The sequence below is a fragment of the Watersipora subatra genome, chromosome 3 (genome assembly GCF_963576615.1).
Source record: "Watersipora subatra chromosome 3, tzWatSuba1.1, whole genome shotgun sequence".
NCBI classification, from domain to species: domain Eukaryota; kingdom Metazoa; phylum Bryozoa; class Gymnolaemata; order Cheilostomatida; family Watersiporidae; genus Watersipora; species Watersipora subatra.
The window spans coordinates 62,251,174-62,323,262 of NC_088710.1; the positions used below are offsets into that span (position 1 = coordinate 62,251,174).

General features: G+C 35.5%; 4 protein-coding genes across 4 annotated transcripts; 3 read left to right on the plus strand and 1 right to left on the minus strand.

Annotated features, from left to right (window-relative positions):
* The first annotated feature begins 400 nt into the window (after positions 1-400).
* On the plus strand, positions 401-4,214 carry LOC137391355 (protein phosphatase 1 regulatory subunit 7-like). The gene is made up of 9 exons (XM_068077805.1): positions 401-504; positions 823-981; positions 1,545-1,734; positions 2,175-2,375; positions 2,628-2,732; positions 2,812-2,939; positions 3,084-3,149; positions 3,770-3,842; positions 4,044-4,214. Exons 1-9 carry the CDS (start codon positions 428-430, stop codon positions 4,203-4,205), a joined length of 1,161 nt encoding a protein of 386 aa, XP_067933906.1. The 5' UTR covers positions 401-427; the 3' UTR covers positions 4,206-4,214.
* A 273-nt stretch (positions 4,215-4,487) lies between these two features.
* Positions 4,488-11,729, minus strand: LOC137390833 (unconventional prefoldin RPB5 interactor-like). The gene is made up of 9 exons (XM_068077149.1): positions 11,650-11,729; positions 11,216-11,294; positions 10,800-10,935; positions 10,357-10,497; positions 9,782-9,911; positions 8,454-8,505; positions 6,687-7,028; positions 6,346-6,549; positions 4,488-4,627 (listed from the first exon to the last, which is right to left on the minus strand). Exons 1-8 carry the CDS (start codon positions 11,727-11,729, stop codon positions 6,373-6,375), a joined length of 1,137 nt encoding a protein of 378 aa, XP_067933250.1. The 3' UTR covers positions 4,488-4,627; positions 6,346-6,372.
* A 2,679-nt stretch (positions 11,730-14,408) lies between these two features.
* Positions 14,409-26,354, plus strand: LOC137390209 (large ribosomal subunit protein uL3-like). The gene is made up of 9 exons (XM_068076504.1): positions 14,409-14,538; positions 20,040-20,273; positions 20,440-20,530; positions 22,027-22,158; positions 22,275-22,374; positions 23,526-23,586; positions 23,738-23,849; positions 24,614-24,691; positions 25,771-26,354. Exons 1-9 carry the CDS (start codon positions 14,438-14,440, stop codon positions 26,104-26,106), a joined length of 1,245 nt encoding a protein of 414 aa, XP_067932605.1. The 5' UTR covers positions 14,409-14,437; the 3' UTR covers positions 26,107-26,354.
* Positions 26,355-43,432: 17,078 nt separating this feature from the next.
* On the plus strand, positions 43,433-69,551 carry LOC137390834 (uncharacterized; the record flags this gene model as incomplete). Its single annotated transcript, XM_068077150.1, has 10 exons — positions 43,433-43,496; positions 44,425-44,565; positions 45,854-46,110; positions 47,015-47,093; positions 49,136-50,278; positions 55,814-55,953; positions 56,396-56,579; positions 57,235-57,375; positions 57,750-58,009; positions 69,435-69,551. Coding segments are annotated over exons 1-10 (2,526 nt in total), but the record flags the coding sequence as incomplete, so codon positions are not given.
* Between the last annotated feature and the right edge of the window lie 2,538 nt (positions 69,552-72,089).

A 72,089-nucleotide genomic window follows, 5' to 3' on the forward strand; every position in this document is an offset into this window, starting at 1 on the left:
TTTTCAATGCGAGGCATCGAAACTCGAAATCACTACGCCGTGGCTGCTTACGTTGTGGCAGTTTGTTCATAGGCTCGTAATCTACTTGAAGTTTAATCATCGACAATAAAACAGTGATTAAAATTGGCTTACTTACATATAATTGAAAATTTATAGTTATAAATTGATTGCTATATTTTGTGTTCAGCATATAATTAGTTCCATTTTTGGATGTCAATTATAAACAGATAAGTCAGCCGACATACTTTGTCCCGACGAACTCAAGAAAATTATCTGGTTACTCATACGTATGGTTATTTTTAGATCAGCAATGAATGCAAGATTTGACAAATTACCAAACAACATCATGGAATTAAGTGAGGAGTTCGTTCGTAGCCGTATATTACCTCTGAGAAACAATCCGAACACCTATGAACTAGATTTAAAAATGTGCCAATTATCTTCACTACATTATGACTTCCAATGGCAGCTTCAAGCATCAGGCTTTGCTAGCACAGATACAAGGTGTGTTTGTTTTATAGTAATCTAAACTTTAAACAAGTTAAATAAAACAAACACAACCCTTGATGGCTTTGTAGTTAGGTAATAATCACTAGAGATGAGTAGACCTCAAATTACTTTTGACTAATTCATAATTTCTAGTATTAATATGAAAAATAAAATCAGTTTCCATCACTGTGTCTACTTATTAGCAGTTCAGTGTGAATCTGGCCACAGCCTGTGCATCAGCTGATTCATCTTGCTTTTCATAATTGACAACCTCTAACTTGAGGAACTTTGAGAATAATAACTAATACTCTCTATTTCATCACTCTTACACAGATTACGAGTTCCTAGAGATAATGAACTGCTTACTAAGCAACCCTTCAAGATCGTCAAGCTAGATGCATCACTTAATGAGCTCACGGAGATAGATCGATCATCATTAAGCCCATTCACTAACCTACAAGCACTCAACTTTTCACTAAACAGACTCAGAAGGTGAGCTATGATATGAAAGTTCTCACAGAAAACTCCAATGGGGCATCGCAGGCTGTTTGCAACATTTGATAAATGTTGTGACATTTGATGCCAGTAAAACAATCTGAGATATTTTTTCGGCATTTCTAGCATTTTATATATAAATTCAAAATGATGTTGACGTGGCAAGCTTAAGGTTACTAATAGAGGGCTAATAGACAGAACATGTTAATGTTTTAACAATAACAAAAAATGTAAAAGGTTGAGTTAAAAGCAATACATGATTGGCCTAATTATAACAGGGCTGGCCCTTGAACATAATGTTATTATGGTATGGTATACATAATTTCATGTGGATTGCTGTAAAACGAGGATCACTAAAAGTATATTGTTGTTACAAATTTAGACTTTAGGTATGAAAAACACAGAAAAAAGCAGTTGTCTGCCACTGTTTAAATAACATTCCAAGAACAGACAGCCCTTTTTCGAGTTTAGATACTTTGAGCTTTACCTTCAGAATTATTAGCTATCACACTGCAAGTTGAATCTAGCTACATTAATTTTGAATTTTATGGTTTCTTTAGGATATGCCGACTTGAGGTGTTCAGATCACTAACCGATATTGATCTCTCCCACAATAAACTACAGCGAATAGATTTCCTTAGTTCAGACAGCAATGTTGTAAATCTGAAACTTTCTGCCAATGACATTGAGCAGCTTAATGGTTTATCATCACTTCATGTCCTGAGCATCCTGCATCTAAGTGAGAATAAGGTTGGTATACCAGGAGAGTATTGTTAACCCTCAAGAACCATGAGCTGACTAAAAAGCTACAGCTTCCTCAGGACCTTCAAGTAAAGAAACGTGTAGGGATAGCCTGTGCACCACTTTTCGTGGCAAGCTTTGCGTTACATTATATAAATCTGTGATTGTTTGGCAACAATCAATGCTACCAAATTACTGCAAAATTGTATAACAGGTTGTGAAAGTGGACTTACTATAGTTGAAAAACTCAAGTTTAAAGTCTTTGCAATCAAGATTACACACTTTCAGTTAAGAATTTGTTGTTGCGCAAAAGGCTTGTTAACTATTATCTGGTGATGTGTTATCCTGATGTGGTTACCAACTACAATCACCAGAGTAACTTTTATCTGGGGGTGTGTTAGCCTGATGTGGTTACCAACTACAATCACATGGGTGCATTTGTTCCGTAGCTGAGGTCTCTAGAGGGCATTCAAGCCTTGCCATCCTTGAGAGAACTTCACATCCAGAGAAATGAGATTCTGAGCCTGGTACCGCTCACTGCTAACAGAAACCTTGTTTGTTTAAATGCAGCTTATAACAGAATAGACTCTCTGAGAACAACTGCTCATTCCATCGAAAACTTGCACCAATTGAAGTCGATTATTTTGCTGGTAGGTAAGAAAAGTTATTCAGCTATATTTATAGTGACCTTGGCATATGACATGGTTAATATCATGCCAGATGTAACTTCGGTAGATTCAGTTGATGTTCCTGGGCTATTCTGTACATTTAAATAGTGAGAAGGTCGATCTACACTCAGCAGAACTGGAACAAGTCATGCCTTCAAAAAGGATCTCTGACAATAGAGCCCAGGCCTCCTATTAGCATACCTTTATTCAATGCTTATTTTCTTCTACATGCAGGGAAACCCAATTGAAGACAGCCCTGATTACCACTTAGTCCTGAGAGAGAAAGAATCTTTGACCTCGCTTGACAACATTACATTGAAGAGAAGCTCGCCTCACGAGGTATGCACATCCATAATGCATTATTATAATATGAGGACATTGCAGAGAAAATGATTGTAGTATCCACTTGCTGTTGTAGGCAATGACCAGAGAAAGAGAAGGATTGGATAGCCTGAGGGATGTTGCCCAACAGGCTTTCTGGAACCAGCTAGCGCTGAGGCGGGAAGAGAGGGATGAAAAGATTGGTTTTCTGCATGAGAGAATCATGTAAAGCACTAAACAGATTCTGTACTTTATGAGTTTGTGAAACTAATTAAGTAAAGACGTGACTCTGGTTTCCATAATACTCATCTGTTTGTTGATACTCAGAAAACTCATCACATAACAAGCCATGAACTGGGATTATTGCAGGCATATACAAGATGAATATAATGATCATGAACAGCGACTGAGGTCTGATCTGGAGGCCACATTGCTGTAAGTATTTAGGATTATCATGGCAATTTTTAGCAAGTTCCAGTATCTCATCTACGAGCACTCAAGTTTCCTGAGCTAAAACGTTTGTTCAATTGTCAGAGGCTTTTGTGTTTGAAGACTAAGACTTGGAAATCATATATCAGACACGACAAATTTGTATGTTATACAGTTTTTGCCTCAATCGGCTTCAATCAAGAACCATTCTATGAATACCTTGTTTTCAGTCTCCGTGGTTTTCATGAATCTTTAATGACTTTATCTAATGTAACCTACAAATATCGGTTCATTTAAAACAAGGCTTTGTATGATCATAAAATATACGTGAGCAATGATAAGCTTTTTACGCAAATCAAATATTGGAGCATAATACTACACCATGCTATTCATTGAACACACAATGTCCGACTAGAAGTTGTCTTTTCTCTGCAGCATTTCGCACAATAACTTTCAATAACTTATAAATTTTCAAATAGTGACGAGAGATCAGCTTTTTTGCTAAATACCAAAGCAGTCCTGTGCTATGTTTTTCCCCTTTTATTCCCAGTAAGGCGTCTCATAATAAACAAAATAACTGTTAGTTGCAGTCAAGCTTATAACAATCATTTGATATATACTTGCAGACACCTCAATGACCTAACAGCCAATCCGAGGAGAGCAGCTTATCCACCTATGCAGAAGAGTCGTCTTCACAAGGTAATGTAAGATTGGTATATTTATTATAAAGAAGAAAGTTGATTCTTTGATAAGAAAGTGCAAAAACCTTCCATAAAAAATTTCATGACTAGAAAGAATGTTGCGAACACCTAACTATGGCCAAGGATAAAAAAGGTATGGTTCACAGTTGATGCTGCATACTATAAGACTTATCCACCCTTGCATTACATGCTATTGTAGCCTGAGGGAACTGATCCTAGCCAACAACTCAGCCTAAGGGAAAGGAAGGCTCAGACCAATAAGAAATATAGAGGCATAACTGACACGGGTGAGATTCTAAGACTTGCTGCCACGGAGCTTTCCTATAAACAAGGTGCCGAAGGTGCAGAAGGTCCCTCCTAAGCACCAAAACGCCTTTTTTGACACACAGATATAGTTGATGTGGGCTGGTCAAGAAATGCATCTCATGTTGATGCATCAGTCTATTCTGTTTAACAAAAGTCTAGAAGTAGTAGGCGTATGAGTCATTCTATGTGAAGTAACCTTCCGAGGAACTGGTCTCCTGCGTAGCTCCCTTACACCATCTCTCATTATGTTCAATGGAGACGCTTTTCACTTCCTTTAGAAAAACAGCTAGACCTAACTATACCGTTGATGTGAACATTTCCATCGTTTGCCATTACACTCCTAATTGTTTTCCCTTGTCTCTGGTGCTCATGTCTTTGATGAAAGTGCAGTCATCGATTTACCATTACAGTTACCTGGGTCCGAATACCTTCCTGATTGGTCATGTCTCTATAAGCCAATCCTTGGTAGCAGGAATACTACAAGAGATGTTTTGCATTTAGAGGCTTCGTAGAATTTGGTATGCTTGATATGCGCACGTATAGAGAGAACATGTATTTATGAATATCACCGCTTAATTCTGCCGATTCTATCTAATAAAATTTTATTAAATCCAATAAAAGTACAAACTTTATTGCACAGGTAGCAGCTTTCAGTAAGCGGTGACAGGTGATGTGTCTACTCTAGATCATTAGTTTGAGAATTATAGACCGCAAAAAGACTAGTGTGAGTGGTAGTGGTGAGGAAATGGAGACAATACTTTCCTTAGAATCAAACAACAAATAAAAAAAAACCAAAGTAAACATCTTCAGCCTCTTAATCTCTGAAGCTATCTAGTAGTTATTGTGAAGAAATAAAAACTGCATGGAAAACTATAAAACCAGAGAAAGTAGAGAGGCGGGTCATGACAATAGAAGGTGAAATGAAAAGAAAATAAATACACAAACAAACTTATATAAGTTGTGAAGAAGACAGCTATACTAGTCTGTTATTCTTGCCCTCTACTGTCAGTTTATAGCTAATTCCTAGATGAGTGATAGTATTTTACAAGTTAAGTTAATTTTTACAGTTCATGTAATGTAAACTACATTAACCATTTAGCTCTATTAAAACAGTAACTCCTGTTTAAATGTACAGAATAGCCCAGGAACATCAACTGAATCTACTGAAATTACATCTGGCATGACATTAACCATGTCATATGCCAAGGTCACAGTAAAACCCCTACCTACGCACCATCAGTATCCCCGTTGAACTGTCTTGAACACAATGATGGCGTGACAATAACCTCTTTCTATTGATTATTACTTTATTTTATTTCTTACATAATTCAGGTTTTTATACAGCTTTATTTATTGCATTTGTTTACTACTAAATGTAATTAGTATAATACCTGATGTATTATATATTTTCTGTACAGTAAAATGAAGTAGACGAAATACAATGCATTCTTATAAAAATCTTTGCTCCAAAATACAATTACCTCAACATAAAAAGTATATATCATAAAGTATTAACATTGTATGTCAAGGTTTGACTTGAGTTACAAGTAATATTGAACAAAAATTATTTCACTCAGAGCAGAGTTATATCGGCACTCTAAACGCCGCAGGAAGTTACCAGATATTCACCGTTGATAAGTTAGTGTGATATGAGAATTAAAACTAACTATTGTTATTTCTTTTTCTTGAATTGCTACTATCATTTTTTTGTTTCAGTAACCAAACAATGAATTAAAATACAAGTTTAATTTTTATTGTGATTAATTAAATGTTTTTAAAGTCGACCAACAACAAACAGCTGTTACTAAAATTAGCTGCTTGCTTCAATTTTTATACAGGCAACTCCAGATATTCATGAGCTGCTTATAACTGGCCAAATTACAAAATGTAAAACTTGGTGAAATCGTAGCAACAGCTATCACCATAGAAGGAAGTCGGTCATCACACTATTGCAGCAGCACCATATTACTAAATGACAACCAAATAAAGTTGCACATTTTTTACTTTCGAAATAGAAAAGAATAATTGCTTTGGAAACATATAACCAATAAAAATGAAGGGAAAAATGCTACGCATTAAGCCTTTAATTCATATTATTAGCTGAAGTAATCAGTCATATTTAAAAATGGCACAAAATCTACTAGCAGATTATCAGGTAATGTAAATAGGTTTCTCGAGGTTTGGACATCAGTTACCTTATGTCCAACCGCCGGTCCATGATTCTACGGATTTTGACGCTTCTGTCTCATAGCCTTAAACTTAGAGACCCTCTTTGCAGCTGGTTTTTCTGAGTGAACAGAAGATTCCGGCAAACTGACAGGGTTTGATGTGAGCTGAACTTGAGGACTCATTGTATTTACCGCTGCCCTCTCTACGACCTTCTCCTGGAGTGCTGTAACCTAATAAATAGGTAAAGTATGCATAGAAAAAGGGAAGCCATCTGTTCTCTCAAATCATGCATAAAGCACAGCAACAATGGAATGTCAGCACAATATACAACACATCAAAACACAATCTGATGAAACACACCACTCACCTGTCTCTCATTGTCAGGTCTAGGAAGAGGATCTCCTTTCGTCTCATAATTAACCCGAGCCGAAGAAGAACTAGGATTGGACTTCACATCCTCAAATGATCTCTCTGCTTTTAAAATAGATTTAGGGCCGACCTTAGAGTAGAGTCTGTATATGTCAGATGGTGAATGAATCCTGTCAGCATCTTCACTTTGAGGCAGTCTAGCTTCTGCTGACCTTGGTGAATGTTTAAAGTGTATAACAGCTTCCTCTCCGCTGCTATCATCTGAATCCAGACTACTACAGTAACTGTCTTGCAGCCCATCAACTGGCAGCCTCACTCCATCCTTCTCCCAGGAGACAGTCTAAATGTTGGAATGTAATGACATGTCACATGGGAACGCATGCTAATGTGTACAGGCAGGCTACAAAAGCACATATCTATACTAGGTGTATTACAGGTGTATTACATGCGTATTAAAGGTGTATTACAGATGCGTTACAAGTGTGTTATATACATACATAAATGTGTAGATGTGTAACAGGTGTATTACAGGGGTGTAAAAGGTGTATTACAAGTGTGTTACATACATTGTGTGTACATATGTGTTACAGAAGTATATACATATGCAAACAAGTTACAGGAGTACAGTGATCCCTTGCTTTCAAGAGCCTCACCCTTCTCCAACATATGCTTGGCATAATGAGGAAGTTAGGGGAGGCCCTCATAAATTCAATAACAGTTTGACCAAATATAGAAGTGAGCTATAAGCCTCTGAGCCTCTTAACATAAAAACAATTGAAGAAACAAGTATTGCTGGACTAACTGGTTGTTTTTATGGGTGAAGATCATGCACAAGAATTGTTTTAACTGCGTGACCTTGCAGCAGCGTGACCTTGCAGCAGCATCTTTCTCAGTATTGAAAAGATGAATAAGCAAGCCAGCCTACACTGCTATTTGGAAGTAAAGCAACCTGATAAACCTAATATTTTAATTATAGGTGATATTTTTACATAAACTGGCTCAAAAACATGAACCACAACTGATTTAACGTGTGAAGAATGGATGAACGACCCTACTTCAAGGATCTCTCTATTCGTGATAAGTGAGGGAATATTGTAACACTCATACAGGTGTAACAGGCATACAGGTGTAACACGCATACATGTGTAACACGCATACATGTGTAACAGGCATACAGGTGTAATACGCATACAGGTGTAACACGCATACATGTGTAACACGCATACATGTGTAACACTCATACAGGTGTAACAGGCATACAGGTGTAACACGCATACAGGTGTAACACGCATACATGTGTAACACTCATACAGGTGTAACACTCATACAAGTGTAACACTCATACAGGTGTAACACGCACACATGTGTAACACTTATATAGGTGGAACGATTTCACAAGAATTAATATTGTCAACTTTTGATTGTATTTAGGATTTCCAATAAGCTCTAAAGGCTGTCATGTGCTTTTGTCGAGTCACAAGCTCCTACCAGATTAACATTTTTCGAGCGTAAAGTGAATATCTATAGGTCGAAAAACATCCCAGCAGGTACAGTTTATACGACTAACAATGACTGCTTATACATTTCTGCTGTGGATCTGACAAATTGCGCATAGAATAAACTAAAATAAACATGCCTCAACCTGTACATCCGACACAAACTTTGAAAATGCTAACAGTTGAAGAATGTTAGGTAATTGCATTCACCAGAACTACGGAGGAAATCAATGTCAAAGTGAACACACTGCTAGAAGTAATAAGCAAACCTTTTCATGTTTAGTGTCAAGAGGTGCCTCATACCACTCTTCAACAGGTGCCCTAAAACCATCAGATAGTTTACATAATTGGTGACTAGACACTCTCTAACAGGTCTAGAACTATGCAGAGAAACAATGTAAATGGTAACTCAAGGTGTACATTACGGTCTTATGCAATGTAGGCAGTACACTGTAGGCAGTACACTGTAGGCTGAACACTGTAGGCTGTACCCTGTAGGCTGTACACTGTAGGCTGTACACTGTAGGTTGTACACTGTAGGCAGTACACTGTAGGCTGTACACTGTAGGTTGTACACTGTACACTGGAGGTTGTACACTATAGGTTGTACACTGTAGGTTGTACACTGTAGGCTGTACACTGTAAGTTGCACATTGTAGGCCGTACACTGTAGGCCGTACACTGTAGGTTGTACACTGTAGGCTGTACGCTGTACACTGTAGGCTGTACACTGTAGGTTGTACACTGTAGGCTGTACACGATAGGCTGTACATGATGGGCTGTACATGTTGGGATGTACATGATGGGATGTACATGACGGGCTGTACATGATGGGATGTACAATATGGCATATACACCAGTTTCTCAAGCAACTACCTTGGGAGAATCAGAGAGTGAGCAGAGATCTTGGTTAGGGTTTGAGCAATGCTATGATATAGCTATAAAGGAGTGAACACACTGAAAGCGAATTAAGCGAATCTATAGCGGTTGAGGCGTCAAACGAATGTCACCTCAAAGCACACTTGGTGCGATAACATTCGCGTCCATCAGCATTAATTAAAATTTTAATTAAAACATATTAATTATTATTATGATTTATTTACTTAACAGCTAGCTTTAACTATTTTGCGATTTCTCGCCAGTTATTCCTTTTGATATCTTCTCTTTTATAATTTTGATGTCTTTGATTATAGAGGCATGGCCTCTCTCTTACTAGCGCAATTAGTTACTCCTCCATATCTGATCACGCTACTACTATTATTAATTAATCAACTTATTACTATTAATACACTAGTGATTGGTACGACCACGCTTGCAGTTTTCGCTGTCTATGACCTTGAAACAGCCAATAGCGTGAAAGAAGTCGCACACAAAATCAAACATGTTTGAATGCTTTGAAAACGCCACAATCTTGCCGATGCGGCTGCCGCTTTGTCGCATCGCTTCACTTTCGTATCACATTCGCTCTAGTGTGCGCGCCCCTTGAGAGATTTAACCTATGGTAACAAGAATGAAAATGTAAAACAAGCTAATTGTGAGTAAGCAGCTAAAATGTAAAACAAAACGTTCTATAGCAGGTTAGAACAGTCAAGCTTACCGAGTTATCTCCCTTTCTTGTAATTCTTGTACCTCCAGTGCTTCCAGTCTTCTCAAAACATCTTCATTAGTATGACAAGCGGTATCCTTGGCTGCTAATTTTTCCTTACGCACACTTTCCCTATGAGCCCCTAAAAAGATAACTTCTTATAAGCATTTGATCAAGTGGGCAGTAACAACTTAACAGTTCATGCAATGAGCCAGGAAGTTAAAGAGCCAGTAGAGAAGGCTGAAAGGTTGTACTAAGACATGAGACTTACAACAGATACTACTAATAGCGCTTACAAGAGACTCGCTACACTTGCGCCTGACGGCGGAACTAAGAAACTAGCAAGCTGAATAGAAGAGTCTGAGCACATCAGTTTGAAGGTCTGGACCCCTTAAACACGCACTCAAAAACTCTCAGACTAACAACTTTCCCAAAATAAAGGTCTACACATATCATTACTCTGCAGCTAATCAGTTGACAGTCTCTCTCTGTTTCAAAAGCTTCAGAACTCTTAGTTGCCATGTTCTGATTGGTTGTTGCACATAAACCTTAAAATGGTGGTAGAAGTATTATTATACAATATTTACTTCTCCACTTCCTGTCTTCGTCTGAATCATATGCTTCTGTTATGTCCTTTTCTTGTGTAGAAAACTCTTGCTCAGTGAAAACTGCACGAGACTCAAGTAGCTTCTTTTGTTCTTGCAGTTTCTCAACATTCGTTTCTATATCTAAAAGTATCTGAGATATTATTTCATGACTACAGATATTAGACGGATCCTTATCATATGTGATTATTAGAATCCATAAATATTAGACTTCTCTAAATCTACAGATATAAGACAAACCTTTCTATATCTACAGATTAAAGACAAGCTTCTAAATACTTGCACATATTAGACTTCACAATACGCAAGTATATTAGACAGACTTCTATAGATATAAGACTTCTCTACAGTTACAGATATTAGACAAACTGTATCTAAATATATTACATAAGATAGCTCTACAAAAAAGCAACCATAGATCCTACTTGCCAACCGACGATCGATGACCTCACACGACTGTTTGGCTGACATGTCAGCAAACCAGTTATCTCCTAACAGAACGAGAATCTCATTAGTATGTATGAGCTTTCCAGGCATGAATGCCATTGGCCCAAATGGCACCTACCAATAAACAAACAATAAAATGCACATTTCTCCGGACACCTAAAATTTCATCACAAACATGGATTGAGCATTCAAATCATGTTTATAGAAGACTTAATATTTTCTTGTCTTTATCTAAAGAGACAATCAGATCATTAAGAGATTTAATTAAGAAGAGATCATTAAGAATTTGTCATGTCAATGTGGAAGAACATGAGACTTCGGCATAGCTGGATATCAAGATATAAGCAAAACATCAAGTCTGGGGCCATACAGAAACAGTACTGTAGTAACATACCATGTAATCATATGTGACTTGGTCTGGCAGCTTTTCAATTTTATTTTTTAGTTTGGAATAGTCTTCTTTGAAAGAATTCCTACAAACATGAACTATACATGATGGTATTTCTTTCCTTCACTTTTAATATATGGTTGGCTCTCTAGAACATTTGTAAATCTAAATAAAATTAGTTAGACAAGCCTCACAGTGTGCCATTTTTTATGCTATGCAGATAGATGAATAGTCATTCCATTTATTTATGAATTATTCAAGTTTCATTTCTAGTTGAAAAACAAAACACTGCCATTAAGTAGGTATGTTTTTCACTTGCCCTCAAATAATGAGCACGCTGTTGCACTTAAGTGATTAATCCAAAATCAGCAAGAAATCAAGTTGCATTAGACAAATGAAACAATTAAATAAAAGTTTCAAGAATAAAAAGGCAATCCTACCATTTCTGAAGCTGATCATTGGTGGTGCTCAAAGCAGCCTTTTGCTCCTCAATTAGTCGTTGGATACCTTGATAGGCCATTCTGCTGCAAGTTGAAAATATTTTGAAATATTTGAAAAAGGATTTGCATTTTATAGGCAAGAAAAAAATGCCATCAATGTCGAGATGGGCTCCAGTTTTATAGAATTCTTAGAAATGCTTTTCTAGAGAATAATAAGTAATTTAAAAACCTATAACATTGTAACAGATAGCTTTTGCTTTTAATGAACAGTAATGTACCATAAAACCTCTATTTTAACTCCATGACGCTGTATTTTTTAACCCTTCTCCTATAGTAGCATTCTATTAGAAGTGGCATTCAAATAGAGGTTTTACAGTAAGCTAATAACTTTGCAATGAAATTGGAAAAGTTAGCAGTATTGCCTTCATAACCTAGTTCAATCATAATGCTGTTAGCGAAGATGAACACGTGCATGTTTAAAAAGAGGCAGTTTCTATTTCCATCAGTTACACCGCGATTGGTCATGATAGTGGGAACTAACATATACAACCTAGGACAGCTCTTGGTAAACCTTGAGGACAAGAGAGCCATTTCACAAATTTTGCTTTAAAATATGCAATAGTTACAAATATTTTAATACTAGTTGAATGACCAGCATTGCACAGGCAATAACAACTTTTTTCCACATAGAAAATTTCTTTTTAATTCGCTAAGTTTCTTTACCTAGTGAATTTGAGTAACTTAGGCTAGTTAAGCTTACTATAATAAGAGACGCTATTATAACTTAAGCCATGGTTAAAAATGAACACTTACTGAGCAATGCTTGAGCTAGAATTTAGCACACTAAATTAACTCCAGTGAGTCAATTTTACAAAAAATGAAATATCATTGAAGGTTACGCATGTAAATTAGGTTGTCTTTGGCCTTTTGCCAATGAGCATTGGTAATAACCCATTATCGCAGAATAGTGAGCGATTGGCATCAGTAAAACATGCCAAATTTTACCTCCTGCAAAAAATACTTTAGGAATAAGGTAAATGAGAATGGTTGTGTATGTTGCAAACCAGCTGATGAACAAGTCAGAGTTGAGGAGATATACAAGGACACGGATCGACTTTGATCAAAGACTACCAAAAATTTAATTGTGATAGGTCAAAATTAATTTTTATCAGTGTGGATACTTTGAAATATCTAGCATTTAAGATTCAATCTTACATCCAACTTGAAAATAATGAGAAGTGATGTGGAAGTCACTGCTTCTAAAAAAAATATTATGCACTCCCTAAAGCTTGCAACATTCTATTCTCAGACAAGAATTTCTTGCGTTTTTCATGTAAGGCTAATGTAAGATATAACGGGTGGTGTACTTCAGAGTCAAAAGCTAGAAATGCAGAACATGCATATTCTATCATGGCACACTGAGAAGATCATGTCTAGTTTGGGTTTTTACTTATATTTTGTTTTTGTAATCATTCCATTGTTTAATAATGAAAATTTTGGTTATAGATACATTGACATGAATTTATTTTTCCTTTGAAGTATTTTATGTAGAGTATACGTACCCTACTCAACGAGCAATGGTTTTGAGTTTCAACCAATTTGTATATATAAAAACTATTGTGAGCGGGGAGCCTTCAGCTAAATATCTTGATATCTGCTAAATACTACAATGAAGATTAGCATTATTGGGAAACCTTCATTACTAAATTATTAGTGAATGAAAGAATGCTTCAAGTACTCAATACAATGGGCCTAATTTTTAAGTAAGCTATACTATAAGTCGGTTTGTTATACTTGAAGTAACTTGCAGTGTGTTGGATGACTATACATAAGATAATACTTGTAGTTCAGCACACATGAAGTATTTTAGTGTATAAGCGCAACTCTTGCATTTATATATTATTGTATAAATATTTATTAATATTATTTATTAATATATTATTATATAATTACAAAATATACACAACCTAATAAATATCGTGTATTATAACAGTTAGAGACTTTAAAAAATTAGTGTTGTTCACATCAAACTGTGTTCTCTTTAGCCCCATTTTAGCTTCTTGGGTGCTTCTGCAGCTAGCAGTAAATTTTATTAAATTTCAGGCTTTAGCCAGTATGCGATGCTGATTATTATTTTGCCTTATGATTCTCTTGAGTGAGATAGTTTTCTTAATCATTGATCATTATCAAAACCTAAATATTGCTTTGAGTTTTTCACCTTTCACGCAGAAACTTAGCACCACTGTTCAAGATCTTTGCTCTCAAATTATCTAGGCATTTGGCCACAAATTAGTACATAAAAGATGGAGTTATTATTTTTTAGTGTTAGCAATGATAAAATCAAGTATGCGTTAAATGAGCTATACAAAAAGTGAATTTCTTTGCTTGTGTATGCGTGGATTATCCTCAAGACTATTGACTAAATAAATTCAAAACTTTATATAGATTTATTACAAAATAGAAAGCCCGTCATCTAAAACTTGCAATGATAAAATGCATATATAGAGGATATATCCTCTTACTAATTTTATTATTTAACCAGATTATGAGCTTTCGCCCGAGCGATTACTTTGTGCAGACTACACAAGCTTGGCTAAACGTCATCACTAGAATTATACATTAAAACTTGTGTCTGCAAGTCGGCAATTTTGGGCTGTTTTAAAAACCACCTTGTCCTAGCCACTTTCTGAAAACCACAATAATATAACGAAGGGCTTGATTACACGTATCGTGTGCTTGCAAGCGCTCGTACTAACCGTTAGTCGCTCCTCCGAAAAAAGTTGACGGCATGCGGCGGTGTAGCTGTCTAGCAAGCAACTGGTCTGCATTACCGACCAGTAGAAACCACCAAATTGCCAGAGCTGAAACAAGTTTGTTATACCAAGCTTCGTACGTAACTATAATTAACTCGTAGCTCAATAAGTAGCTATTGTGGTCAAATTACGTGCACGTTTTTGACGCATACCCAACGCTTATATATAAATGCTCTATAAGAATGTTGGTTGATTTCTATAAAAATGATAACAACTAATTATTGATATATTGTACCAAAGTTGTCTGCAACATTCCGGACCCTGCAACAAAATAATAATTTGATTTGTTGCTCGCGAGTGTGTAAAATATGCCATTTCGTACGCGCCGATTTTTTTATGTTGACTGTTTTTAATGACTGAATCACTCTAAATCTGCATTTTTTGTATCGACTACAAAAAATTTTCAAGTCTATTACTGCAATTTATAACAATCTATGTATACTTAGACGAGCTTGAAACTTCTTATGTGTGGGCCTACTCAACTAAAGCTTTAAAAATGACTCGATTCGATCCAATGCTCATCAAAAAATAAGCAATTCGATTCTCAACTCGTTTGCATCATAGATCAAGTGAGAATCGATTCATTTCAATTCTATAAGCAAAACACTTCAATTCAATTTTTAATTATTTAGCTATCCTAACTTCCAATGAATCAATTCTATTCAGCTTTTTAGACAAATTCTCTATCGATTCGCCATCTGTCTACTAGTTAGCTTGTTCAGCCTTGGCTCTGAATAGAAGTTGTTTACCCACACCTATGTTGTTGAGTAACTCCTATGCAAAACAAGCTTAGAAATGAAATAAACATTGATTGTTGCAGTTTTATTTTATCATATATATATATCTTAGGACAGTTTCTCAATACATTTGGTGGTTACATTTACAAAATATAAGTTTCGTTAAAGTTGCTTGAGTCATCTTCAATCTATGGGGGCACATGGTGATGCCCCATGACTAAAGACCCGCTTTACTGGGCACTAGTTGCCGGTGGAGTGCATAGAATCTTTGTTTTTTAGCCGACTTGGGCATCTGCCTCTTCTGTTTACTCCATCAATCTATACAGGGACATGTGTAAAGGTTTTCAGTGAGATGACAATCAAATTAATTTTTACAGTTTGTCCAAAATGGGTATTGAACAGCACCAGAGCATGACATTTCTTATTTATAGAAACTAGCTACCAGATTTGCATCATCACTAACACTCGAGGGATATCACATCGGATTAGTCAACACATCACTACACATAGCTTGCAGTTACGGCAAAAGAAGCAACAACCACTAAAACAACAATTTCTGCCAGCTGACATATACAAACAACCAAAATAGAATAATACAAGTGAAATTACCTTTCTGTGTGGCAGCCAACTCATGACATTTAAGTAGTTCATGCTCTAAGCCAATTCTGAAACAAACTTAAACCGTAAAGGTTGACTTGCAACAAAATTTACATTACAGTTATTTGGTATCTTAAAGGTTGACTTGCAACAAAATTCACATTACAGTTATTTGGTATCAAAAGATTCACTATGTCTTACTTTGCTGTGTTGTAGGTGCAAAATATGTGGAAATGTGATTACAAGCTTTTAAAAGCTAAAAAACGAACAGTTAATCGCAGCCACACGAGACCACCGTAGTTTGGATTCTCTTTCCAAAACGGCTCAAATGGGACGTAGTTGTATGAGATGACTTCTGTTTACACTTTCAAGCAACCTCATTCGTCGAAATATTTTCACGAATATACTTCATGCATTCAATAAAACCTTGTCTATTGTTCTTACGCGTCTATTTCATCGTCATTGTAATGCTGTCACTTTCAGCACTGATATCCTATAACCTATCGTAAAAATTCGTTCAATTTTTCAACCTTAGCTCGAAGGAGTACATATCATTGTCTGATAAACATGACAGGCCTGTTGGTCACCTGTGATAATCGAAAAATGCTGCAGAAATTAATCACAAAGTATGGGTCACATGATCAGATTACGACTAGATGATTAGACCAAGCCTAAACAAAACTGTAAAGTAGCGAGTATCTATATTTGACACGGGGTCTTTGGTAAAACCCGAAGTGTTTGTCATAAACTAGTGCTACGAGAAGTTTTATATTGAGCCTTTTATTGGCCTTTCAATTCCCGTGAGAACATTACGTGGCAAAACAATAACCAAATGTAATGACTACTTCAGAGAAATACAGTTTCGTTTCAGCTCGGTCTAATCATCTAGTCATAATCTAATCCTGTGACCCATATTTTCCGCTATATGGTGCGAACAACTTCTGCAGCATTTTTTGACCATCACAGGTGACCAACAAGCTCCTCATATTTATATTAGAATGATATGCACCCTCTCGAGCTAAGGTTCAAAACTTAAACTGATTTTTAGGCTAGGTTTTGAGATATCAGCGCTCAAAGTGACAGCATTACAATGATAATGAAATAGACGTCTAAGGACAATAGACATGGTTTCATTGAATGCGTGAAGTATATTTGTGAAAATATTTTGACAAATGAGGTTGCATTAAAGTGTAAACAGAAGCACGTTGTGTTCAACTACGTCCCGTTTGAGCCGTTTTGAAAAAGATTCCAACCTATGGTCGTTTTCGTTATGGCTGCGATTAGCTGTTTGTTTTTGAGCTTTTAAGAGCTTGTAATCACATTTTAACATATTTTGGACCTACAACGCAGCAGAGTAAGACATGGTGAATCTTTTGATACCAAATAGCTGTAATGTAAATTTTGTTGCAAGTCAACTTTAAGATTACTTCTATTTAATTTTTTGCTTTTCATAAAATATCTTGTTAAAAATAAAATTCAAATTTCTTTGCTCCTATGTCAATGTATATAAAAAATAAACTTAAATATCCCAAAAAGATTTTTCTCTCATTAAAAATATCTCCTATTAAAATTATACAAGTTAGAAATATGAACATGCTTAAAAACCTAGAAATATGTACATAAAATGTGTGCTGTTCAGCAATAACATTTTAAATTATTCAGTTTTCTTTGCTCTTATGACCTTGATCTGATTATATGATCCGACCGAAGCAACATATTCATTTACATTTAGTGTAATGTCCTGTGTTGTGGAGATTCTCAGGATGGACAGCAGTTGTTCAACAGGCTAACGGCTATCTTCATAATATCTTGTAATAGCTAGACTTAATTGATGCTAGAAATATTTGGCAAGGCAGATGAAGCGTTGCATTATGGGATCTGCAGGTCTATGCAGTATTATGTCATCATCGCTTCATATCAATGGACCATGGATAGCGAGAATGTAAAATGATTTTGCGGGCCAGAAAAGATTGCAAGGCGGGTCGGATGTAGCCCGCGGGCCATGAGTTTGACACATGTGCCAATATAAGCCAATATCACACATCGAAGGAGCAATGGCTCTCTCTTTCAATTTATTGAAGTGGCCTACTCTGTGCTCCTCTGGCTCCTTAACAGCAACAGGTATCACTGGCTGAGCGAAATGTGGCAACCATTTCTTGAGTTCTAAAAGCAAATACAAGTTATTGAAAGCTATTAGTGGGTGAAAGAAAATTGAAAGTATCGTAGGTAAACTGCATGCAGCAATTTGAAATAGTATGTCCAATTATTGCCAATGCATACATTCCCACCTTAGGAATGCAATTGTTATTACATACCACCATGTCCACGATTTAATATACACATTGTCAAAGGATTGCCAATATGAACTAAGTTGAATGTGTCATATATCTATATATATACAGTCAAACATCGATAACTCGAACTGCACGGGACCGAGCGAAAGTGTTCGAGTTACCAAAGCGTTCAAGTTATCAGAGCACTGTCACAAGTCCATTTATTTATTTATTAGTAGATACATGCACATATACAAACTATAATAGAAATCAAAAACATAAATGGCTTGTTTCAAATTAAATGCTTCTAATGTAAAGTTTAAAACTTTTTTATCAAAAAGTATAGGAGATTTTTCTATCACTTGAGAATGTTTTGTTGTTTGCGGTGATGTTATTGCCAGGACGTTTTTTTAGATTAAAATTGGCAAAACTTGATCGTTGTTGAAATGATCAGAAGCAAAGACATCTTTTTCTTTTGAGTGTTTTAACCGAAATCAATTTTGCCGATTTTTCTTGAAGTTTATGCGAAGGTCACCTCACTTTTCCATGCTTCCGAAAGACGATTGCTAAGCAGATATTTGGTAAAAATCAAAATTCACCAAACCTTTAGAAAAGTCGTTGACAAAAATATTTTGCCGACGGCGGTAATAACGACGCCTATGATTTACGAAAAGTTGAGGTTTACCTCTATGACATGGAATAAAGTGATTTTCTAAAGCGATAACAACCGTCTCGGTAGCCGTTGGGCAAAAAACTGTTCGAGTTAACAGAGTTGAGGTCGAGTTATCTATAGCAATTTATCATTACGTGGGAACGGACCAAAGAAACCGTTCGAGTTAACCATGTGTTCGAGCTATCCGTGGGTGAGTTATCCATGTTTGACTGTATATATTTCTCAAAGTCCGTCTGTCGTCCTTCAGTATGTCCAGATATAGCTATTATTAGAATAGCTTTAGCTGGACAAGGCTGAGGCAACGTCATGGTGTACCGTCATTAGAAGCCTAGCACTTATTAGCAAGCTTACTGGAATTTTCCATTGGCAATGTGCCAGGCTAATACCAAGTGACAAGCAACTCTCATTGCTTCTCATTGTTTATAAGCTGATTTTCATTACCATTTTTCATTGGCAATGTGCCAGGCTAATAGCAAGTGGTAGGCAACTCTCATCACTTCTCATTGTTTATAAGCTGATATTTAATTTCGGGCAACGCCGGGAGGCACAGCTAGTACATATATATACATACATGTATATGTACTAGATTTATACACACATGTATATGTACATATACATGTATATTTTGTACATATACATGTATTTGTACATACATGTATATGTAAAAACTCAATTCTCTATCAATTTGTGAGATATACATGTACAGTACATGTATATGTATACCTCACTTGATTAATTTTTTTATTGTACTGTTGTTTATAAAATATTTAACAATCAATTTATTCAATTGTTTGTAACAGAAGATTTTATCATTTATTATATAATAAAAATTCTTGTTTATTTATTAAACACTACTAGCAGCAAATGTCAAATGACAAATAAAGGCTGTGAATAAAAAATAAATAGATAATAATTACAACAATCAATGGTTTAAATAATAAATAGTTGGAGATAGTTTGAGATACACCAAAAATAGGAAAAGCTTAGAATAGAGCAATAATAAAAAAAATAATGTTATCTCTTCCTCATTCATTTACTACATTTAGACTCCTTCATTCATATCCTACTTAATATACGAGGAGGTATGATGAGTTAATGTTTCAACAAACACAAAACCCTAAAGCCTGCCTACCACTGCCTGGAAGCTCACTATTTTTATGTCGTAAAAGAGGTTTTTGAAGGACATTTCTACTAAGTAGCAAACAGTACATGTATGCTATATGAATTCTGATTGGTCTCAATTTTGCGATATCTTTAAACATATAATAGATTATGCAATTTTTCATGTCATTGTTAGGAGCGTATTACTTCAGAAAGCAACATATAAGAAAACTAACAAGACATGGTTTTCGCGAACATACAAGCCAAAGTTTGGTCACTGGATGGTGGAAAAGCCCGACAGTGCCAGCGTTGACTTTGGACTGACTGAAAGTAACACTGCATATTTGAATGAGAAGTCGTTAGTCCTTCCAAATAGTCCACTGATTAACCAGCCTATGCCGAGGAGAGGATGGAAAGAGAATGGGAAAAGGTTAGCTTACTTTCAGTGTATTTAGGAGTTATCCTATTTATCTTTTGACAGTGTTAGATTTAAGAGTTACTTAGGGGTTGTAATTGCATTCATCGGTCTTCTGTAACTAGTTTTTTTGCCGATGCTTTTTTTTGTAGTTTTAACATTTTTGAGAATTTATTTTCAGAACTGTTCGCAGTGGAGTGATTGGTATAAAGATAGGAGTTGTGCCTCAGTGGACTGTAACTGGGAAACGTATTCTCTGCACCATGTTGCAGGTATTTACTTGTACTTGATTACATTGTTGGTTATTATTATTTCTTTTTAGTGTTAAATTCACAAAACTGCAAAATTAGGTTAATTGGTATAATGAAAAGCAATAGGCCAGAATGATTCGGGGCGGATCTGAACAAATGGTAAGTATATACGGTCATACCTCGACATACAAACTGTCCCGACATACGAACAATGAGAAATATTCCAAGCAAATTTTTGCCTTCAGTTACGAGACAAATTTGAGATACGAGATGGTTTTCAATGCGGTCTCTGGATGGCCAAGTATGCGAGAGGCTGCTTATGAGAGCAGCATCGCTTGGCCATTAACATAGGAAAAGTTGTAAAAGGTCCAACTAAAATGAAGGTGAAAGTGAGTAAAAGAGTGGGTGATTAGAGCCAGATAGAAGAAAAAAACTTGAAAAACTGAAAATGAACACAAAATTAGAAGTAAGTTAAGTGAAACTAAGATTAACACATATTTTCAAATATGTAGTATAGTATATAGTAAGCTCAGTTTATTTACCGTACTTTTTGGACTATTAGCCGCTACTTTTTTCTGATGATTTGAGCCATGTGGCTTATATAAGGATGCAGCTATTGTGGCTTTTTCTTTCACCAGAAATTTATCAACTAGAAACTCCGGTTAGTACGCCTCTAGCGGTGAAAGAAAATACGAAACAATGCCTAACGGTACTGTTCCGTTAGACACTAGGTTAAAAAGCATCCGTTAATACGAAACAGGGCCGTTAGGCACTGTTCCGTTTGAAACAGGAAAGTCGCTGAAATGTTAAAAAGCACCGTCCTGAGTTCTACGGCCTATACAAAGATGCGGCTTATGTATTGTTTTATTATTGTTTTTTTTTGGAAATACAGCAGGTGTGGCTTATATAGGGGTGCAGTTTATAGTCCGAAAAGTAAGGTAAGTTAGATTTAAAGTTTACTTTATATTACGTAGTTTCACAAAAAGTGTAACGTACCAAACATGTTGCCATCAAGTCTCTCTCACACTATTGTTAATAGCTACCGTTTATCTCGAAGGTGAGAACTCCATACAGCACTTTACATAAGAATGTTATTATATTTTATTTCAGATCATAACTACTCGATAGGTAGCCGATTAGTTACTTTGTTCCATTGTAATATACTGTTTTTGGGTGTATTATTTCCAGAAGCTGGGAATGGATTAATTTGTGTTTAGTTATTTTATATAAGAAGATTTGATTTGAGATTTGAAAGGTTTGACATATTAGCGTTTCTCGGAATACATTAAGCTCGTATGTCAAGGTATGACCGCAGTTCATATTCTCTTAGTTTGTGACATACTAAAATGCAAGTAGGCCAACTATCATGTAAACATCTGGATCAACCTGCAATGCTAACTGCACAGGTATATCTAATACCACTCTGTACGTCTTTACTTCAACTTTGTTAACATTATGATCAGCCACACAAAATAGAAACTGATTTATTATGAGTCTGGTCTACTCTCATCTTGCAGGTACTAGACAACCATGTCATTAACTATGTGCCACCTGGAGATTTTGCAAGGTCAGCTATATTTCAGCCTAAGTTCAAAAACAAAGGCTATGGATATTGTGTAGTTGGAGCCATTAGCGCCTCTCCACTTGAGGTTTGTGCGAAGATGTGTTCAATGTTTGTTGAAGCCATTTTGTGTTCTATAAGATGAAACATGCTGTGAAATCAATGTTCACCACAGACATCTTGAGGTTATTCTACTCTTTACAGTTTTCAGAAGAGTACAACCAGCTGTTTACCAAAAGCGGAGTCCTGCCAAAAAGAAAATTAACAAAATTTGTTGTAACAGAGGATGCAGCCATTGCTCCAGGTATAGTTCTTTTCTTTCAATGATATATTCATATAGTTATTAAGTTTATATACAGGGATAGTGTAGCAACACCCATATGCGTCGCCAGTGTCGAAGTGCCAAGCTGGACTGACAAGTAGATTATGTTTTATGGGTACTTTAATAGAGCAATTGTTGTTAGATGCGTTATGTCACTGCATACGTCCGCATATGAAGCAAAAGGAAAACAATACCCATGCGCACACAGGTATGACGCTGTTGGCAGCCGTTTCCATGGTTTAAAAATGGCACATTAAATGGTGTTCCACTTATAAACGATCACACTGAATCAGGACAGAATCTGAGTGACACGAATGTTCTCATGATGGCATTGCCATATGGGGGTGTGTAGCTACGCTATCACTGTATGGAAACTTAGTAAAGCCTGGTTCCCATATATGTCGCAAAGCACCGGCGCCAGCACCGCAGGCTATTGCGGTAAAATGTGAACCTACACGCGTGGTACTGCCGGCAGTCAACGCAAGAGTTTAGCGCTGTTCAAATTTCGTGAAAAGCCGCAGGCATAACCTTCCTGAGTCAGGAGTAACGAGTCTTCATTCTTTAGGGAAAGTTTTAGTTCTACGTTTTCTTCAAGAAAAACTCACTTAGTGAAATGTTCGAAAGGGGAAGCTTTTTTGCATGACCTTGCTATAACCTTCCTGAAATGCACTGTATAGGTGAAGGTCACCATTATCGAAACAGCGTGGCGAGCGAACATTTTATGTGATTATGCGATTATGTTTAGCGATGCAGTTTATATGTGAACAGAAGCCGCAGAGCCTAGCGTCACAAGCGTTTTTCTGCACAAGTTACCGCCGAAGTCTCGCAATCGCTATGAAAACCAGGCTTTACTCAGCCATCAAATGCTATGCCGTAAATACATTCGTAAACATTTCTGTGTGATTTCAATTAATTAATTCAAATTGATTCAAATTTATTAATCTTCCAAATCTCCGAGATTTATTTATTTAAAGTTTTGACGCACTAATTTCTTTTTTATATCCTTTCAAAGTTTATTGCAAACAACAAAATGAGTTTTCTTCACCAGTTGGATGGTGAATGAATTCTCTGTGTTTTTGACATCTACAACTAAATTATTTATCTGCACTTATTCCTATTCATGGTTATGGCAGGTACTCCATTAAGTGCTCAGCATTTCAGAGTGGGTGACTACATGGATATCCAAGCACGAACGTAAGTGTTAAAGGCTAAATACATTTACTATTTGCGCCTTTAGTGAACAAACAGCAACATGGATTGTTAACTGCGAGAAGTTTGATTATTTGCTGTACATACTATATACATGTACAGGTATACTCACCGTATCAAATTGTGTCCTGCACAGGGTTGAGATGGGCTTTCAGGGAGTCTGCACAAGATGGGGTATGAAAGGTGGTAGAGCTAGTCATGGGGTGACGAAAGCGCACAGGAGGATGGGAAGTATGGGAGGAGGTGGAGTAAGTACATGTCATGCGCACTATCTTTCACTGCTGATTGCCTTGATAGTGTTTTCCAGTATACATTGTAAAGTTTGAGTAGATATTTGACTCTGAACCTTTGCACCTCATGAGATACTGCATATGATGTTCAACAGTTCTTGAAGGATTGCAGCTTCATAAATAAAACTAAAGAATATGCATGCGAGTGTTAATAGTGTAACTTTGAAAATATAATAAATAGTCAAGCTAAGTAAATTTTAACTTACCTAGTTTCAGTTGAGTAAGTAAAAGTGTAAGCTACAATGCGCCTCTCCGTCAGCACCTCTACTTCTGAACCTACACTTTGTGTGTCTCCCAGATCAAGTAGTCAAAAAAGCTTAATTAATTAAAGTGTTCTTTTTTGCGGATTTTTAGAATGCATTTGTTTTATTGCTATGTGTAATAACTTTTAGTATTTATCAAGGTGTTATTGTAGGTTTTTAACTGTGTGACGGATTAATGGAATTTCTTTGTAATCTTATTGCAAAGCTTGATCCAACATATGATGACTGTTTTAACATATGAAGCCCTGAAATGAATTAAATTCACTTGTATTTGGTTTGACAGTATGTAGTAGCCAAATAATTAGCTCTTAGTTTTGATTTATCATTCACCAGTTCATGCGTTTTAAAAAAAATCAATTTACTTTCATAATTATGTTTTTTTCTATAATGGATTACTTGAGTGTGGCCCACTGCATGCTGAGTAATTCACTGCATGGTTACATGAATCGCTTTATGCAGGATAAAGGTGGTGTCTGGAGAGGAAAGAAGATGCCTGGACACATGGGCAGTGCCTGGACTTATCACAGATCTCTACAGGTTAGTAGATGATTGTTGATGAATCATTAGATGAAGTCTTTGATTTGGAAGGTAACATTTATAGCCTCTAGTTTTATCATTCATATTCTTCTGAAACAAGATGTGCTGCATATCAATGTAAAGATTTATCCAAGTGTATCAAACCTCATTTTTAGCTTGCCGTAAAACCTCTACCTGAGTGCCATGGTGCTGCATTTTTTAACCCTTTCCCTCTAGTGGCATTCTTTCTATTAGAGGTATAGTTCAAATAGAGGGTGGCGATCTATTTTTCGATTAACCGATCAAAATTTCAGGAAAATAAATTTAACCATGTTACACATTTATGTGGCCTATATTTGGCTCTCTCCCTGAGTGACATTAATAAATGCCGATGGCGTCAGCATTTTTTGTGAGACGGTTTTTTATATACATCAAAGTATCAGACAAGGAACTATTTTGAGTAAAATGTGTTAGATCGATACAGTTATTGCTTATTTCTATTGCGTTGCTTAAAAAACGTTTTTGAGGAAAAAACTGAAAAGCATTGGAGTTAGAAAATGGACTCTGATATGCTGTAATAATGGTGGCTCCTGATGCTATTACACCGTATGCTGTTCCTACTGAGTATTCTAGTCGATTAGTTTATATAAATGTTTGTAAGTTTTAAAATCAGGTTGTAAATCATCTTATGGAAGAATCTGAAGACAACAAGTCGGATATAGACCTTAATGACTTCAAGTCAGTGCGTGCTTCTGGTGATTATGATAATTTTCAGGCACATGGTCACTAAAACCATAGCAACCACGACAACTAAAAAATTCCTTGACATTCGTGTAATCTAGTCATCATTACTACCATTTTGTGGAGCATTTTTTCGTGATCACTTTTTACTATGTGTTCATAAAGATTTAAGGATGTCAAAGTGGCGGTCAAATAGAGGTGGCGTTAATTAGAGGGTGGCGCTCTAATAGAGGTTTCACAATAACTCTATTGCTCCTCACCTTCTACAGCTATTCATCAATCTATATACTGTAGTGATCTTGTTGTGATGTCAGACTAGTTATTATCTTTGTTTATATACTCATATGGTATATTTATAGATTGTGAGGATAAACACCAAATACAACGTGATATACCTAAAGGGGCCCAACCTTCCAGGCCCACCAAGAGCATATGTGCGTATGATGGACTCACTACTGCGGCCTCACTTGCTTGCGCGAGACGCCAACCCTCCACCCATGCCGACTTTCTACCCAGAAGATGCCATCCCAGACTCACCTGAGAACATTTACCATGAGAGTCTCTTCACATATGATGACGACTTTGTATCATATGAGAATGTTGATAAGGACAAGCTGTTCCTCTATAGCAAGCCATACATATTGTATGGGGGCTGTCAGGATGGCAGGAACCACAGCTATAGGAGAGGAATCTAGTTGTTTGTGTCAAAAGACTCATTATTATTTGTGGTTTGCATTGTTTTACTTACATGATCAGTATTCAGCTCCGTGTGTATTTTGAGTTGAGTAATATACGATGGTGTGTGAGAGGTGTCTGATTTGTATTGATCAACATGCACGAAATATCTTAGTGAATAATATTGTGACCAGCTTTTCATGTTCAGAATATTTCATCAGCAGTGTTTTTCACTTACTGATATCTAAATAAAAAGATGTCAATATTTCTTGCATGCATCAACCAATGCTTGCGCACTTGCTGTACTATAAAACCAGGTGTCTGCTGCCTTTTGCTTGGACTAGTACCAGGCACCTTTTGTAGCATACTAAGCACTAGCACCAGCTGACTCCCCTGTGCTTTATTACCAGGCACCTGCCTCAAAAGCTGAGGCTAGTTAGTACTTAACTATTTGATGATAGCACCGGAGTAGCCAGTTTACCACAGCAGTCACCTTCAACAAGAGAACACCTTAAGTGTTACCAGGTACAAGATCCGCATGATCAACAGAATATCACAGATTCATTTATATTTACTTATCTACTTATAAGTAGACAACATTTGATAGCTGGTGTTATTGACAAGTTGAGGAAGTGCAAAGGGATGATTATAGATTCTCTCAAATTACCTAATTATCTTCTGTCTTCTCTACATAGTTAACTTGTCTTATCAGATGTTGATTGGCTGCCAAACCGTTTGAATGTTATTCTGACTACATCCTCACTAAGTGCTCATGTACTAGTATATGTACGATGTGAAGCACTAGGCGTATTGCAATAAAGTAAACTAAAAGTGGTGGAATTTTTTTGTCCAATGCTGTACCTCATTCTGTCAATGGTGTCGCAGTGAGGTAAGAAATTTAGTCAGGGAACCATATCAGTATGCAAAAATAAAAGAAAACACCCTCAGTTCAGGAATTACAAGCTGGTAGGGTTTTTGCCATCTTGCTAGAGCATATTACATGCAAGATACATTCATTAACATGCTCATAAACTCTACTACTTAAGAGAATTGGCTTTTGACTAATAAAGGTAAATAGATCACTAGCAAACGCAATAAAAATTTGGGCATGTTTTACAATAAAATGTAACAATTTTAATTTGTTTTTTCAGGGTTTATAGGTTTTGTTCATAAGTAACTTGAGTATAATTTATTTAGGTATTGTGGTTTTTTTTCCGATTAAATACAAGGTACACACAGCATTGCAGAAAATTTTATTTCAGCACTTTTTTAATAAAGGTAAACACGAATATAGGTCTAGAATAATCTAATTCCCTTTACATGCAACAATCATCTGCAATGGCATTAAAATGGGCTGTTATGTTGTGTCATCAAAAAAGAAAGGAATAAAACAGTTTTTTAAAACAAAACAGGCCACAATAAAGTGATGCAAACAATTTTGGAAAAATTAATTAGTACAATTGTAAGTTCTCAAATTTTTTGCCTTACTTTTATACATGGACCTTGTTTTAGCAGGGTGTACACTTTCCCTACAAACTAATGATCACAGTATTTCTGGGTTTGATGCAAATGCGAATCAATCATTCATCTCGCAGCAGCGCCAATTTCAGTTCTTCAGGCTTGCAATAAATGCATACATACTTAAGACTAGTATGAAAAGGAGGTTGATTGACCAGTTTAAACAGAAGAAATGTTCGTTAGCCAATAGCAAAGCCTGAATGTCACAGCTGTGAGACCAAGGAAAGAACCACTCTGAAGACTTGGTAGAGTAATGGTATCATTTTCCTGCCTTGCTGTCTAACTGCCAGCATGTCTTCTCTTGCTCTTCTTATCCATGCCTACCTTTGGTTCTGCTGTCTTGTGACAGCTCATCGTGATTCCCTTACTTCTCGTGTTCCTCATATATATTTAGGAAATCCTTATAAAGATACATTTTTACACAAGACCAATACCACAGGATCTACTGATTTAAGGCATAACTCTGCCTATCTTGTACAACATAGAAACTATGTGCAATTAAAATGTTTCCTTTATAACTATAAACAGCTTAAATGAGTTTCTGTTTTTAAAATTCAAACTTTTACTATCGGCTTTTACAGCCGAATATTTTAAGAACATCCCCAGAAGATCCCAAAACGGGTAAAATGATTTTGTCATCATAAAATGAAGTTATGTAGTATTATCAGCCGCGGCTTTTTTACGATCTCATGTACGAAGCTTTTTTAGTATGCCCCATTTTATGGTTGCTAATATTACAGCTGAGCCTAATAATACCCATCTACTGTGACTTTGAACAAAGGCTATGCCAGTATAGAAGGCTACCTACATACTACACTTTTTGGCATCACAGTGATGTAAACATGACAGAAGATGGGCCAAGTGGTGGCTGCTGTGGAAAGGTATGAGATGCGCTATTGATTAGAACTGTATCTAACCTTACCTTCGCTATAGTTTATGATACTCCCTATTTAATCTACTGACTTACCTTCACTATACTATACTATCTACCTAATCTACTGACTTACCTTCACTATACTCTAGAAAACTATCTGCCTAATCTACTGACTTGCCTTTACTATATTCTAGGATACTATCTACCTAATCTACTGACTTACCTTCACTATACTCTACTATCTACCTAATCTACTGACTTACCTTCACTATACTCTAGAAAACTATCTACCTAATCTACTGACTTGCCTTTACTATACTCTAGGATACTATCTACCTAATCTACTGACTTACCTTCACTATACTCTAGAAAACTATCTACCTAATCTACTGACTTGCCTTTACTATACTCTAGGATACTATCTACCTCTTCTACTGACTTACCTTCACTATACTCTAGGATACTATCTACATAATCTACTGACTTACCTTTACTATACTCTAGGATACTATCTACCTAATCTACTGATTTACCTTCACTATACTCTAGGATGCTATCTACATAATCTATTGACTTACCTTTACTATACTCTAGGATACTATCTACCTAATCTACTGACTTACCTTCCCTATACTCTAGAGTCTAGAATACTATCAACCTAATATATAGACTCACTCTTATTATTATACTGTAGGACACCATCTACCTAAAACGATATTATATATACTTAATTTTTACGAGTTTGTACAATTACTCAAAAAAACACTTGTGCTTTTACAGGGTGTGTTTATAACATACGGTATGACAGTTATTTGGTATTGGTAAGGTACAGCAAGTTGAGACTTTCAAGGACAGTGGATACATTGGTACATTAAAATGGTGCGTTCTGTACTAAATAGTTATTGATTCTACTTCTAAACTTCTTTTTGTATGTTATACCTTTATAAAATGTTAGTAAGCAGTACTTCTATAACTGTCCTTATACTTTTTAGGATCCCGATACATGGGACTGGTTGGAGTTCAATCCAGCGTTTCAGAAATTGCTAATCTGTTTTCTCCACGTGTATCAGGAGGAGACAAATGTCTCCAGTTCTGTTACTACACACCTGATACTAACAGTGTATCACTAGATGTTCTGTACAAAAGCAGTGGCAACAGACAGACAATATGGAGTCTCCCTGATGATGCTAAAGGCAATATTTGGCACACAGCCCAGGTTCAGATACCCAGTACTTCTGTAGACTATCAGGCGAGTTTATCTTATTTCCTTAATAAACAGCAATAATGGCATCATATGTGTTTCTCTAAGTGTATAATTTCTAATGTTAAAATATAGTCAGCTGGCACAACCTTTTCTTTCTATTAAAACCTTTTCAGCTGTCAGATTTTGTTCTGGCTTAGTTTCAGCTAAATAGTAAATACTCTTATAATATGCTTACATGACTCAAGTTGTCTAGAATATAAATGTTTCGTTTTTTTAACATTTCAATAAACAAGAAAAGGTGACATCACAACTATGGTTTAGTTTGGTTTACTGTAAAAACATCTTTAAGTTTTTGTTACATAAAAGACATTATGTAAACTTAGTATGACTTATTACCATGGTTACAATAGCGCTTAATTTATCAAAAACATTTCAATAATGAACATGTCAATGAAAATGCCATTTAGTTTGTGTGTATTGCTTACAGATAATCTTCCGAGGAACAAGAAATGGCCAGCCACCAACTGGCACCATACTAGGGTTGAAGGATATTAGCCCGTGTCTCACTTTTCAGTAACTCAGTTTTTTAGTTTACTGGCAAAATTTTATAGCAGAAAATTGGTGTGGCGAGTTGACTTAAACCCTTATAAAGCAAAATGATTTGAAGGTTTGTGAAGTGTGTAAGATATTTGAAATATATATAAATGTACTTATGATTCTAACGCAAGTCTGGTGGTCACTATGTTACCATGCTATCAACTGGCAATAAAGTGATTAATTTTATTAGTTTGCAAACTTGAGTAATGTTTCATTATGTTCCTTTATTACTACTGCTAGCATGGTTGAGGTATCAAAGTCTGCCGCTACCTGTGACATTGTAAACATGTTTCATAAATATGTTGTTATAGACTCCAAAAAAAATGTAACTTTTTAAAACACATTTTGAAGCACATATTAAGGTTTTTCTTAGGCGGTATCCCATAAAAGTATTATTGTGCAATTATGATACAGATTTAAAAGGTAGAGAAAACTGCACTCTGAAACTCTGTTTAGCAGAAATTTTTAATTGAGTAACATAAAACACAAACTACATTAACTATATGCAAGTTGAAGGTAACCAGTAATCTTTGCTATGATTAGAGCCGTGTTTGCCTGTCCGTCTTTCCATAGCCATGCTTAAAGGCTAGGAAAAAAGATTGCTTTTACCATTTTTGCTGAAACTTTTCTGCCTGTGCCAATCAACCGCTTTGCCATATATCTGAACAATTATGCATATAGCTATTACACCTGATAATCACTTATAGTGCACCAAACTGCCAGAGTAACAATAGCTTTTTTTATCAACTTTGAACTTGATTCAACATTGTCACAAACCTTTGTATTTGATACTTCAGACTGACAGGGGTCGCCAACCATAGTAGTTGGCACTTTAGGCTGTCTAGAGTAAACGAATGACAACCTGGGTTTAGCTCTTCTGTACTCAGTCATAAACCTTTTGTGATTAATTTTGTGCCCCATAACTCCTCTGGGAGCTGGTCTAATAAAGACAGCCTGTGCACTTTCAATTTCTTCACTAAATGTGTCAGCAAACTTCTTTTAGAGTATCTTTACCGTGAGTTTAAAGGTAAGAAGAGTTGGATTTAGTAGGTCATTGAATTGAGCAGGTTGAATTGAGTCATACCTTAGTTATCATAAGCTTGTTTGCCCAACTTTGCTGCCTATAACTGTTTTGAGTGTTTTTAAAAATGTTTCTAAAGGTGTGTTTGAATTGATACCCGGTTCCTTTGGTTTAAGTGCACAGATGAATGGTGGTCAGATTATTTTATTTTCTAATAGAGCTAACTCAAACCTTTAGTCAAACGAGTTTACTTTATATGCTTCTGCAGAGTTTAGAATTGACTTACCAATTATGTTTGACACATTTCCTATTGTAATCATCAAAGTTTCCTTGCACTCGCATGAGGGTGATAGTAGCAGTAAAGACTTGGAGGTAACTTGGAGTCAGGAGTAACGAGTCTTCATTCTTTAGGGAAAGTTTTAGTTCTACGTTTTCTTCAAGAAAAACTCACTTAGTGGAATGTTCGAAAGGGGAAGCTTTTTTGCATGAAAAAAAGTTTGTGCTGTTACCTCTATATAGTAAGTACTGACTATAAACTTGCATTGACGGAAGGTTTAATAAGGCCGTTGATTAGCAGTTTCCTCTTACTGTGGCCATTAAACTTTTTTTTCTCAGAGTATTTCTACACCTTGTGGTGCTGAATAGACACCTGGGTCAGAGTTTAAATAGTACAAAGGGTGTACATCTTTAACTTTCCCAAATCAATTAGCCATTCTTGAACTCAAACCAATCATGATATTACTCACAGCTCTCTTTCATAGAAGCAATGTTTTTCATTTTCAGTGATTTTAATAATTTTATCATAATGTTAAGCACATGCATTGACCAGTGCTTGCATGTTTTCTAGGCACTAGCTCTAAATACCTGCTGCCTTTTTTGTAGTTATTTGGTACCGGATACCTGCCTCCTCTTGCCAAGCATAAGTAACAAGCAACTGCAACCTCTTGCTAGGGTTTAATAACAGGCACCTACAACCTCTTGTTAGGCATTAGCAACAGACATCTGCAGCCTCTTTCAAAGGAATAGTACTAAACGCCTGCCATCTGTTGCTAAGCACTAGTATATACTAGGCACATGCTGCATTTCGCTAGACACTAATACCAAATACCTGCCACTTGTTGCCAGATACTTAACTAGTCCATAATATAGTTGTTGTGGCCAGGTTATTACATAGAGTTGTCTTTTGTCAGCCCATACCTCCCTGGTCTACAAAAACAAGATGCCGATGAGCAATGGAACATTGTAAAAGTGTTTATATTTACTCATCTACTTATGAGTAATATAACATTTGATGAATGGTATTGTAAAATAAACTAGAGGAGTGCAAACAGATAACTAAATTTTTCTCTCATGCCATGATTTGTACTGATTGATGATTGGTTGATAGTGTGTTTGATATTTATTTCTTCATCATCTTCATGTTAAAGTTGCACCCTCACTGACTTTCATAACTTCTACTACTTTTGACCACGGAAAATAGTTGATTGGTCAGTTTGAACAGAAGACTAATTCAATAGCCAATAGTAAAGCCAGAGTGTCACAGTTGTAAGACCAAGGAAGGAAGGCTCTAGAGACTAGGTAGAATAAATAATATCACTTTCCTGTCTTGCTGTCTAACTGGCAGCATGTATTCTCTTGCTCTCTTTATCCATGTCTACCTCTGTTTCTGTTGTCTTTTCATAGCTCATGGTGAGTCTTTTACCAGCTGTCATTAACTAGAGCATATTTGAGATTTTGTTAAATATGCTCTGGTTAAATATGTTACATATTAGAGGGAATTGAATTCTGTTCAATCCATGACTTCAAGTTGCAAGGATATAGCTTAAGCCTTCATTAGCTCATTTTCATATTTACAACTCAAAGCAAGAGTGTTTTTCCTTTGTAATTTGTTTAAACCAAAGTAAAAGTGATACTGGATTTGAGACTCTTTGGTTATTCCTAAGTAGTAGTCAAGTGTAACATGTAAATTTGTTATATACAACTTTATTAGTTTCTTCATTTAGAACAGATATAGGTGACTGTTGATAACTTTAGAGTAAATTATCTTACCTATTTAACTTATGTGATATATACATGTGTACCCTATATGATATATATATCATTTTGTAAATGATATATACAGTATATATATTGTAAATAATATATATACTGTAAATGAGATATATATAGTAACTTTGATTACTGTAAGTCCTTATCCTCAAGCCGCGCGGCTTGTCATTGGGCACGGATTCTGGTTCAAGGTCATAGGCCGCGGCTAAAGCCAAGTTTTTAAAACTTACGTGAGGCTCAGGGCGGCTTCTCGATAAATGCGGTCTCTGCTCAGTTTCGCGCTATAACCATAGAATCGCAGTCATGATACACTTTTATGTATGGAGTTTTAGCGACCTACTCGTTTATTTTCAAGGTCATGTTTATAGAATACTGTAGACTAAAGAAGAATTTATCGCTCATGTTTAACTCACCAGTCATAGGTTATTAACACCTTTTCATTCTTGACCGGCATCTTTTCATAAACGTGAAGCCCTCTAACAGCGCAATACAAATTTAGCTGAGACATGGCAAGTAAGTTCTTGATGCAAGGGTTTAGAAATTTTAATTTGAACTTGGAAGTAAAAGAAAAATATTTTCACATGTTCTGATGTAGCTTGTTTTCCCATTCAAGAGGACGGGGGTATAGCGAAACCCGTCTCAACACTCTCATGTCCGAAGTGGTCAAGGACGACAAAACCTCAGTCATTAGCCGCGGTTTGTAGGCATATGCGGCTTGTTGGTGGATTATTTTTTCTTTCGTGAGTCATCTGTTTTTGAGCACAAGCCGCGCGGCTTGAGCATGAGGACTTACGGTATTGTCATTCGAATATATATAAATATATATATATAAATATATATATAAATATATATATAAATATATATATATATATATACATATATATGAAGTTTATTAAAAACTACAGGTTAAAATCATTGTAAACTACATATACTATATATAGTATATGTAAATGATATATATATATAAATATCATTTACAATATTTCATGCCAATTATAGATTCCATTTACACTCAGGTATAAGCTTTTAAAAATATTTTTAAAAGCTAAAAATTTAGTGAAGTCATTAAACAGCAATAAAATAGTGAAACAAAAGCTATTTTTTATTAATCTAAAATTAACTTTAGCTTTTAAACACAATTATTCTTTAGGAAATATTACATATTAACTGTTAATTATTACAACTTAACATATTAGGTAATGGTTTATGGTTTAAAGGCTTTATGATTAAAACTGGTAACACTTTTGATCAAAACAATTAAAAACTTTGATTAAAATTGGCAAAATATTTGATTCATTTTAAAAAGAGCAGTTATTTAGAAAACTAAGATCATCAAACTTGATGACACAAACCTTGCTATACCATAATGCTCGTCGTTACGCAGTAGGACAGTTTTCAGCTAATATAAACAGAGATGCATGATCATGCAAACTAAAATCAAACAGGAATTTTACTTTAGCACATCATGAGCAATTACAATATCACTCGTACAGCACCCATGAATACAGTAAACTATTTTATGTCTGTGTAGAATTCTCCAAGCGGATGTATTAGACAGTTGGTAACTGATAAACATTCTGATTGGCTCAGAAAAAAGACAGACGACCCATTAATATAGTATATTAAAAACTTATCAAAAAAATTTATATAATAAAGTATTAAGATTTATTTTATCAGTTTAGATTTAGTTTTAAATTGCATAATCTGATTGACAGCAAAAGTAAAATGTCTAGTTTTCTTTATCTATTTAGGAGGTGGCCAACAGAATCGGTTTTACAAATTCAAGAACTTTAAATCACTCACGCAATATTTAACAGAGTTAAAACACTTTTCCATAATACATTCATAAACTTTTATAAAATTTGCTAAAACCTTATGTACTTTGTGATTTCAAACATCATATTTAAACATTACACGCCTTTTTTTTCAAAAAGTGCAACTTATCTGCGCCAAGCAGTCAAACATAAGCATTGCTCCACTCCGAACATCTGATCAAGTGTTGATATCTATGTACTAGCAAAATTAATGGTATGTATTTACGACTATTTCAATTTGTGTTTTATATTAGAGCCAAAAAATCTAATGCATTTTTTGGCTCTAATATAAAAAATGTATTAGTGCCATTTTATTTATATTAGAATAAAATGACCCATACATACATTTTAAGCCCATTTTATTTTAATGCATGGCCCTAAAAATACATTAGAATAATGTGTTTTGGTTCTAATGTATTTTAGATTAAAATCAATTTTGATAAAATCAATAAAAATTAAAAGATTTATAAATCATGTATATTATTATACATTATACGCGTTCTTTTTTTGTTGTACATTATATTCTAAAATAATAAAGATTAAATCAAATAAATTCTTGATTAATCACCGTTTCACATTAAAAGTAAACAGTTTTGTCACTGAACTAAATAAAATTTAATGCTTGAAAAATATTTCTGATGTTTTAACTAATCAAATATTAAAATTAAAAATTGGTGATTGATGCTTAATTCCCCAAAACTTGTACTTGATATCTGTGGTCGTATATATTGCAGCTGAGCCTAATAATACCATCTACTGTGACTTTAAACAAGATATATGTGAATATAGCAGGAGACCTACAAGACTCTACGCTTGGTTTCTCATTGATGCAAATCAAACAAAAGAATGGCCAAGCAGTGGTTGCTCTGGTGAAGGTATGAGATATGCTATTGTTCAGAAATTCATCCAAACTTACCTTTGGTATACCCGAGGATAATATCTTCCTAATCTACTGACTTACCTTCACTATTCTTTAGGATACTATCTATCTAATCTACTGACTTACTTTCACTATACTCTAGGATACTATCTACCTAATTTACTGGCTTACTTTCACTATACTTTAGAATACTATCTACCTAATCTACTGACTTACTTTCACTATACTCTAGGATACTATCTACCTAATTGACTGACTTACTTTCACTATACTCTAGGATACTATCTGCCTAATTTACTTTCATAATACTTTAGGATACTATCTACCTACTTCATTGTCAGAGTTGTACACACAAAAGAGACACTCTGCTCATAAAGACACTCTGTTTTTTAATGTTCAATTTAATATTATTAAGGTTTTTTGCAGAGGTCACACATCATTTTAGTAGGGCTTCATGTCATTGTGTTTATGGGGTTAACTTAAAAGTTCTTCTATTCTCTAATTTAAATTTAAATTGCACTGCAATTAAAATATCTGTACTTTTATTTAATATCTCTCAAAGCTGTCATAGCTAAATACTTTAAACACTGCAGGAATATATGTACAGTGTTAAAAGGATAGGATTCGGCGCAAGCCCACAGCCTCGCTTAGCTCTACTACTTACAGCAAAGTTGCTTAAGTGTTCATGAAGTGCTTCATTAGTACTGATGACCTTTAACCACCAAACTGTAGGAAAAACTGCTCAAACTAATTCTGGACACAATATCAAGTACTTTACTGAAATTAACAAAGACCACACACAGATGCAAGTGTTTTAGAACACTTTTCTTGTACCCGTCCTATATAGAGAGTATTGTCTTTCTAAACTTGTGCTGAGACTTTGAGAACTATGCCAATAAAAATTATGCATACATGTTCTTACAAACACCACACAAACATTTGCTGGCAATAAGTCATTTCTGGCTGTTTATATACAACACAATAATTTCTAAGCTACATAGCTGCAGTCATGAGCAAAAAACTTGAGGGGAACAAACAAAAAATGATTTTGCTTTTATTACGTTACAGTTTTTTAATTTATTTTAATTTCATTTTAATTTTTCTTGTAGAAAATCGTACGCTGTTTAAATTTTCATAACGCGACATTCAGATTTTTGTTGCTTACAATATACAAAACTGAAAACCTTTTGTCCTGAAGATTTCTTTTTTGCAAAAGCAGGATTTAAAAAGAAGTTTTTACTGCTATTAATACAAAAAATTTCTGATGCAATAGAATTATGAGCAAAGATTAAAAAAAGTGTACAATAATTATACATCAGAAAAGTTAATTGAAAAAAATTAAAGCACTTTATTGCATTGCACACTCATGCAATTAATATTAGGCCTTTACAAGATTGGTTTAGAGACCATGAAAATTTTTAATTGAGATGCAAAGAAGTAAGGTACTAGATTTTAAAATTAATTCTGTAAAGTTTAAACATACAAAAATCTGTCAGATTTCAAATATTCTATTCATGTGTAATTTATGAGGATTAACTAGTACTCAACTTTGAACAGTTGGAGTTGTTTTAGAGCAACTTTCAAACTAGTACTGTGTGCTAAGTGCTTTGGCTATTACTGGATTTCTATAACTGTCCCTATGCTTTTTAGGATCCCAATACATGGGATTGGACGGAGCTCAATCCAGCATTGCTAGCAGTGCTAATCTGATTTCTCCACAAGTATCAGGAGGAAACAAATGTCTCCAGTTCTGTTACTACAAACCTGGAACTAAAGGTATATCACTAGATGTTCTGTACATACGCAGTGGCAACAGACAGACAATATGGAGTCTCCCTGATAATGCCAAAGGCAATATTTGGCACATTGCCCAGGTTCAGATACCAGATACTTCTGTAGACTATCAGGTGAGTTTACTTTCTCTCTACTCAGCAGAGTAATGGCATCTCATGCGTCCTTAAACATCTAATTACTAAAGTTAACATAAATTCAGCTGGCAGAACTTGTTATAGGTTACTTATCAATTGAGGTATGTTTTACTGGGTGAGAAACATCTACTCCCAATGTGTTTTAGCTGCATAAAAAAGACATGCCGTAAACCTACGCAGCTGTAATAATAAAGAATTCAATTGTTTTATTCTGCTTTCAGATAACCTTCAAAGGAACAAGAACTGGTCAACAACCGAGAGGCACTATACTAGGGCTAGATGACATCAGAGCATGTTCGGGTGAGTTCAGGCAATTTCATGACATTGTAATTCTCTGTAACTAGAAGATACACTGTTTGTAAGCAAAATATTCCAATGTGTAAGTGTAGTATTTGTTAGACAGTGCTGCATGAAATATCAAGTAGTGATAATTACCTGCTAGTCACATGTCTTGTGAGTAGCAGATATATTATTTACCAGCACTAGCAGGTATGGAACCTGGAGATAGTGACTTGCTGGCCAGAGATGAGTTAGGAGCCAAGATACTCTGTGTTAACTCCGCAGGAGTTTGCACAGAGTATGCTGTATATTCACACAACATCAGCCTCCTCATGAATTCTGACATTTAAAACAAGATTTAAACAAACTATCTTGTCATTACAATAGGATTACACTGGGCATACTTGAACATAAGCTATTGTCACATAGGCAGCCACCATTCTTGGGTTCATCTTGTTTAGGTTTTAGTTACATGCATAAGAATGATTGTTACCGCCGCTGATAATGTCCTAACTTTAACTCCTCTATTTTGGCTAACTCTAACTTCTCTATTTTGGCTAACTCTAGTCGCTTGGTGTTTGACCTGAGAAAGCAGTGAACAATGTCAACTTCAATATAGTCATGGTCGATTTGGTAAAGTACCACCGCTTTAACTGCTTATCCGTGTATTCTGTAAAATAGTGCTGAAATGTTGATGAGTTTTACTCTGTTCTATTTATGCTGCCCATTTTAATATTACTCCAAAACTTTTAAACATTTTAGTTCAAAGTTCAAGTTTAGTCAAAATAGGCTACAAAATAAATATTGCACATCCTAAAGCATCTGAAATGTCTTGAGCTTTTGAATGAATACGCTTTTGTTTATGCAATTTTGTTACAGATAAGAAAAGTTGAATAACATTTTTACTGCTAAGTTGCAGGTTGTTCTTTAATGAAAATGTTGAAATGTATTTTTAGAAACAACAAAAGCAGTAACATTACCATCTTCTAGAAGTTTGCTCACAAAGTTCATCATCCGTGCAACTACACCAACTACTACACCTTCTACTAGTCTCAAGACTAAGCCTAATACTACAGTCACTGCAAAACCAGCTACTGTTCCCACTACTATATTGGCAGCCGCACCCACAACTACAGCTTTCACTTCTGTGTCTTCATTTGATAGATCATCAACTTCGTCTCCAGGTAATCTAGCTGTTAGTTACTTATCTTTGTAAAACCTAAAATCTGTTAATTTAATATGGTTTATAAATGAATATTTACTTTTGAAATTAAATATTCATTTTCTTCAACACTGACTCTTTTAGCCAAACATGTTGTACACTTAAAGGGTGACTTCAGGACCTTTCTTCGTTAAGTCTGTGTACATGTACTTTGATTGCTGCAACCTATTTTATTTTTCTGAGAAAGTAAATACAGTTCTAGACTCAATCCTCATTGGCTAACTTTAGCTGTGAATCGATTGTTAGATTTGAACCATTTGTCTTTTGATGCTCACCTCTTCCCTTTCTTGGAGCAATATTAATTGACTCTGGTAACCCTTATTGTTTTGTCAACACCTGTGTTCTTCATCAGCAATTTGTTTTACTTTTAACCAAAGTAAAAGTGATAGTAAATGTGAATCTCTTTGGTTATTCCTAACAAGTAGTCAAGTGTAACATGTAAATTTGTTAACCTATTTGTAAGAACAGATATAAGTGACTGTTAACAAATTTAGAGCAAACTACTTTTTCTATTTGGCTTATGTGAGGTGGGACACTCTATGGGTCACACCCACTACAACACCCACTACTACACTTACTACCACATCTACTACTACACCTACTACGACATCCACTACTAAGCGTACTACTACACCAACTACTACACCCACTACTATACCCACTACTACACCTTCTACTACACCTACTACTACTCCTACTACTACACCTTCTACTACACCTACTACTATACCTACTACTACTCCTACTACTACACCAACTACTACACCCACTACTACACCCACTACTACACCTTCTACTACACCTACTACTACACCCACTATTACATCTACTACTACACCTTCTACTACACCTACTACTACACCCACTATTACACCTACTACTACACCTACAACTACACCCACTATTACACCTACTACTACACCTTCTACTACACCTGCTGCTACTCCTACTACTACAACTACTACTACACCCACTCCTACACCCACTACTACACCCACTACTACACCCACTACTACACCCACTACTACACCCACTACCTTTTGAACTAGTAAATAGAAAACAACCAAAGTCTCAGAACTAATCAGTGTAAAGATTCGATCCTCTGCTGACCTCATACTGAGATCTATATACACTGGTCTAAAGACAGTAAGTCACAGACTCCACAAACTACATAAGACTAGTTATATGCTAGAACATAGAATGAACATTATTTTAAATAAAATAAAGTGATATCAAGCATTGCATGGACACAAGCATGGTATCAAGCATGTCACGGTCATATTCCACAGTCAACACGGTATTCAGTAGTTAATAATCCATGATTCGATGAATGAGTGTAATGTTTAAAACAATAAAATTATGTTTAATTTTCCCTCTCTGCTATGTCTACTCTCATTGTTTTAAATCACATGTACCTTGAGATTTAAATTCAAATCTATTCTCAGCTTTAGATTATAGGTACTCAACATTTTGGCATTAATAGAAATAATTGTAATGCAAAGGAACACTGACATAAACATGTGAGTATAGTCGTACAATTTATTTTATATTATTTGTGGCCTATTTATACTACAGTCATACAACATGTCACTAGTTATAGCATGCTACTCATATCCTGTTTATAGCACAGCCATACAACATGTGACTATTAATTATAAATAGTCACACAACCAGCATGCTATAATAGCATGCTGGTTGTGTGACTGTTCGTACCACAGTTATAAAATATGCCTTTAGCATTGCTAAGTTGTGTTAATATCACATACAATCACACATAGAGTGAGACTCATTACTTATGTACAATCACACATAGAGTGAAACTCACTACTTATGCACAATCACACATAGATTGAGACTCACTACTTATGCACAATCATACATAGATTGAGACTCACTACTTATGCACAATCATACATAGAGTGAGACTCATTACTTATGTACAATCATACATAGAGTGAGACTCACTACTTATGCACAATCATACATAGAGTGAGACTCACTACTTATGCACAATCACACATAGAGTGACACTCATTACTTATGCACAATCACACATAGAGTGAGACTCACTATATATGCACAATCATGCATAGAGTGAGACTCATTACTTATTCACAATCACACATAGAGTGAGACTCACTACTTATACACAATCACACATAGAGTGAGACTCACTACTTATTCACAATCACACATAGAGTGAGACTAATTACTTATGTACAATCATACATAGAGAGAGACTCATTACTTATGTACAATCACACATAGAGTGAGACTCACTACTTATGTACAATCACACATAGAGTGAGACTCACTACTTATGCACAATCATACATAGAGTGAGACTCATTACTTATGTACAATCATACATAGAGTGAGACTCACTACTTATGTACAATCACACATAGAGCGAGACTCACTACTTATGTACAATCACACATAGAGTGAGACTCATTACTTATGCACAATCACACATAGAGTGAGACTCACTATATATGCACAATCATACATAGAGTGAGACTCACTACTTATGCACAATCACACATAGAGTGAGACTCACTACTTATACACAATCACACATAGAGTGAGACTCACTATATATGCACAATCATACATAGAGTGAGACTCACTATATATGCACAATCACACATAGAGTGAGACTCACTACTTATGTACGATCACACATAGAGTGAGACTCACTACTTATGTACAATCACACATAGAGTGAGACTCACTACTTATACACAATCACACATAGAGTGAGACTCACTATATATACACAATCATACATAGAGTGAGACTCACTACTTATGTACAATCACACATAAAGTGAGACTCACTACTTATTCACAATCACACATAGAGTGAGACTCACTACTTATGCACAATCACACATAGAGTGAGACTCACTACTTATGCACAATCATACATAGAAAGAAACTCATTACTTATGCACATCACACATAGATTGAGACTCACTACTGGGTAGCCAACCATACTAGGCCTAGTTGGTACTTTTAACTGTTGGGGTCCCTAGACGTAGTAGTTAGTACGTTGGGCTGCCTGGATTTGACCAAAGATAACCCGGTTTCAGTTTTTCTGTGCTCAGTCACAAACCGGTTGTGATTGACCAATGCTTGCATGTTTTCTAGGCACTAGTATTAAGCATCTGTTGCCATATTTGCGTAGCTATTAGTACCAAACACCTGACACCTCTTGCTAGGGTTTAATAACAGGGACCTGCAACCTTTTGTTCAACGTTAGTAACAGGCACTTGCAGCCTCTTTTAAAGGCATGGTACAAAGCACCTGCCATCTCTTGCTAAGCTCTAGTACTAAGCACATGCTGCATTTTGCTAGACACTACTACCAGACACTTGCTACTTGTTGCCAGATGCTAGTACAAGACACCTGCTACCAAACTGGCACTAATTAGTCATTAACTGGTCAATAATATAGTTGCTGTGGCCAGGTTATTACATATCATACTGTTGTCAGCTCATACCTTTTTGGTCTACAAAAACAAGAGGCAGATGACCAATGGAACATTGTTGAAGTTTTTATATTTACTCATCTACTTAGGTGTAATATACCATTTGATAACTGGTCTTGTAAAATAAACTAGAGGAGTGCAAACAGTTAACTAAATTTCTCTCTCATGCCATGGGTTTATACTTTATACTCTTGTACATGATTTGTATAGCTTGATGATTGGTTGATAGTGCGTTTGATATTTATTTCTTCATCATCTTCTTGTTAAAGTTGCACCCTCACTGACTTTCATAACTTCTACTACTTTTGACCATGGAAAATAGTTGATTGGTCAGTTTCAACAGAAGACTAATTTATTAGCCAATAATAAAGCCAGAGTGTCACAGTTGTAAGACCAAAGAGAGAAAGGCTCTTGAGACTTGGTAGAATAAATAATATCACTTTCTTGTCTTGCTGTCTAATTGCCAGCATGTCCTCCCTTGCTCTCCTTATCCATGTCTACCTCTGGTTCTGTTGTCTTGTGACAGCTCATGGTGAGTGTCTTACCAGCTGCCTTTAACCAGAGAATATTTGACATTTTGTTATCAAAGTTGAAATAAGGTATATAGATATATGTTGTAGATAAACATTACTTTGAGTTTCTTGCACACCAAACCAGCAAAAGCAAAAAAGCTTTTTATCTTCAGTATGGAAAACAGCGTAAGTGATGTTCATGTAGTTTTGTAAATATCTCCAATTTTTCAAAACTTTTTTTAGTGATTATATGCTGGAATTTAAACTTACACTTTTTACAAAATGAAACCAAAGATTTATAAAAAAGAAAGATAAGAGAGATTAATGCTGTTGTGAAACAGACAAATTAGCTCTTAATGACCCAACCACGAATGTTAAACTGAAATGTATAAACGTTAACAATTATTGGTATAGAATAGCCACCATCTTTGTCTAGAAAACTGGAAAAATGAAAAATTTATAAAAAAGCCAAGAAGAGAGAAATTTATGTTGTTATAACACGTTAATTAGCTGACAAGCATTAAGCAATTATGTTGAATTGAAATGTCTGGATGTTACCAAATACTTCTATAGAATAGTCACCATTTTTGTTCAGATGTTGCCCACCAGCCTCAGAAAGATTCCAGCAAACCTTTACAGCGTACTAACCGGTAGAAACCTTTCACACTTTCATTGTGTCTTACATACTTTTATTATGGCAAATTTTATATTTGTCTTTTTTGTAAGCCTAATACTGCCTTTTACTGAAACTTTATTGCGTGTTGTGTGGAATTAAAATTGTTTTCATAATAGTAATTTTTATCTTGACAATAATTTAATAAAGTTTTAACCATTTAAAGCTTTGTGCCCAGCAAACAACTGTGATATGAAAATAAATTAATAGAAACAGTTATAACAGCAGCTGCTCTCATATCTTGTACTAAACGTTTATGGTTGTTTGTATTACAGCCCAGTCTGATACTGCCATCTACTGTGACTTTGAAAAGGACATGTGCAATTATAGTAGGAAACCTTCATACCTCTTTGCTTGGCATGAAGATGCTGTTTATAAGTCCGAATCTTGGCCAAGCGGTGGCTGCTCTGGTAGAGGTATGGAATGTATGATTGGTAAAAACCATATCTAAGCTTACTTGCACTATGCTCTAGGATACTATCTACTTAATGTACTGACTTACCTTCACTAAACTCTAGGATACTATCTACCTAATCTACTGACTTACCTTCACTATACTCTAAGATACTATCTACCTAATCTACTGACTTACCTTCACTTTACTTACATGTTCCTAATAGTCACACACTGAATAAATTTATAATGATTCTAATTTGTGGTCATTAAAGGTTGACTTGCAACAAATTCGACATTACAGTTATTTGATATGATCTTACTCCGTTATGTTGTAGGTGTGAAATACATGGAAATGTGATTACAAGCTCTTAAAAGATCAAAAACGAACAGAAAATCGCAGCAACACGAGACCGCCGTAGTTTGGATTCCCTTTCCAAAACAGCTAAAATGTGATGTAGTTGTGAGAGACGGTTTCTGTTTACACTTTCTTGCAACCTTATTGGTCGAAATATTTTCACAAATATACTTCACGCACTCAATAAAACTATGTTTATTGTTCTTACGCGTCTGTTTTATCGTCATTGTAATGCTGTCACTTTTAGCACTGATATCTTATAACTTACCATAAAAAATCGTTAAACTTTTTAACCTTAGCTTGAAAGAGTACATATCATTGTCTGATAATCATGACGAGCCTGTTGGTCACCTGTGATAATCGAAAAGTGCTGCAAAAATTATTTGCGAAGTAGTGGGTCACATGATCAGAGAACGACTTGACGATTAGATAATGCCGAAATAAAACTGTAAAGTAGCGAGCATCTATATTCGATACGGGGTCTTCGATAAAACCCAAAGTGTTTGTCATAAACTAGTACTATAATAAGTTTTATATTGAGCTTTTTATTGGCCTTTCAATTCACGTGAGAACATACTTGACAAGACGATGACCAAATTACGTGGTTATGTCATCGAAATAAAGAGATTCTAATCTACGGCCGCTTTTCGTTGTTGAGCTTTTAAGAGCTTGTTATCACATTTCCACATATTTGGCACCTACAACACAACAGAGTAAGACATGGTGAATATTTTGATACCAAATAACTGTAATGTGAATTTTGTTGCAAGTCAACCTCTAAGTACTTTTGGGACCTTACAATCTGCTATCTTGTAGCTCAACTACATGTATTTTCTGAGTAAAATTATTGGAAGCATGCATTTTCTTAAGACCAATAGTACAGACATCAAAGATTAGGTTGTAAAAATAATGCAATACCTGGCTAACCATATAATTCTAAAAATGTTTCATAGGGTCTCACTACATGGGACTGGATGCTTCGAAATATAGCTTTTCAAACAGTGCTGAACTGATTTCTCCTCAAGTATCAAGAGGAGACAAATGTCTCCAGTTCTGTTACTACAAACCTGGTACTAAGGGGATATCACTGGAAGTTCTGTACACAAGCAGTGGCAAGGAACAGACAATATGGAGTCTACCTAATGCGGCTAAAGGCAATATTTGGCACACAGCCAAGGTTCAGATACCCAGTACTTCTGTAGACTATCAGGCGAGTTTACCTTCTCTCTCTCTCTCTCTCTCTCTCTCTCTCTCTCTCTCTTTATCTCTTTATCTCTTTATCTCTTTATCTCTTTATCTCTTTATCTCTTTATCTCTTTATCTCTTTATCTCTTTATCTCTTTATCTCTTTATCTCTTTATCTCTTTATCTCTTTATCTCTTTATCTCTTTATCTCTTTATCTCTTTATCTCTTTATCTCTTTATCTCTTTATCTCTTTATCTCTTTATCTCTTTATCTCTTTATCTCTTTATCTCTTTATCTCTTTATCTCTTTATCTCTTTATCTCTTTATCTCTCTATCTCTCTATCTCTCTATCTCTCTATCTCTCTATCTCTCTATCTCTCTATCTCTCTATCTCTCTATCTCTCTATCTCTCTATCTCTCTATCTCTCTATCTCTCTATCTCTTCATCTCTTCATCTCTCTATCTCTTCATCTCTTCATCTCTCTATCTCTTCATCTCTTTATCTCTCAGTAATAATGGCATCGTGTCTGTTGCTTTCAATATATAATTTCTAATTTTGAAAAATAATCAGTTGGCAGAAGCTTTTCTTTCTATTAAAACTTTTTCAGTTGTCAGACTTTGTTCTGGTTTAGTTCTAGCTAAGGATAAATGTTCTTATAATATGCTTACATGACTGAAATTGTCTAGAATACAAGTGATACAAGTGTTTTTTTCTTAATGTTTTAGGAAATAGAAAAGGACACATCTCAACTACTGTTGAGTTTTGCTCAGCTGTGACAACCTCTTCCGATTTTTGTTCCATAAAAGACATTATGTAAACTTAATACAGTCTATCACCATGGTTACAGCAGGGCTAAGTTTATCAGAAATATTCCAATAATGAACCTGCCAATGTATATTCCATGTAATTTGTGTGTATTGCTTACAGATAACCTTCAAAGGAACAAGACATGGCCAGCAACCAACTGGCGCCGTACTAGGGTTGGATGATATCAGTTCATGTCCAGGTATTTCACTTTTCAGTTTACTGGCATATTTTTATAGCAGGAAATTGGTGTGTGGCGAGTTGAATTAAACCTTTTAAAGTAAAATGATATGAAGGTTTGTGAAGTATCTATAAAATTTGAGATATATATAAATCTACTTGACATATTGAAGCAAGTCTGGTGGTCAGTATGTTATCAACTGGCAATAAAGTGATTAATTTTATTAGTTTGCTAACTTAAGTAATGTGTCATTATGTTCCTATACTACTACTGCTATCATGGTGGAGGTATCAAAGTTTGCCACTACCTGTGACATTGTAAACATTTCTTATAAATATGTTTTTAGACTCCAAGAAAAATGTAAATTTTAGAGCACATTTCAAAGTTCATATCAAGGTTCTGCTTGAGCATTATCCTGAAGTAATTCTTACACAGTTTTAATACATTTAAAAACTATAGCACTATGTACTCTGGAGCTCTGAAATGTATCTGTTTGGCAAAAATCTGTAATTGAGTAACATGAAACATAAACTACTGCAGCTATATGCAGGTTGAAGGTAACCAGTAATCTTTACTATAATAAAAGCCGTGTTCATTTGTACATCTGTTGGTACGCCTAAAGGTTAGGAAAAAAGATCATTTTCAATTTTTATAAGGCACTTTTCTGCCTGTGCCAATCGACCGCCTTGACATAGTTCGGAACAATTATAGACATAACTATTAGACCTGATGATCTCTTATGGTTCGCCAGACTGCCAAAGTAACAATAATAACAATAATAACAGTAATAACAATAACGATAGATGATGTGGGAGGGAGAGGATTGATGAGTGTGAAGTGTGCAGTAAGGTATGAAGCCCTCAGTTTGAAGAGATATGTGAAGGCTAGGGATGTAGAACTTATAAAATTTGGAGGATTTACCAACCTATGTGACAGTGAAAAAGGCATAGAAGTATTCAAACAATCTCAAAAGAAGAACTGATACGATGGCTTGGTGAACAAACCTATGCATGGAGATGAAAGATTTAGAGATAGATGAGGCTAGGTACCCCGAAAAGAGAAACTGAAAGCCTCATAGTGACAACTCAAGGTCAAGCACTGCCTACAAACTACAGGAAAACAAGAACCGAGAAAACAAGCACTGACCTGAAATGCAGGCTGGGTGAAGTGAGAAATGAAACAGTGCGTCATCTGGTCAGTGAATGTGAAACACAAACACCTAATCATAGCTGTAGTAATCAGAGCACATTATCAGCCCCTTGAGAGTTTAAGGTCGTGGCAGAAAGAGTATCGAACTTTAAATTTCTTTCACTATCAAAACAACTCTTTGGATTAGTCTACCTTGGTAGCCAATTACACAGTGAGAGTTTAGTGAAAAGAAATATGATGAAAAAAATGGCGTGAAAAGGATGAGTTGCTATTGTCTGGCAGGCTGTTCTAGCTGTTCAAAGACAACTATGATTACATTATTTTAATTTATGAAAATGAAATATTTCAAATTTGCAAAAGTAATTGTTCATCAAAAAAGTTAAAATTAAACTTTTTATTAATCTGTTAATTAACTTAATTTTGTTAATGAAAAATCATTTGCAAAAAGCTTTTCTTTGCAGTGGTGTGCCGGTTAAATATACCATTTAGTATCGCCATATTTTATAGAGTACACACATTATGTACTGTATAACTAGGTAGTATGTCTCAAGGCTTTACTTTGAATGCTCTATGCCGACAAATACTACCCAGCTGAAGTAATCATTCATGTGTGCATTCAGCTCACCTGGAGTTTTATTCACCCTGATCTAGTAGCGTTCCCACTTCCTTTGAATGTGATTGATATAATTGAGGTCTATATGTAAGCTTTTTTAAAATGATTTGGATTGACAAATTTTATATAGAACTATATTACCATTGATATATTGATATAGAACTATGCATGCATAGATATATTGATATAGAACTATATTTGCATTGCTATATTGATATAGAACTATGTGTGTATTGATATATTGGTATAAAATTATATGTGCTTTGAAATACTGATATAGAACTATGTGTGTATTTTGTAGAAACAACTACAGTAGCACCTTCACCAAAATCTCCCACTACTAGACCTGCTACTAAACTTATTACATCTACTATACCAACTACTACACCTACTACTACACAAACTACTACACAAACTACTACACCTACTACTACACCAACTACTACACCTACTACTACACCCACTACTACAACAACTACTACACCAACTACTACAGCCACTACTACACCTACTATTACACCTACTACCATGCCTACTACTACACCTACTACTACACCTACTACTACACCTACTACTACACAAACTACTACACCTACTACTACACCAACTACTACACCTACTACTACACCCACTACTACAACAACTACTACACCAACTACTACAGCCACTACTACACCTACTATTACACCTACTACCATGCCTACTACTACACCTACTACTACACCTACTACTACAGCCACTACTACACCTACTACTACACCTACTACTACACCTACTACTACACCTACTACTACACCTATTACTACAGCCACTACTACACCAACTACTACACCTACTACTACACTCACTGCTACACCTACTACCATGCCTACTACTACACCTACTACTACGCCTTCTACCACACCCATTACTACATCCACTATTGTACCTATTACTGTATTCAATACTAAACCCACTACTATACCTACTACTACACTTACTACTACACCTACTACTTCATCCACTACTACACCTACTACTACATTCACTAATACACCCACTACTACACCCACTACTACATCCAGTACTACACCTACTACTACATTCACTAATACACCCACTACTACACCCACTACTACATCCACTACTACACCTACTACTACATTCACTAATACACCCACTACTACACCCACTACTACATCCACTACTACACCTACTACTACACCCATTACTACACCCACTACTACACCCACTGCACCTACTATAACTCCTACTACATTCACTAATTTTGTGACTAGTAAAAAGAAAACAACCAAAGCCTCAGAACTAATCAGTGTAAAGATTCCATCCTCTGCTGACTTTATGCTGAGATCTCTATACACTGATCTAAAGACATTGAGTCACAGACTCCAGAAACTACACGATACTAGTTCTATGCTGGAACATAGAATAAACATTGTTCTCGGTAAAATACAGTGGTATCAAGCATTGCATGGATAGATGTAGCTTGTCATGGTCATATTCCATAGTCAACACGGTATTCAGTTGTTAATAATTAATGATTCAATAAATGAGTGTAATGTTTTAAACAATCAATTTACGTTTAAATATATCTCTCTGCTACATCTAGTCTCAATTCTTTAAATCAATTGCACCTTGAGATTTAGATTCAAATCTATTTTCAATTTGAGATTATAGCTACTCAACATTTTGGCATTTATACAAATAATCGTAATGCCAAGGAACACTGACATGAACATGTAAGTATAGTCATAACATTATTATTATTTGTGGCCCATCCATACCACAGTCCTACAACATGGCACAATTTATAGAATTCTACTCATATCCTGTCCATATCACAGTCCTACAACATGCCAATATTTATAGCGTGCTATTCATATCCTGTCCATACCACAGTCATACAACAAGTCGCTATTTATACCATGCTACTCATATCTTGTCCATACCACAGTCATACAACATGTCACTATTTATAGCACGATACTCATATCTTGTCCATACAACAGTCATAAAACATGCCACTATTTATAGCATGCTACTCATATGCTGTCCATACCACAGTCATACAACATGTCACTATTTATAGCATGCTACTCATATCCTGTCCATACCACAGTCATACAACATGTCACTATTTATAGCATGCTACTCATATCCTGTCCATACCACAGTCATTCAACATTGCTGCTTTGGCATTGTTAAGTTGTGTCAAAGCTAGTTACAATCAATCATGGAATGATGCTCAATACTTAACAGAAAACTCGTATTGAAAAATAAGGAATCTATTTGCACAAGTGAGAGCTACTGTTTAGCACACCTCCAACATCCTGTGTACTTAGTTTTGACCAATGAATACAATGGTGACATTACTGTAAAAAATAATGTAGAAGTTGTCTGCTTTGACCTGCTGCACAGCAGCACTACTTATTCACAAATGTAATAGAATTTTCCTATTTTCTAATATTTGCAGATTGATAGTAAGGAGCATAGATATAATAGACCCTAAATATGCAAATAATGAAAATAAATGTTTATTATATCTATGGTTAGGAGTAGAGATAGCATTTTTAGTTTGGAAAGGCGTGATCGACTATCGTTGGAGTTGTCTCGCCGATAGCGATAGCTATCGAATGATCAATGAGCAGACAGAGTTCACCGATAGTTATCACTAGACTTGGCAGCTGGTAAAACTATCGTATTATTAAGATGATAATTCCAATTGATCAGAAAAAACTTCCCTAGCCAGATGACTATGCGTGCCTGAAAAGATTGAGGATTGTGAGAAGAAATGGGAAAAGGAAAAGCTGCAGCTAAAAAAATCTGAGAAAAAACAACAAAAACTATCTGCAAAACTATCGGGTTATATTCTTTTTTATTATTCGATAACGATATATAAGTTTTGGATGTTTTGATAGGCAACATATTCATACCGAAAAGACAACTATCGACTATCGCAGTCGACTATCGAGCTAACGTGCATCCCTAGTTAGGAGTCATCATAAAGAACCCATGTAAATCTAACGAATGTTTGAATTACGAGTATCCTGATGTGAGATAGAGAGCTTGCCATACTTTTTCCAGTAATTTCATGTTTTTGCCTCGAAGTTTATTTCAAAGAAGAACCGATATTAGATAGAAAATTTATCATTTTTATAATTGTTGAAAGGAAAAGTGGATAATAATGCTAGACACTCAATCTCGCTGAAAGAGTAGCTCTTTGGTTGACTTTTACTTCTAATGCCGTAACCTAACAATCACTGATCTTAAAACAAGCTGCAATCTTTATTAAGATTTAGTTCTGTATTTTCATGATTGCAGCACAGACATTTTGTATACAGTTTAACTCATGGGCTTAGTGTTAGCCTTGCACTATAGGAACTATGGTACATCAATAAATCCTTTTCTGCAGAGATCTGCATCATGTTTGTTACCTTATTTGCATGGTAACACGTCACCTTACAGTAACAAATTTCAGAGTTTGATAGTATGAACTATCACAACTTAGAAACACAATAAACTACTGTAGTGTGTTTATTAATGAGTATAATATTAGCATGTTGGATGACTGTAGCTAAGAGGTCATTCCTGAATTTTTGCAATCTATCTTACGCTGGCCTCTTCTTACTAGATATTACAGCGTTCGCTGCCTTTCAAATTACCAAATTTATCTTGCTAGTAAGACAGGTATAGATAATCGCTAACAGGAAGAACTTGAGCACCTGCTGTAACTATATCATAAGTTATCTAGGAACAGTGTACAGTGATGAGCTTCCATGACAGCTTGTGAACCATGAGATGAACAGAGAAAATCTGATCGCTTTAAAAATAGAAGTCAGTTAGGCTAACAGGCCTTGACTAATACTGACAATGAACCAGTTTAAAAGGTTGCCAAACCTGACATATCAGACTGTTGATGTGCAAGCAGTGTCTAGAAAAACGAACACGACTAAGGTCTAGATCTGCTCTGCTGGTTACTTGGTCAAAGCCTTGAATCTTTCTCAGAAAGCCCTGAAAGTTTGGCAACATGCACTGTATTTAATATTGTACAGTATTATACTTATAGAAAACTTTCAATGACTGGTTAAATGACAGGTGATTAATGTCTATGCAAAATCTGTAACAGGTGCTCGTTAACAGGTACAACAAAAACTTAAAACTCAAAACTCAATAAATTACCTTATCACGGATATCAAGTTAGACAAACCAGAGCAAGTCAGGTAGTTTACAATAGGGAGGCAGCCTTTTTACCGTACGACGTTCACAAACTGTTAATACAAATCCTGATGTCTTCTTTGGGCTTTTGGCTCATCCAGCCATCTTTTGATACAGATTGGTTGTTGTAGTATAGGAGTACAAGAGAGTCTCTGTTGTTGTAAGGCTGCATATGAGTGCTTTTGTTTAGTTGCTATGACATCATCTCATCCATAGTAGGCCTATTTGGTACTTCAGACTGACTGAGGACAGCAACTATAGTAGTTGGTACTTCAGACTGACTGGAGTCACCAACCATAGTAGTTAGTACTTCAGGCTGACTGGGGTCACCAACCATAGCAGTTGGTACTTCAGACTGACTGGAGTCACCAACCATAGCAGTTGGTACTTCAGACTGACTGGAGTCACCAAACAGTAGTTGATACTTCAGATTGACTGGAGTCACCAACCATAGTAGTTGGTACTTCAGACTGACTGGGGTCACCAACCATAATAGTTGGTACTTCAGACTGACTGGAGTCAACAACCATAGTAGTTGGTACTTCAGACTGACTGGAGTCATCAACCGTAGTAGTTGGTACTTCAGACTAACTGGGGTAGTAGTACTTATATTCATAGTAGGCTTAGTTGTTTCTTTAGGCTGCCTGCATGGGTTGACGAAAGATAACCTGGTTTCAGCTCTTCTGTACTCAGTCACAAACCTGTTATCATAAATTTTGTGCCTTGTAACTCCTCTGAGCACTGGTCTAATAAAGACAGCTTGCGTACTCTCAATCTCCTCACTAAATGTGTCAGCAAACTTTTTCAGAGTATCTTCACCGCAAGTTTAGAAGTTTAGAAAGGTTGGATTTAGCAGGTAATTTGTTGAATTAAGTCATACCTTAGTTCTCACAAGTTTGTTTGCCCAACAATGCTGCCCATAATTGTTTCGAGTGTTTTTAAAAATGTCTCTAGAAGTTTGTTTGAATTGGCACTAATTGAATTATAGGCCTCACTTTTGCTCCATTGTAATGATAGCTATTTGCCAATCTAGGGTTTACTATATCTATGGGTTGAATCATTTTATGTTCTAAGAGAGCTAACTCAAACCCTTGGTCAAACGAGTTTACTTCATATGCTTCTGCAGAGTTTAGGATCGACTTACCAATTATGTTTGACACATTCATTTCCTATTGTGATGGTCAAAATTGGTGGGTAATAGTAGCTATGGGCGATAGTAGCTATAAAGATGTGGAGGTAATTTGAAGTCAGGAATAAAGAGCCTTCATTCTTTAGGGAAAGTTTTAGTTCTACGTTTTCCTCAAGAGATACTCTTTCAGTAAAATGTTCCAAAAATGAAGCTTCTTCTGTATGAAAAGAAAGCCTGCTCTGTTATTACATGTAGAAGGCCGATTGACTTTAAACTTGCATTGACGGAAAGTTTAATAAGACCTTCGATTAGCGGTTTTCTCTTATTGCGGCCATTGGCCTTCTCTTTCTCAGAACATCTTCATACTTTGCGGTGCTGAATAGATACTAGATTCAGAGTTTAAATAATACAAATATTGTAAAATTTTAACCTTCATAAGTCAATTAGCAATTCTTGAACTCAAACCAATCATAGTTTTACCCACAGCACTTTTTTATAAGCATAGAAACAGTGTTTTTCATTTTCAGTGATTTTAATAGTTTTACCATAATGTTCAGCATGTGCATTGACCAGTGCTTGCATGTTTTCTAGGCACTAGTTTTAAACACCTGCTGCCATTTTTGTAGATATTACTACCAAACACCAACCATCTCTTGCTAGGCATTAGTAACAGGCCTCTGCAGCTTCTTGCTTCACATTAGCAACAGGTACTTTCAGCCTCTTTTAAAGGAATAGTACTAAGCACCTGCCATCTCTTGCTAAGCACTACTACTAAGCACATGCTACATTTTGCTAGACACTACCACCAGACACCTGTCTCTTGTTTACAGACACTAGTAATTGACACCTGCTACTAAAAATGGCACTAATTAGTCCTTAACTGGTCAATAGTATAGTTGTGGTAGCTGGGGTATTAAGTAGAGTTGTCTTTTGTGAAACCACTTCTTCATGGTCTACAAAAACAAGATGCAGATGAGCAATGGAACATTGTGAAAGTGTTGATATATACTCATCTACTTATGAGTAATACAACATTTGATAACTGGACTTGTCAAATAAACTAAAGGAGTGCAACCAGATAACTAAATTTCTCTCTCATGCCATGGGTTTATGGCTTTGCGTTGGCTTGGCGCGTGGTTTGTACTGCTTGATGATTGATTGATAGTGTGTTTGATATTTATTTCTTCATCATATCCTTGTTAAAGTTGCACCCTCACTGACTTTCATAACTTCTACTACCTGTGACCGTGGAAAATGATTGATTGGTCAGTTTGAACAGAAAACTAATTCACTAGCCAATAGTAAAGCCTGAATGTCTATCTTCAACTATGTTGCATAAATAATATCACTTTTCTGCCTTGTTGTCTAACTGCCAGCATGTCTTCTCTTGCTCTCCTTATCCATGTCTACCTTTGGTTCTGCTGTCTTTTGACAGCTCATGGTGAGTCTCTTACCTGCTGTCTTTCCCCAGATCATATCTGAGATTTTGTTATCGAAGTTGAAAAAGTATACATTTATACGTCGCAGATAAACATTACAATGAGTTTCTTACACACCAAACCAGTAAAGATAAAAAAAGCTTTGGCCCTTACTATAGAAAATAGCCTGTCTTGACAAACTGTTGTATTTGTGAAGTTGTCCCCCTTCAAGCAGCGCGAGAAAAACAACAGCTTGTCACAATACGCACTGCACCTGATGCATCAGCTGCACTGAAAGGGAGTTGTTCTCTTCCATCTATGCGGCTTGGCTGCGATGTTATGTCGGTTGCTCCATTGGTAATCATAACGTATTTAGTCCAAAATTTTATGTAGAAAAAAAGATAAAAACGTTTAACCAGAGACTAGTCTCTGCGGTAAACTTTAGTAGAACTTAAGAATTTAAGCAGCAACAGCAACTAAACATGTTATTTGTGCATTCAGTCAGTTTTATTTGTATTTTTGTATCAGTCAGTTTTATTTGTTCTAAAATAAATTCAGTTTCATTGCTGGCTCATTCATTGTTTTCAGTTAATTAGATTGTAAATAGATAAGTTATATGGATGCCGGATTTCAGTTGCTATGGCCTCTGCTACAGAAGTTCAACATTAGCCAGATCAGGCCATTACAGTATGACTTTTTGCAACCTCACTTGCAATTTAAAGATATGTTAATGTTAACGTTTTTATCTTATTTTTTTCCACATAATTTTTTGGGCTAAATCCATTATGATTACCAATAGAGTGACCGACATAACATTGCAGCCAAGCCGCATAGACGGAAGAAAAAACTCTCTTCCAGTGTAGCTGATGCATCAAGTGCAGTGCATATTGTGACAAGCTGTTGTTTTGCTCGCGCCGCTCGACGGGGGACAACTCCACAAAAACCACAGCTTGTCAAGACAGGCTATATAGAAAACAGTTCAAGTGATGTTCATGTAGCTTTTTTGCAAACGTCTCCAATTTTTCAACACTTTCATTAGTGATTATATGCTGGAAACTAAACCTACACTTTTTATTACCTGAAACTGGAAACTTTATAAAAAGTAAAAATGAGTGAGATTAATGCTGTTGTGTAACAAACAAATTGGTTCTTAAAGATCCAGTCACAAACATTAAACTGAGCTGTATAAATGTGTACCAATCATTTTTATAGAATAGCCACCATTTTCGTTCAGCTGTTGCTCACAGCCTCAGAAAGATTCCACAAGCAAATCTTTACAGCGTATCAACTGTATCAAATCGTTTATAATTCTATTGTATCTTACATACTATTATTATGGCAGGTTTTATATTTGTCTTTTTTGTAGGCCTAATACTGACTTTCACTGGAACTTTATTGCATGTTATGCTGACTTATACTGTGACTTAATTGTGTGTGACACAGAATTAAAATTGTTTCATAATAGTAATTTCTATCTTGATAATAAATTGCTAAATTCTTAACCATGAAAACTTTTGTTCTCAGCAAACAACTATAAAAAAGCAAACGATAGAAAAAAGATTAATGGAAACAATTAGGTTTATAACAGCAGCTGCTTTCATAACTTGTACTTAATGTATATGGTTGTTTATATTACAGCCCAGCCTGATACTGCCATCTACTGTGACTTTGAAAAGGACACATGCTCTTATAGTAGGAAACCTACATTCCTCTTTGCTTGGAAAAACGTTGCTATCTATAAGAACAGATATTGGCCAAGCAGTGGCTGCTCTGGTAGAGGTATGGAATCCATGATTGGTAAAAACCATATCTAAGCTTACTTGCATTATACTCTAAGATACTACCTACCTTATTTAATGACTTACCTTCACTATATTCTAGGATACTATCAACCTAATCTACTATCTTAACTTAATTTTACTCACCTGATCCTAATAGCCACACACTGAATAAATTTATAATGGTTCTAATTTGTGGTCATTAAGTACTTTTGGGCTCTTAAAATTTGCTATTTTGTAGCTCAATACTTTTCTTATTGAAACTATTAGAAGCAAGTATTTTGTTAAGACCAATAGCGCAAACATTACTATCACGGACAGATATTATCTACCTAATTTACTGACTTACAATGTACCTTCACTATACTTTTATAGGGTCTCACTATATAGCCCTGGATGCAGGAAAATACAAGTATAGCAAAAACAGTGCTGAGCTGATCTCTCCGCAAGTATTAGGAGGAGACAAATGCCTCCAGTTCTGTTACTACAAACCTGGTACTAAAGGTATATCACTAGATGTTCTGTACAAAAGCAGTGGCAAGGAACAGACAATATGGAGTCTACCAGATGATGTTACAGGCAATATTTGGCACATTGCCCATGTTCAGATACCAAGTACTGCTGTAGGTTATCAGGTGAGTTTACCTTCTTTTTAATAAACAGCAACAATAGCATCATTTCTGTTTCTTTCAATATATAATTCCTAATGTTGAAATATATTCAGCTAGCAGAAACCTTTCTTTGTATTAAAACTTTTTCAGCTGTCCGATTTTTCTCTATTTCAGTTCTAGCTAAGGAATAAATACTCTTATATGCTTATGACTGAATTTGTCTAGAATACCAATGTTTTGCTTTTATTAGTGTTTAAAAAAAAACAAAAAAAGGTAACATCACAACTACTGGTGAGTTTTGTTCATTTGTAAGAATTTCTTCCAGTTTTTGTTCCACAAAAGGCATAATATAAACTTAGTACAGTTTATCACCATGGTTACAACAAGGCTAAGTTTATCAGAAATATTCCAAAAATGAACAAGTCAACGAATATGCCATGTAATTTTTGTTTATTGCTTACAGATAACCTTCCAAGGAACAAAAAATGGTCTACAACCAAATGGCACCATACTAGGGTTGGATGATATCAGCCCATGTTCAGGTATCTCACATTTTCAGTTTACTGACATAATTTTATAGCAGAAAAATGGTTGGTGGAGAGTTAAATTAAACCTTTATAAACAAAATTATATGAAAGTTTGTGAAGTGTCTATGAAATTTGAGATATACAAAGGTACTTGGGATACTGATTCAAGTCTGGTAGTCATTATGCTACCAAATTGGAACATGTTGATTAACTTATAAAAGTGTTAATATAGGTAAAGTGCCATTATTTTGACTGCTTCGACTAGCATGATGGAGGTATGAAAGTTTTGGCCTGTAACATTGTAAACATATTTTATAAATATATTTTTAGACAACAAGAAAAATGTAACGCTTTAAAACACATTTTGAATTACATATTAAGTTTTTGCTTGAGCAGTATCCTAAAGGTATTTATGCGCAATTATAATAATACAGATTTAAAAGGTTGAGAAAAATGCACTCTGAAACTCTGTTTTGCAGAAATTATCCCACGACCAAACGAACGGAAGTGAAGTTTGAGAGTTTTTATGATAAATGCATGTGCACACAACTTACGAAAATTATTCATCAACAATAAGACAAACCCTTGTTTTGAAATCTCAACAAAAAATTTAACCATCGTTCTGTAGAGCCGTTAAAGTATAATAACGATACAAAACACATTTAAGCCTATTTAAATATGTTATCAAGTCTTTGTAAACCGTCAGCATTATCTTAAAACTTACCCATTTGATCGGATTATACACAAATAGACAGATTAATTTTGACGAAAATCGCCACAAAACGCTTGAAAAGCTTGGTTTAATAAAAGTTAAGACCGGCTTACAATACACCAATAAAGCTGTGCGACAGATAGTAGAACTATTTAGCAGTGCGCATTTCACGAGAAAACCGTGCTCATTTCATCAGTCTATGGCATTGTTTACTTGTAATCGAAGGTTTCTGTAATAAACGTAGACCATTTGAGGTGTAGACCGAATTACAGGTACGAAACTGTGGTACACAGTTTATCAGCCTTGGTTTTTTTGTCCAATCACCGAAGGTTTCATTATTTAAAACCTTAGCCGAAATTCTTTACAACTTATGTACAAGCTAGGGGGGAACTACAACGCCCCTTTATGACGAGAACATTTTTTATTTTACTGCAGTTTCAGACGCGTGAATGCTCATACTTGCTTTCTGTTAAAGATCGCTATCAAAACCATTCTACATTCAACGCAACCAACTTTCAAACTGTGTATAGTACACAGTAACTTGCCATTTTACTTCTAATTTTGCATTTCAGAGTTATAATAAACATATTTCCTTATTGTTGTTGAATTACATACATTACAGTACATTAGGCCTACAGCTTTATAACGCTTTTATAACAGCTTTTATTTTGCTGCAGTTTGCAGAAATCTTCCAGACGCGTGAACGCTCATACTTGCTTTCTGTTAAAGATCGCTATCAATACCATTCTACATTCAACACAACCAACTTTCAAACTGTGTATAGTACACAGTAGCTTGCCATTTTACTTCTACTTTTGCATTTCAGAGTTATAATAAACATATTTCCTTATTATTGTTGTTAAAATACATACATTACAGTAGGTTAGGCCGACAGCTTAAATTAATATTTTTTTATCGTTGTAAAACAGGTTTGAGATAGTAGTAGATTAGGTGTGATTTTTTGCGTGATTAGGTGTGATTTATTATTGTATTAAACCAAGCTTTTCAAGCTATTTTTAGAACATTTCTATTTCAATTTCTATTTCAAACAAGTCTCATTTACACTATACTCTGTCAATTCCTGCTGAGAACTACTTTTTCAACAACCAACAATACCCTTTCTTTTTTCCATTATCACTTTGGTCGTGGGCGGTATGACAGTGGAATTTCTAGTTTATTAAGTAACACAAAACACAAACTACTCCAACTATATAAAAGCTAAAGGCAACCTGTAGTTTTCACTATAATAAGAGCTGTGTTTGTCTGTCCGTCGCATCTGTAGCAAAGCTTAGAGGTTGGGAAAAAAGACTGCTTTCAACTTTTATACCGGCACTCTTCTGTATGTGCCAATCTACCGCCTGCCATAGTTTAGAACAATAAAGGTTGTGCGTATAGTTATTACACCTGATGATCTCCCATTGCAAACTAGACTGCCAGGGTACTAGTAACAGGAATAACAGTAACAACAATATAATAATAGACGATGTGGGAGGGAGAGGATTGATAAGTGTGGAGGAAAAATCTAGTAGGAAAGGATCTAGTAGTGTTCCTACTTCCTTTGAATGTGATTGATGTGAATGAACTCTATATGTAAGCTCTTTTAAAATGACTTGAGTTGACAAAATTGATATAGAACTATGTGTGTATCGATATATTGATATATAACTATATATGCATTGATATATTGGTATAGAACTATAGTTGCATTGATATATTGGTATAGAACTATATGTGCATTGATATATTGATATATAACTATGTGTGCATCTTGTAGAAACAACCACAGCAGTACCTTCAACAAGTTCACTTACTACTACACCTACTAGTACACCCACTACTACACTCACTACTGCACCCGCTACTACACCTACTACTACACCCACTACTACACCTACTACCACAACCACTACTACTTCTACTACACATACTACTACACCTACTACTACACCTACTACTACACCTACTATTACACCTACTACTACACCTACTACTACACCCACCACTACACCTACTACTACACCTATTACTACACTTACTACTACACCCACTACTACACCAACTACTACACCTATTACTTCACCTACTACTACAAGTATTACTACACCTACTACTACACCTACTACTACACCTACTACTACACCTGCTACTACACCCGCTACTACACCTACGACTACACCTACTACTACACTTACTACTACACCTACTACCACACCCACTACTACTACTACACCTACTAGTACATCCACTACTACACCTACTACTACGTTTACTGCTACACGTACTACTACACCCACCACTACACCTACTACTTCACCTACTACTACACCTACTACTACACCTACTACTACACCCACTACTACATCTACTACTACACCTACTACTTTTGTGACTAGTAAAGTGAAACCAACCAAAGCCTCAGAACTAATCAGTGTAAAGATGCCATCCTCTGCTGCCTTCATACTGAGATCTCTATACACTGATCTAGAGACAGTGAGTCATAGACTCCAGAAACTACACGACACTAGTTATATGCTAGAACATAGAATGAGCATTGTTCTAGGTAAAATAAAGTGGTATCAAGCATTACATGAACAAATATAGTTTGCCATGGTTGTATTTCTTAGTCAACATACTACTCAGTAGCTAACAGCCCATGATTTGATAAATGATTGTAATGTTCAAAGCAATCAATTTATGTTTAAAGATATCTATCTGCCAAGTCTAGTCTCAATTTTTTAAATCATTCATACCTTCAGATCTCGAATCAGTAAATTTATGGCAAAATAAATTTCTTAGAATTTCTTTTCTGAGACTTTGTGCTGTTCTTAAAATGAAATTAATGGTAAAATAAATTTCTTAGGTAAGTATAGAGAACAATTTGGGATCTAGAATCAAGTCTATTCTCAGCTTTAGATTGCAGCTGCTCAACCTAATGACCAAATGCACAAATAATTGTAATGCGAAGAAGTACTAACATGAATATATAAGTATAATCATAAAACTTATTTTATACTATTTGTAGTATTTTCATCCCACAATCATACAACATGTAACTATTTAAAGCATGCTACTCATATCCTGTTCATACCACAATCATACAACGTGTCACTATTTATAGCATGCTGCTCATATCCTGTTCATACCACAGTCATACATCGTGTCACTATTTATAGCATGCTGCTCATATCCTGATCATATCCCAGTCATACCGCATGTTACTATTTATAGCATGCTGCTCATATCCTGTTCATACCACAGTCATACAACATGTCACTATTTATAGCATGCTGCTCATATCCTGTTCATACCACAGTCATACAATGTGTCACTATTTATAGCATGCTGCTCATACCCTGTTCATACTACATTCATGCAACATGCCACTATTTATAGCATGCTGCTCATATCCTGTTCATACCACAGTCATACAACGTGTCACTATTTATAGCATGCTGCTCATATCTTGTTTATACCACAGTCATACAACGTGTCACTATTTATAGTATGCTGCTCATATCCTGTCTATATCACAGTCATACCGCAGGTCACTGAAATTACACAGTTGTATTAGAGTTTGTTACAATCGCAGACACAGAAAGAGACTCAGTACTTAACAAACACTCACCCACAAAGCAGAATAATTTATTTATCCCAGTCAGTGTGTGAATGAATTTCATCAATACGTACAATGCAAGTACTAGTACATCTAATCAAGTTTTGCTAGAATGTCACAATCTTTATAGAGTACATTTAGTAATAAAAATTTTCCAAAACAGAGCAGATGCAATGCGTGCGAGTTACTGCATTATCAATTCTGTTTAAATTGATTGAAAGTAAAGTCATAATCTCTCTACGATGCTGCGCCTTTACTTTCTAAGCTAGCATAGAATAAGCAACACATAGATTAGAATATCCAAGTATAATTTCGTAACAGCATTTCCCACTCAAATCCTGATAAAAAAGACCTCATGAGATTCTCAGCACAGCTTATTTGTTCCCAGATGATTGCATAGGCTTTGAATAAATAAGTTCAGTTACTTTGCTGGTAAATTTGTTACATATACCCTGCAATGCACTCTCTCACACTCACAGTTCTTTAATTAATGCAGCTTAAAAAGACATGAAATGTTATTATTGTGGATTATAACTTCTACAAACGTTTGGCTGTTTTCATAATGAGACCGAGTCCTATCTAAAATCCAAAAGGTTGTCACACTATTGAATACTACTAAAGCGCTTTTCTGAGATATTGTGCTGTCCTCAGAAAGGCTCATTTTAGAATTATTTTAAAGTACATGTCAGCCCCTATTTCAACAAGGAATGAGATCAGTCTGTGGCTTATGATTTCCAGAGCTGAACTGATTATTGGTATCGCTTTTGGTTTTACACCCCACAGTGTTCCCAGTTCAAATCTCAATTTGTTGTACGTCTCTATTTTTTCTTCCTTTCTTGTCACAAGAGCATCCTGTGGTATAGCAATGTCAATAATTTGACGTTCTTTTGTTACTTCTTATTATCATTATTGTTAGAAATCTGCAATGAAATATATACGGTAAATTGTAACAATTAAAATTTGTTTCCGCCATATATAATATATATTCTTTTTATTTTTTGATCCGACTGTAATAACCGATGACCCCTTTTGTTGACGTTTATCTCTACGCACCCCTGACTAGAAGAAAGGGCATAGACTTTTAACAGTTGTGTACAGAAGCCATCAGCTGGGAAAGGCCACTATCTATAAGTACTGCAAGGAAGAGACTCATAATGCAAGCCTTACCTTATCCTTTGTTCACTAATTCCCTAATGTTTACAGTCCCATCCTTATGATATGCTAATCAATTAACTGTAGATACTAGTGCAAGCATTTCATTCGGAGGTAAACAATTAAATAAGGTTTTTTTGTTTACAATAGGCATGTTTGTGAATGATATGTCTATGCTTTGCTAGACACTGAAAATGTTTGATACAAAGGGCTGTGGAAGTGCCTTGGAGGTAACCTTCATTCTTTGCGAACGAGTGGTAATGTTCAGCAAGAAGAATTTAATAATTTCTAAAGAGTGTCAGCCTTTAGCCCCCCATTAGCATTCATTTTCAATATTCAACTTGCAGTTTAATATTTATGAAGGCCTATTGTAACCTATATTAAAACCAGTGTGTAAGATCAAGACCATATTCCTAAGTAGAGTACTTAAAACAGAACCCTATGCAGAGTAATTTTATTTGCATCAAGCTATAAAATTAATATTATGGTGTTGCACACTATCGTTTAAGATTTGAATTAGTGTGACGATAAAAGCCAAAAAAAATTTAACTGTTTTTTGCTAACAAAAAAAACAAAAATTTCTGCATTGTTTATAACGCAGCAAATAATTAACAAACCATGTGTGCTCGGAAATGCTTGTTGTCATGATCAACTGTCTACCATGAACAATTTCTTGCTGCTTTCTTATTCTACACATCTGACATCTAGAGTTAGCTAAAATTTTAGTTTATGACTAGAATACTTAGCAATCGTAATAGTAACGCTCGGTTTACCCAACTAGAAAGTCACACACGATGACTCTCAGGCTAGACAAACATCTCTATAAAAATATAACAAAGGTTAGTAAGCATTCATCTGATCAAATATTCTCAGACAAGAGAGCCTAATCCCAACTGGTTAAGTTGGAGTCCTGGTCACTAGTGAATGTGTTATTTACATAGACCGAGTTAGAGTTGTTAGTCGCCATAGCTGAGTCATCATATAGATTATCATATATGTTCAGAGTCGCACGTCTTCTCAGTTTATAGACGATGATGAAGACAACCACAACAATGATAAGTACAGCTACGATAACAGTAGGAACCACAATTGCTACGATCGCCTGGTGCCCCGTGTTACTGCTACCGGGTTGGCTACCTATGCCTACTGTGCTACAATTACTAGTATTAGAAACAGTTGTTGATGCGAGTGGTGAAGGTGTGGTGGCTGTTATACGTAAGTTTGTTACTGAGCTCAGTGTGGAGAGATGTGTAGAACCTTGAGTAACTTCATCTGTAGATCCCTTTACTGGAGGCAAAGAGGTAGCAGGATGCAGTGTTGTAGACAGAACATGAGTGATAATAGATGTATCCTTTGTTGTATGGTTCCCATATGCTTCAGTGATATTTGAAAACAGTATTGTCATTGGATTATGTGTGCTGTTGTCTGCATCTGAATAAAATAACAGAAATCATGATAGAGACATCAATTAGTTTTAAGATGATCATATGCTGCCTACTAAAACAGGCAAAGGGGTGTCATGCTATAATATATATATATACAGGTATATGCGGGAGAGTCAGGCTATAGCTTTCAAAATTAGAAGTAGAACTGAATTGCTGGTCTTAGAGTTAAAACTTGAGAAGAGTTGATGTTTTTTTCATGACCAAACTTGAAATAAGAAATTTAAATTTGATTATTATTTAGGAATCGTTAGGGCTTAATAGATGCAATTTGACACATCGGTTTCTAGTGCCAGTGCAGCCAAAATATTTGGCACAGTTAATTCTTGCCTCGAAATTAAGTTTAATAAAACATTGGTAAAAAGTGCCTCTCTAAGTTAAAACTAATAAGTGCTGCAACAGAATTAGTTTGTGTAACTATATTCCCACGACCACACGAGCAGAGCGAAAGTGTGGGAGTTTTATGATAAATGCATGTGCACACAACTTACAAAAATTATTCATCAACAATGAGACGAACCCTCGTCAAGAAATTTCATCAAAAAATTTAAGCATCGGAATTTAAAGTCGTTAAAGTATAAAAACGATACAAAACACATTTAAACCTATTTAAATATGTTACCAAGTCTTTGTAAACCTACGATAATATCTTAAAACTTACCCATCTGATCGGATTATACACAAATAGACAGATTAATTTGAACGAAAATTGCCACAAAAAGCTTGAAAAGCTCGGTTTAATAAAAGTTAAGACCGAAAATTGAAACGCCAATAAAGCCGTGCGACCGATTGTAGAACTATTTAGCAGTGCGCATTTCACGAGAAAACCGTGCTCATTTCATCAGTCTATGGCATTTTTAACTTGTAATCGAATTTATTCGAAGGTTTCTGTAATAAACGTAGACCGTTTGAGGCGTAGACCGATTTACAGGTACGAAATTGTGGTACACAGTTTATCAGCCTGTGTTTTTTGTCCAATCACCGAAGGTTTCATTATTTCTTACAACTTATGTACATGCCGAAATTCTTTACAACTTATGTACAAGCTAGGGCCGAACTACAACGCCCCTTCATGACGAGAACATTTTTTATTTTGCTACAGTTTTATACGCGTGAATATTCTTACTCGCTTTCTGTTAAAGATCGCTTATCAAAACCATTCTACATTCAACGCAACCAACTTTCAAACTGTGTATAGTACACAGTAGCTTGCCATTTTACTTCTAATTTTGCATTTCAGAGTTATAATAAACATATTTCTTTATTGTTGTTGAATTACATACATTACAGTAAATTAGGCCTACAGCTTTATAACACTTTTATAACAGCTTTTATTTTGCTGCAGTTTGCAGAAATCTTCGAGACGCGTGAACGCTCATAGGTTTTCTATTATTGCTGCATTACTATATTAACAATATTGGTTATTTTAATAATATCAGTGCAATTTACTTATAATATTGGCCAACATTGCATTTCTCCTATTGCAAGGGAGAGATATAAACGTGTAATATTTTCCTTTCATTGTTGTTGTTTGTCATGACCAAACACTTTTTAAATAAATTTTCTAAAAACCTATATAAATACCACAACTTCTCGATATTGCTACCTATGATGTTTTGAAATGTAAACAAAATTGAGTATTGTTTGTCTATTATTACTATATTAATAAAATTGATTATTCTAAGAATATCAGTGCATTTTACTTCTAATATTGGCCACTATTGCATTTCTCCTATTGCAGGGGGAAAATATAAACATCTTTTCCATTCATTATTGCTTATTGTTGTATATAATAACACCCACACCCAGTACATTACAGCTACCATTGCAGTTATCCTATTGCACTGCAGAGCCATTTGATTGCTATTATTGCATTTCTCAACCATCAGTACCCTTTATTTTTTTGCCAATATCTCTGGCCATCTCTTTGGTCGTGGGCTGTATGACAGTGGAATTTCTAGTTTAAGGTAGGAATAATTTTGCTATTGTTTGATCACCTCTAAACCATTAAAACACAAAACAAACTGTAGCCCTACTCAAGCTGGAATTATACAAGTAAAAATAGATAAAATATCTTTCATCTAAGAAAATGGAGAAAATGTTACCTCCACAATCTGTCGAGAGAAACTTGATACGGTCAATAACCAAGATAGCATTTTTAATGCCCGACTCTGGCTTCAAAGCAGTGAAGGTAATCTGTAATGAATCAATAACACTTATTTGATGAAATGCTTTGAGCAAGCAAATCAGAACCAAGTTTATATAGACAGCAATGAGAGTTTAGAAGTTAGTTATCTGAGCCTTAAAACAGTCTTAAACATAAGTTATGTTTATACACCAGCCCCTCATGGTATTCTACTATTCTCTAGTGAGAGACTGTAACTTCAAGGTTCACCCAACTTTCTTAGCCACCAAAACATCCATGCGTACCTTGTAGCTTGTACTATTATAGAAAAATGATGATTCCAACACCACTTTGGCTTGCACCCACAATGCATTGTCACTTCCTGTATATCTCCACAGCTCTTGAGTAGGCTTCTTGTCTAGATGGATGCTGACTTGAAGGGTTACTTGCCCCAGAACATAGTAGTAGAACACAAGACATCTGCTTCCAGCAATAAGTTTAGGAGAAGTTAGTGAAGTGTTGGTACCATCTCTAAATACCAGAGCTTGCAGGAATGTGTTGGATCCTAAATACAGGTAGACAAACAGTTATGTATATTAAAGACCGCCATTAAAAAGGTTTAAATGTTTTCTTTGCAATTTAGGAAATTAAATTTTTCTGTATTTTGACAACAACTTTAACAGCTTGCTGCCATCTTGTGTTTAATAACTATAGATTTGAACCTACTAGACACTTGGTTAAGTGACAGAATAACTAATAGTAGAACTAAAGATTAAAGCTATTCAGAAGACTTTTTTTAAAGAAGCTCTGAAAACTCAAAAGTAACTTATCGCTGCAAGACATGAATTATTTGTACATAATAAAAGAAAGGGCTATACACTTTGTGTAACGGCCAAAACTGACAACCACACATAGTTCTTTGGTTTCTCTGATATTCTGACTGAAGTGAAACAACTGGCAACCACTTGTTTTTCATTCCTCTCTCTGATATGTTGACCAGAGTGAATCGAGCAAGTTGAGAGCATATAAGCTGATTTATCACGTGGGCTAAAATTCTTAGCAACTTGCATATCATACAGTTTATTAACTTTACTAGTAGACATAATAAGAAATCTGGTCGAAGCTGATGAACACAGCAACAGAAGGATAAGCATATACATAATAATTATAGAAGTTGGCACTATTGGCACACTTTTACATGAGCATTTGTTTGTATATCTGATAACTGGTTACTGAACACTATCTACTGAGCAGCCTAGCAATGCCTTCACTACTGCTTTTATCTTATTTGATATTATTAGGGATGGTTTGTAGAACTCACTGATTGAAATAGAGGTGAGCCGATTGACGATGGATCAGTTCTCATAAAAAAGCTTACTGGGTAAATTAACATATCTTGTTTACATCAGACACTCACTATCAACTAAAGCGTTGAATATCTTATTGGTACTCCTGGCCTTCTTACAATGTAAAATGTGATTTAAACAGCTGAAAAGATTAACTTTAATGAAAATAAATAACCTAATGGCATGGATTCCTTGTAAAGCATTTATACATGTATAATAGCAAAAACTACCAGCATGCTAGTTTGCTAGCTTGCTAGTGACCAGACAATCTAAAAGATGTTACTTATAATCCTAGCCACATAATTTATATCGAAACACGAATAACAAAATTGGCTGTGACGACTGCTTTATTATCTCTTTATCTATTTAAATAAAACTAACTGTTTTGAAAAGGAATCTCCAAATTTTGAGCAGTGCTTCTCTGCCAGGAAAAATTGAGGTTGGACTCATCGCTCCTTTTATACCCACAGAAAGATCTGTCAAAGTCACAGTCTGCTTTTAACTGCCAAGTGGTGGGCTTCTTTGTTGTAAGAGGAAGAGTAGTTGTACCAGGTCGAGTAGTTGTACCAGGTCGAGTAGTTGTATCAGGTCGAGTAGTTGTACCAGGTCGAGTAGTTGTATCAGGTCGAGTAGTTGTACCAGGTCGAGTAGTTGTACCAGGTCGAGTAGTTGTATCAGGTCGAGTAGTTCTATCAGGTCGAGTAGTTGTATCAGGTCGAGTAGTTGTAACAGGTCGAGTAGTTGTATCAGAGTTGATCAGCTGGTTAGAGAGGGAGCATTCAGCATGGGGAGTTGTGTTCACTTTACAGACTCCGTCTCGTATAGTGAAGTCATCCACAGCTATGTCTCCTCGATAGCCTTCTCCTATGATTCCCTCCACTATTATCTGTAATCAACCATCAACTTAAACTGGCTCTTTTAACTTACTACATTATGTTGAAGATTACCTTAACAAAATATCTTAAATTTTTATTCTACTGCATAGTTAACTGTAAACTTGTAAAGAAAATGAATGTAGATTTAGTTTGAAGTAGGTCCTTCAAGTGGTAAAGTACTTGCTATGTGTTGTCAGTTCAGCATTAGGTTGTAAGGCTCAGTTCAATCAAGCATACTTACAAGAAACTAGTTCTTAGGATCGAACTGCTGTTCATCCTCAACAACGTGAGCTTATGATCATCTCAGGATCATGTTGATGCTAGCTATGTAAGAGGATAGTACAGAAAGTGACTCTAGTTTTGGTGCAACTTACCCTGTATGGAGTGTAGATATCATTGATAGTGAATTGACCTTTGAGCCACATCTTTCCTTGTTCTCCCCGGATAGATGCCATGTTGTGTATAGTATTATTATAGAAAAGATTGACATTGAGGTTTCCTGTCTCATTGCCATACATATAGTAGTAAAATGTGAAACACATGGAACAGCTTTGTTTGAGTCGAGGGCTGACTAGCTGATAGATGGTACCATTTGTAGCAGATGATAAGGCATCTGTAGCCATGTAGTAACCTATAAAACAACAGAAAATAGTAAGTCAGGGTTTGATATTGGTGGATTTAACAACTTACTAAAATTAGTATGATTACAGCTGTAGTGTCACTGAGTCTTCCATGACAAAGTCTAGAAGCTTTGCAAAAGACGTGTAGCTGTTCCTTGTTTCCAAGAATTGCTATTAGTGATTCTCACAAACTATTTGCATCTCATCTTTTTCTGACTAGCTAGCAATAGCTTATGCTGTAAATTTGATAGATACAACCATAGATTACCCATTCATAGACACTATAATTAGTCTATGAAATTTGAAACAATAATCTCAAATTGGTGAACAGTTTGTTGTATGTGCACGTTGCCACGGTTCATTTAGCTTAATTAGGGGTTTGATTCATTTAGCGATTTAAAACTTGTATTATTTTATGCAAGAGTATTACATTACTACATTTAAATTAGGAACTTTTCCTTGCCTGTGAGATTAAACTCAACTAAAAATAACTCATAGCATCATCCTACATTTCAACAAAAATTCTTGAATCAAAAACAAATAAATAATAACCAACTTGCTTGCAGCACATCAAGTTCAACTATCTCGAATATGAAAGAAAAATGTTCAAAATATATTAGCAAAAAACATTAACTACATTGATTTAAAAATATTAATTTATTCTTAAATAAAAAGATTTTGAACATTTCTTTATATATATAGCAGACATTTATGAAAAATGTCATTTTTTACTTGAACTCAAATTTTAATTTGTATCAACAGTTCATTATAGGAATAGCATTATGTAATCGTAGACTAGATTTTACTAGAACATCTTATATAGAAGATGGTAGAACTTTTATTACTTGAGTGTCATTTAAGATTGTAGCCTCATCAAATTGGACTTGAAACAAAAGATTGGGACTATGTTTGCATATACCCAACTGATTTGAAAAAGCTTTTATGACATTTTCTAATTGTCAAATGTGACTAGAAACGTAATTTTTATTTTGGTTCACAAAGGCTATGTCACGCCAATTTATGCAAAAGGCTTGCAAATGATTGAGATGACTTTTTTCGAAGGTGTAAAAGGCCCTTAACACACCATCACCTCAGCAATCCTACTTTAGCCAGTAAATACACCTAACATACCATCCCCTCAGCAATCGTACTCTGGCCAGTAAATACACCTAACACACCATCACCTCAGCAATCCTACTCTAGCCAGTAAACACACCTAACGTGCCATCCCCTCAGCAATCCTGCTTTGGCCAGTAAATACACCTAACATATCATCACCTCAGTAATCCTGTTCTGGCCAGTAAATACACCTAACATGCCATCCCCTCAGCAATCCTGCTCTGGTCAGTAAATACACCTAACACACCATCACCTCAGCAATCATGCTTTGGTCAGTAAATACGCCTAACACACCATCCCCTCAGCAATCATGCTTTGGTCAGTAAATACGCCTAACACACCATCCCCTCAGCAATCATGCTCTGGTCAGTAAATACACCTAACACACCATCACCTCAGCAATCATGCTTTGGTCAGTAAATACGCCTAACACACCATCCCCTCAGCAATCATGCTTTGGTCAGTAAATACGCCTAACACACCATCCCCTCAGCAATCCTGCTTTGGCCAGTAAATACACCTAACATATCATCACCTCAGTAATCCTGTTCTGGCCAGTAAATACACCTAACA

What these genes read in the sequence shown, in the direction of transcription:
- LOC137390833 (XM_068077149.1), bottom strand. Translation starts at nt 11,729, where the DNA reads ATGGCCTATCAAGGTATCCAACGACTAATTGAGGAGCAAAAGGCTGCT. An exon ending in AAGTCACATATGATTACATG is followed by an intron (nt 10,936 to 11,215) that starts GTATGTTACTAC and finishes GTTTATTGGTAG; the next exon opens with GTGCCATTTGGGCCAATGGC. An exon ending in CATCGATCGTCGGTTGGCAA is followed by an intron (nt 10,498 to 10,799) that starts GTAGGATCTATG and finishes AGATACTTTTAG; the next exon opens with ATATAGAAACGAATGTTGAG.
- LOC137390209 (XM_068076504.1), top strand. Translation starts at nt 14,438, where the DNA reads ATGCGGCGGTGTAGCTGTCTAGCAAGCAACTGGTCTGCATTACCGACC. An exon ending in TTCTCTGCACCATGTTGCAG is followed by an intron (nt 20,531 to 22,026) that starts GTATTTACTTGT and finishes CTCATCTTGCAG; the next exon opens with GTACTAGACAACCATGTCAT. An exon ending in GAAGTATGGGAGGAGGTGGA is followed by an intron (nt 23,850 to 24,613) that starts GTAAGTACATGT and finishes CGCTTTATGCAG; the next exon opens with GATAAAGGTGGTGTCTGGAG.
- LOC137391355 (XM_068077805.1), top strand. Translation starts at nt 428, where the DNA reads ATGTGCCAATTATCTTCACTACATTATGACTTCCAATGGCAGCTTCAA. An exon ending in AGAGAAGCTCGCCTCACGAG is followed by an intron (nt 2,733 to 2,811) that starts GTATGCACATCC and finishes TTGCTGTTGTAG; the next exon opens with GCAATGACCAGAGAAAGAGA. An exon ending in GATCTGGAGGCCACATTGCT is followed by an intron (nt 3,150 to 3,769) that starts GTAAGTATTTAG and finishes ATATACTTGCAG; the next exon opens with ACACCTCAATGACCTAACAG.